This window comes from Neoarius graeffei, chromosome 27, assembly GCF_027579695.1.
Source record: "Neoarius graeffei isolate fNeoGra1 chromosome 27, fNeoGra1.pri, whole genome shotgun sequence".
Lineage (NCBI taxonomy): Eukaryota > Metazoa > Chordata > Actinopteri > Siluriformes > Ariidae > Neoarius > Neoarius graeffei.
In genome coordinates this window covers 5,001,696-5,073,784 of record NC_083595.1, presented here as the reverse complement: position 1 = coordinate 5,073,784, position 72,089 = coordinate 5,001,696, and the positions used below count along the sequence as shown (strand labels likewise).

The following is a 72,089-nucleotide window of genomic DNA, read 5'->3' as shown; positions in this document are numbered from 1 at the left end:
GCGGCCCACCAGATCTGTCGTGGACACACCCTGTGTGCGTCTGCATTCCCTGTGTAGTGGAAACACACACACACACAGTACAGCAGTCTTTAGATAGATTATACAACCACTATCAACCCATTCACACACTTCTGTTTGTGTGTACAGTTGAACTCAAAATTATTAGCCCCCCTTAAATTTTGGAAGATTTTCCCAAATATCCTCCAAATGTTTAAAGCATTGATAAAAATTGATATACACAAACAATCACCAGTACTATTCAGATGTTTGTGGTGCATTTTGGAATATGAAATTAGTTTTAGGCTGTCTTTATATGAAATATGGTAAAAATGAGTTGGTCAAAAATATTAGCCCCCATGTGGATTCTTGCTTTTAAAACACAGTTAATTAACCAATCAGCTTTTAAACAACACCTGTGCAATCAATTGGCTTCCTAGCAACACCTGTAGTCAATTGGCTCCATTCAACAGTTTAAAAGGACTCCAAGGAACAGGGCATTTGAATGAATGAGGAGGATTACTATTTGTCACAATGCCGAAGACTAAAGAAATAAGTCTTGAACTCCGACAAAAGATTGTGGAGGCTCTTGACAAGGGCCAAGGCTACACTGCCATTTCGAAGAGGTTTACAGTCTCCAGAACTGCAGTTCGGTGCATCATTGCCAAGTACAAGGAGACAAATTCGGTCAAGAACAAACCTGGTCGTGGACGCAAGTGTAAGATCTCAAGAACTCTGGAAAGAAAAATTGTCAGAGATGTCCGTAAAGAGCCCCGTACATCTGCAAAGGAAATTGTTGCTGACCTGGCCTCTTCTGGAGTTTGTGTGTCAAGGCACACTGTTGTGAGGGCTCTTCATCGGAATGGGCTTCGGGGCTATCGTCCCAGAAGAACCCCCTTACTAAAACATCGTCACATCAAAGCCCGACTAAAGTTTGCCCGTGAGTACTTGAAGAAGAAAGATGAGTTTTGGAAGTCTGTGCTTTGGTCAGATGAGACGAAATTGGAGCTGTTTGGGCATATGGACATTGCCTATGTATGGCGAAGAAAGGGAGAGGCCTTCAACCCTGTGAACACAGTTCCCACAGTTAAACATGGTGGTGGCAGCATCATGCTGTGGGGCTGTTTTGCAGCCTCAGGTACAGGCAGTCTGGTTCGGGTGCATGGCACCATGAAAAAGAAAGATTACCTAAAAATACTGAAGGAAAACATGCAGAAGTCTGCTCTCACTTTGCGCTTAGGTCGTCGTTGGGTCTTCCAGCAAGATAACGACCCAAAGCATACATCTAAAATAGTCCAGCAATACTTCAAGGATACCAAGACCAACGTCATACAGTGGCCTGCACAGAGCCCAGATCTCAATCCAATAGAAAACCTGTGGCAAGTGCTGAAAAAGAACGTCCATGCACGAAAACCATCCAATTTGGGCCAGTTGGAACAGTTTGCAATGGAGGAATGGGCCAAAATTCCTCAGGAGACCTGTGCCAACCTAGTGAAAAACTATTCCAAGAGGTTGTTGTCAGTTGTGGGTCAAAAAGGGTACACAATTGACTACTAATGGTCAGGGGGCTAATAATTTTGAACATCTCACTTTTGCTGTTTTTGGTTGAAACTCAGTGTGATAATAAGATATCGTAATGAAACTTGTTGGACAATGTCTTCATAGTGCATTTATTTCAAGAATAAAAACATTTGTTGTCAATGGTCATTTTCATGGAGAAATCAAGAATTATGTTCAATTCCACAAGGGGGGCTAATAATTTTGAGTTCAACTGTATGTGACACCTCACCTGTACCGATCTGCACGTTTCACTTCCTCATACGTGTCCTTTCCATCCACTGTTAACGTGATGTCATCTGACAACACACACACACCGCATAATTAACCTAAAATCTAACTTGTTTTTCCAGCAAGACATTTTATATTTATTTGAAATGTGTGTGTGCGTGTGGTGCCGCTTATTAACACACTGCACTTTATTTGGCCACAAGTGATCAAACAAGAAACAAAAATAACCGTAAATACACGACCACGTAATCGAGTACACGTCCAAAACCAGGTGCGTTATTTAACACGCGAGAACAATAAGTGCGTTCAGGAACTATCTTCTGTCTCGACGGTATCTATTTCACACGACTCCATCATAAAAGCAGAGACGATCGAATGCACTAGCAGCCCGAGCCCGCGTCATGGTTCACACTGCAGGTCAGCGAACGTCTCGCGATCAGGTCGGGAAGGCGAACAGATGGACAGACAGCTTCCTGTTTTTCTGCCGCGAGTGCTGACGCTGCAGAGCGCGTCGGACTGAAGTGATCAGACGAGCACCGAGTTTGGAGAAAATCAGCGGGTCTGTAATCTTCTCAGTGGAGGACGGAGAAAAACACCAACATGGCCAATCAGGACAGGAACAAAATAAGCTGTAGAAGAGGAAATGAAATGACCACCACCACCCCATGCACACGGAATCCATCTGAACACGGCGTACATCAGCGACTCCTCCCATCCTTCCACTGAATGTCGTCACTACTGTGGGTGACATGGACGTGCTGTCGTTTTTTCCATCCGTGTCAAACGCTCACCTCCGTGCACGCAGAAATCGCAGTTGTACTTGTCGAGCGTCTCCAGCGTGGTGACGTACGGCGCTCCCTCGACGATCTCGTCCACCCACTTTATGGCTCGCACCATTTTATAGCGCTCCTCCTGAGTGAACACGGGTGGGCCCTTGTGCTTCACTATCTCTCCTGACACACACACACACACACACAGAGAGAGAGAGAGAGAGAGAGAAAGTGTAAAAAAAAATGTAGAGAAAAGCATATTATTGGTTGTGAAGGTGAAAAAAAAAAAAAACCAAGCAACGCTCTTACCGTCTGTGTGAACTCCCACCACGAGGTAATCGCCCATTGCCTTCGCCTGCCGCAACTGGTTAGAGTGACCGTAATGGACCATGTCATAGCTGAGGGACAGAGAGAGAGAGAGAGATTTATTAGTCTTCAGTAAATGTAACTCACGCAGCAGCATGTAAACATTAACTAAAACACCTCAAAACTGGGGAAAAAGAGCGCACGCACACAACTCTGTGTATTGTTTCAGCTGTATAAAAGCTTAGTTTTTACTTCACTTAGAGTTAACGATAACTAATTGAGCAACTGAGACTATAACTGTGCGACTGAGACTGCGGAGCCGTGCAACTGAGACTATAATCATGTGACTGAGACTCCGTAGCTGTGCGACCAAGACTGCGGAGCCATGCGACTGAGACTATAATGCCGCTTTCCCACTACCAACGCGGCTGAGCCGTGCCGAGTCGGGCTGAGCGGGGCTGTTGGAGTTGCATTTCGACTACAACCGCGCTGAACCGTGCTGGCTGGAAGTGGGTGGACACATTGGGTGGAGTTAGCGAAAGTGGGTGGACGTCAGGTGATGTCGTTAAGCAGCGCAAACAGTGACATCAGTGAGCTTTTAAGCGGTAGTCTCACGACCCGAATAGTAAACAATAAACATGGAGGACATGGAGTCGTTAGTGTTGCTGGTCTTGGCGCTGTGGCTTGTTGTCACCGACAACGCCAACAGATACTGGCAAGAGCGTATAGATGAGGCGAGGCGCATAAGGCTTCAGAAATTCTCGTAATTCGTAATTCTTCTTCTTCCGGGTTTACGGTGTTTACAGATCCCAGCGTGCTCGCGGGGCGTGTGTGGGCATGTGAGGACACGCCTCCTCACCAATCAGTGCACAGGGGAGTGTCTGCTCACGCCCCCAGCCTCACTCGGCTCGCTTCAGCCCCACTCCAAAACGGTGCGAGTTTTAGGGGCTAAGCAGGGCTGAAACGAGCTGAGTCGTGCTGTTCTTTGGTAGTCGAAACGCGAGCCGTGTCGGGCTGAAGTGAGCTGAAAAAGGGTAGTGGAAAAGGGCCATAACTGCGACTGAGAACGCGTAGCCGTGCGACTGAGTAACCATGTAACTCACTAACTGTGCAGGTTCCCCCAGCGCGAGTGATTGACGAACATAATCCATCAGTGACAGAGAAAATTACTAGCGGTTGTCACAATGGTGAATGTATTTGTCATAATTATATTTTCTAGAAATCCCTCCATTTGCTGAAATCCAACCCCAGTGAAGAGACGGCGGGAAGCCAGAGTGTAAACCATGAGCACGTGCTTGTGACCAATAAAAAAAAAACAAAAAACGACTACACAATGACCAAATGAGCGCTAAGCTTTTGACCAAATCACAGTAACACAGGGGGTCGGTTAAAGCCCCTCAGAGCCCCGAGCACACCGGGCGGCGTCAGTAACACAGGGGGTCGGTTAAAGCCCCTCAGAGCCCCGAGCACACCGGGCGGCGTCAGTAACACAGGGGGTCGGTTAAAGCCCTTCAGAGCCCCGAGCACACCGGGCGGCGTCAGTAACACAGGGGGTCGGTTAAAGCCCCTCAGAGCCCCGAACACACCGGGCGGCGTCAGTAACACAGGGGGTCGGTTAAAGCCCCTCAGAGCCCCGAACACACCGGGCGGCGTCAGTAACACAGGGGGTCGGTTAAAGCCCCTCAGAGCCCCGAGCACACCGGGCGGCGTCAGTAACACAGGGGGTCGGTTAAAGCCCCTCAGAGCCCCGAGCACACCGGGCGGTGTCAGTAACACAGGGGGTCGGTTAAAGCCCCTCAGAGCCCCGAGCACACCGGGCGGCGTCAGTAACACAGGGGGTCGGTTAAAGCCCCTCAGAGCCCCGAACACACCGGGCGGCGTCAGTAACACAGGGGGTCGGTTAAAGCCCCTCAGAGCCCCGAACACACCGGGCGGCGTCAGTAACACAGGGGGTCGGTTAAAGCCCCTCAGAGCCCCGAGCACACCGGGCGGCGTCAGTAACACAGGGGGTCGGTTAAAGCCCCTCAGAGCCCCGAGCACACCGGGCGGCGTCAGTAACACAGGGGGTCGGTTAAAGCCCCTCAGAGCCCCGAGCACACCGGGCGGCGTCAGTAACACAGGGGGTCGGTTAAAGCCCCTCAGAGCCCCGAACACACCGGGCGGCGTCAGTAACACAGGGGGTCGGTTAAAGCCCCTCAGAGCCCCGAACACACCGGGCGGCGTCAGTAACACAGGGGGTCGGTTAAAGCCCCTCAGAGCCCCGAGCACACCGGGCGGCGTCAGTAACACAGGGGGTCGGTTAAAGCCCCTCAGAGCCCCGAACACACCGGGCGGCGTCAGTAACACAGGGGGTCGGTTAAAGCCCCTCAGAGCCCCGAACACACCGGGCGGCGTCAGTAACACAGGGGGTCGGTTAAAGCCCCTCAGAGCCCCGAACACACCGGGCGGCGTCAGTAACACAGGGGGTCGGTTAAAGCCCCTCAGAGCCCCGAACACACCGGGCGGCGTCAGTAACACAGGGGGTCGGTTAAAGCCCCTCAGAGCCCCGAGCACACCGGGCGGCGTCAGTAACACAGGGGGTCGGTTAAAGCCCCTCAGAGCCCCGAACACACCGGGCGGCGTCAGTAACACAGGGGGTCGGTTAAAGCCCCTCAGAGCCCCGAGCACACCGGGCGGCGTCAGTAACACAGGGGGTCGGTTAAAGCCCCTCAGAGCCCCGAGCACACCGGGCGGCGTCAGTAACACAGGGGGTCGGTTAAAGCCCCTCAGAGCCCCGAGCACACCGGGCGGCGTCAGTAACACAGGGGGTCGGTTAAAGCCCCTCAGAGCCCCGAACACACCGGGCGGCGTCAGTAACACAGGGGGTCGGTTAAAGCCCCTCAGAGCCCCGAGCACACCGGGCGGCGTCAGTAACACAGGGGGTCGGTTAAAGCCCCTCAGAGCCCCGAGCACACCGGGCGGCGTCAGTAACACAGGGGGTCGGTTAAAGCCCCTCAGAGCCCCGAGCACACCGGGCGGCGTCAGTAACACAGGGGGTCGGTTAAAGCCCCTCAGAGCCCCGAACACACCGGGCGGCGTCAGTAACACAGGGGGTCGGTTAAAGCCCCTCAGAGCCCCGAACACACCGGGCGGCGTCAGTAACACAGGGGGTCGGTTAAAGCCCCTCAGAGCCCCGAGCACACCGGGCGGCGTCAGTAACACAGGGGGTCGGTTAAAGCCCCTCAGAGCCCCGAGCACACCGGGCGGCGTCAGTAACACAGGGGGTCGGTTAAAGCCCCTCAGAGCCCCGAGCACACCGGGCGGCGTCAGTAACACAGGGGGTCGGTTAAAGCCCCTCAGAGCCCCGAACACACCGGGCGGCGTCAGTAACACAGGGGGTCGGTTAAAGCCCCTCAGAGCCCCGAACACACCGGGCGGCGTCAGTAACACAGGGGGTCGGTTAAAGCCCCTCAGAGCCCCGAGCACACCGGGCGGCGTCAGTAACACAGGGGGTCGGTTAAAGCCCCTCAGAGCCCCGAGCACACCGGGCGGCGTCACTAACACAGGGGGTCGGTTAAAGCCCCTCAGAGCCCCGAACACACCGGGCGGCGTCAGTAACACAGGGGGTCGGTTAAAGCCCCTCAGAGCCCCGAACACACCGGGCGGCGTCAGTAACACAGGGGGTCGGTTAAAGCCCCTCAGAGCCCCGAACACACCGGGCGGCGTCAGTAACACAGGGGGTCGGTTAAAGCCCCTCAGAGCCCCGAACACACCGGGCGGCGTCAGTAACACAGGGGGTCGGTTAAAGCCCCTCAGAGCCCCGAACACACCGGGCGGCGTCAGTAACACAGGGGGTCGGTTAAAGCCCCTCAGAGCCCCGAGCACACCGGGCGGCGTCAGTAACACAGGGGGTCGGTTAAAGCCCCTCAGAGCCCCGAGCACACCGGGCGGCGTCAGTAACACAGGGGGTCGGTTAAAGCCCCTCAGAGCCCCGAGCACACCGGGCGGCGTCAGTAACACAGGGGGTCGGTTAAAGCCCCTCAGAGCCCCGAACACACCGGGCGGCGTCAGTAACACAGGGGGTCGGTTAAAGCCCCTCAGAGCCCCGAACACACCGGGCGGCGTCAGTAACACAGGGGGTCGGTTAAAGCCCCTCAGAGCCCCGAACACACCGGGCGGCGTCAGTAACACAGGGGGTCGGTTAAAGCCCCTCAGAGCCCCGAGCACACCGGGTGGCGTCAGTAACACAGGGGGTCGGTTAAAGCCCCTCAGAGCCCCGAACACACCGGGCGGCGTCAGTAACACAGGGGGTCGGTTAAAGCCCCTCAGAGCCCCGAGCACACCGGGCGGCGTCAGTAACACAGGGGGTCGGTTAAAGCCCCTCAGAGCCCCGAACACACCGGGCGGCGTCAGTAACACAGGGGGTCGGTTAAAGCCCCTCAGAGCCCCGAACACACCGGGCGGCGTCAGTAACACAGGGGGTCGGTTAAAGCCCCTCAGAGCCCCGAGCACACCGGGCGGCGTCAGTAACACAGGGGGTCGGTTAAAGCCCCTCAGAGCCCCGAGCACACCGGGCGGCGTCAGTAACACAGGGGGTCGGTTAAAGCCCCTCAGAGCCCCGAACACACCGGGCGGCGTCAGTAACACAGGGGGTCGGTTAAAGCCCCTCAGAGCCCCGAGCACACCGGGCGGCGTCAGTAACACAGGGGGTCGGTTAAAGCCCCTCAGAGCCCCGAGCACACCGGGCGGCGTCAGTAACACAGGGGGTCGGTTAAAGCCCCTCAGAGCCCCGAACACACCGGGCGGCGTCAGTAACACAGGGGGTCGGTTAAAGCCCCTCAGAGCCCCGAACACACCGGGCGGCGTCAGTAACACAGGGGGTCGGTTAAAGCCCCTCAGAGCCCCGAGCACACCGGGCGGCGTCAGTAACACAGGGGGTCGGTTAAAGCCCCTCAGAGCCCCGAACACACCGGGCGGCGTCAGTAACACAGGGGGTCGGTTAAAGCCCCTCAGAGCCCCGAGCACACCGGGCGGCGTCAGTAACACAGGGGGTCGGTTAAAGCCCCTCAGAGCCCCGAGCACACCGGGCGGCGTCAGTAACACAGGGGGTCGGTTAAAGCCCCTCAGAGCCCCGAACACACCGGGCGGCGTCAGTAACACAGGGGGTCGGTTAAAGCCCCTCAGAGCCCCGAACACACCGGGCGGCGTCAGTAACACAGGGGGTCGGTTAAAGCCCCTCAGAGCCCCGAACACACCGGGCGGCGTCAGTAACACAGGGGGTCGGTTAAAGCCCCTCAGAGCCCCGAGCACACCGGGCGGCGTCAGTAACACAGGGGGTCGGTTAAAGCCCCTCAGAGCCCCGAACACACCGGGCGGCGTCAGTAACACAGGGGGTCGGTTAAAGCCCCTCAGAGCCCCGAACACACCGGGTGGCGTCAGTAACACAGGGGGTCGGTTAAAGCCCCTCAGAGCCCCGAACACACCGGGTGGCGTCTAACACAGGGGGTCGGTTAAAGCTCATAGGCAAAGGTTTTAATTTTATGCACATTTGAAACTTTATATGTTAAAAACCCCTCTGTAATTTTCTTTTGGTCCAAAGAAGTATTGTTAATAAGTAATAATTAAAATAAGTTAGCGCGGACCGCGGTGAATTTCTGTTCGGCTATTTTCGTGACCACTCGGCGCGTGACGTCATTCAAGACAAACAAACCACTTGAGTTGAGTCCACTTCCGGTTACTTACATTGCCGTTCGGCTTGAGTGCAGACGTGCGTTCAGGAATTTCCAAAGAAAAACCTCCATGCCTTATTGCTGTGCAGTGAACTGTAACAGGACCGGTTCAGGAAGAAGCTTTTACCTTTTTCCGAGAGAGGAGACGAGGCGGAGCGAGAGGGTCGGCTTTTTGCGAAACAGGAGACGAGGCGGCGCGAGAGGGTCGGCTTTTTGCGAAACAGGAGACGAGGCGGAGAGAGTGGATTGTGCGCGTGAAACAAAATCAAGCAGTCAGAGAAGAAACAGAGCAGCAACGCTCAAGCAAAAAGGAGAAGATTGGAGGGAAACATTTTTCCTTTTGCTTGCGATTGACAAGTCAAGAATCCTGAGGGATCCTGTACAATCACTGTGGAAATGAGACAAAGGGAGATTTCCTCACTTAGAGTCGGCTATAAATAGTATAATGTCGCGGATGGCAGGGTAATGTGGCCTACCGGCGCACTGTCCAGTAATCGTTCCTTATATCCACTAGGGAGGCGGTTTCATTATTCTTCAAAAGAGCTCTTTAGTATTACGATGAAAGCAGGAATTGATCATAACTACCAGGATAAATCGTTTGGGCGCGAGTCTTGTTGAGGTCCGGGGTCGCCGCGATCAGAGTCAGCCGAGTCGCTGCCCGATTCCGAGGCCGCACGGTCAAACCAGTGAGCCACGTTCACCGACTGCTTCGCAACGGCCAGAGGTTCATACATGGTTTCACCTCTCGATATTCAATTTGAAGAGTTCCGACTTCAAAATCGCTTTCAGAGTCCGTACACGTGCGCTCGGTTCGCAGGTGAACACAGAGCTGCTCCCGGTCTGTTTGCCTTAAATGACGTCACGGCGACGCCCCCTGGCGGTGAAAGCGCGCATAAGTGGGATGTAAACAACCCTTCGGGAATTGGGCAAAACAGTATATTTTAACCGTTTAATTCAGTTTTAGGGTGCAAATCAGACACCGGGAAGACTGAATTCACTTTTTGGGTCGTTCTTCTAGACAATAAAATTGATATTCTACGTTTCACCTCGGACCCTTGGCTATGACCTTTAACCCCAGGGAAGTGAAAGCGCTGAACGCCGGGAGCTCTGTACCGGGCGGTGGATCGTGTCGAGTCCCCGGGGATAAAATGAGGATGAAAAGCGTGTCGTCACTGCGTTCAGTAGTCTGTAAATCGAGAGGAAGTTCCGCCCCCTCCCCCGCCGGAGGGATAAATACCCAGCTGCGCTCTGGAACGGAGTCCCGGATGTTTAGTTAGTATAAACCTGTATTAAGTCCACTTTTATAAGGCGGTAACATACAGAGTAAGTGAAGAAAGAATAAAGAACAGTTATTTGCCATTATTTTCCGGGGAAGCGGTGCAGAGTGTTCCAGGGAACCCGAGTGTGGAACCCGAGCTCTCTCACCTGCTTCTTGAGGTCGAGCAACAATGGGCCGAATCCCAAACCACGCCCCTTTAATAACACAAAGTGCACTTGATAGGCTGCAGCAGGAGCCGCTGTCGCGCTGCCTCCGTAGTGTTGTAGTGTAGGGTCCACACGCGTGTTTGGGAAACACCCAGAGCGTTAGCGAGCGGCTAACCGGAACACGATTAAAACGCGGCTTCTTTCTGTGCAGCGCTGTTTCCGCACACGCAGCTCTTTAATGGATTCATGTGCACTTGTAGAGTCTGTTGTTGTTGTTGTGTAATATTTCAGAAGTAAATGTACGCACCAGCCGTCACACCACACTCGGACCACCCGCTTCCTTTTCTCGGCTCCTCTGTGAGCTGTTTCCGCTCCTTCAGCCTCCTCAGCGGCGTGGTGTCCGTTTTTAATCATCGCCAGAATTCCTGTGAGCGGCGACAAGTGCGTAAAACCGTGTGAAGGCGACCACTGGCCCGCGCGGTGCTCCTGTTCCTGCCGCTGCTACCGCTCACCCGCCGGGAAGATCGCAAAAAAAACCAAAACCCTCCGGCCCCGAGGCCACGCCTCCTTACGTCGTATTAAGGACGTCATTACGTCAGAATCCAAGCGTGACCCGGATCACTTCAGTGAGTCATTTGGTTCAGCTCAGCGATACGAATCGATTCATTCGACTCCAAAACTGTTCTTTGTCGAACTCTGGCAGAATTGTTTCATAAAATTTCTTCTCATGAACGAAATCAGTTTCTGTGCAGTGCAGTGCAGCAGGTGTTCACCCAGAGAAAGAAAGAAAAGAAAAATAAGAAAGATCCGGTTTTACAAAATAAGGAAGAAATAAATTGAATAAAAATCATTAAAAGGTAAATAAAAGAAAGAAAAAAATTAAAAAATAAGAAAGATCCAGTTTTACAAAATAAGGAAAAAATAAATTTAAATAAAAATAAAATAAAGAAGAAAGGTAAATAGAAAGAAAATTTAAATGAAAAAGAGAAATAAGCTTAATAAAACACAATTTACAAAATAAGAAATCTCAAAAAAGAACGAAAATAAATTAAAAAAAAGTAAATAAAAGAGAGGTTTTAAAAAGGAAAGAAAGAACCTAAAATATTTTTTAAATAAAAAAGAGGCAAGATAACGAATGAACAACTGAATCGACTCAGTTCAAAGAGTCAAATTGCTCGTGAACGACACATCACTAGTTCTGACCTTTTAAACATGTACCTGTGGTTCTCACTGTAACCCTGCAGACACTCATCTCATCTCATTATCTCTAGCCGCTTTATCCTGTTCTACAGGGTCGCAGGCGAGCTGGAGCCTATCCCAGCTGACTACGGGCGAAAGGCGGGGTACACCCTGGACAAGTCGCCAGGTCATCACAGGGCTGACACATAGACACAGACAACCATTCACACTCACATTCACACCTACGCTCAATTTAGAGTCACCAGTTAACCTAACCTGCATGTCTTTTGGACTGTGGGGGAAACCGGAGCACCCGGAGGAAACCCACACGGACACGGGGAGAACATGCAAACTCCACACAGAAAGGCCCTCGGCGGCAACGGGGCTCGAACCCGGACCTTCTTGCTGTGAGGCGATAGCGTTAACCACTACACCACCGTGCCGCCGGTTCTTGACATAATATGGATTACTACAGTTGTTGAACAGGGCTATTTACTGTATTTTTATTATTTACTCTTTACTGGTTGATAGTGTCAAATGCATTAAAAAGGCAAGAAATTCCATTTTTGACAAGACACACCTGTTAATTGAGAAGCATTCCAGGTGACTACCTCATGAAACTAATTCAGATAATGCCAATAGTGTGCAAAGCTGTTATCAAGGTAAATAGTGACGACTTTGAAGAATCTAAAAGATGAAACGTTGTTTTTTTAACACTTTTTTTGTTTACCATGTAATTCCATATGTTCCATATGTTATTTCATAGTTTTGATGACTTCAATATTGTTCTACCATGTAGGAAAAAAATTAAAAAATAAAAACATTGAATTTGGGGCGGCACAGTGGTGTAGTGGTTAGCGCTGTCGCCTCACAGCAAGAAGGTCCGGGTTCGAGCCTCGTGGCCGGCGAGGGCCTTTCTGTGCGGAGTTTGCATGTTCTCCCCGTGTCCGCGTGGGTTTCCTCCGGGTGCTCCGGTTTCCCCCACAGTCCAAAGACATGCAGGTTAGGTTAACTGGTGACTCTAAATTGAGCGTAGGTGTGAATGTGAGTGTGAATGGTTGTCTGTGTCTATGTGTCAGCCCTGTGATGACCTGGTGACTTGTCCAGGGTGTACCCCGCCTTTCGCCCATAGTCAGCTGGGATAGGCTCCAGCTTGCCTGCGACCCTGTAGAACAGGATAAAGCGGCTACAGATAATGAGATGAGATGAAAATTTTTTTTCCAATTTTTGAGTGAAAATGTTAAATATTTGTGTATAATTTTTATTTTAATCATCTTGGTTTTTTCCAAACCAGTGACATGACACACATCTCTGATGTAAACAGGATTAAAGCAGCCATAAGCAATCTCACACTGAATGACAGCAAAGCCGCTTATTGAACATGAAGTTTTATTTTGCAGAGCAGGTCGCCGTTTATGATATTACATTTTCTCACACACTCACTAAACCTGAGAGTTTGAAAAATTTCACCTGAGTTTCATAACCAGTTTATAAATATTAAGCATTAAAAATAACGTAAATCTATAGAAAAATATTTCTTTTTCATATCCTTGACATTTAAAGTGTAGCACAAATCTAAGGAAAATAAATAATCACAGTACAAACAATTGAACATTAAATATATATCTATATCTATATATGGCTTTGATTTCCTGTGTTGTATCAGTTCTGGTTAGGGACGATGGCTTTTCCATGATTTGAAGATTCTCAGGGTGAAGAACAACATCCTAAAGGTTCACTCCAGGAACGGGAAGCACTCTGTCTTTCTCTGGGACTTCAATGTCGTTTGCCGCTGCAAAGGAAAGAAACGAGTTTATGTTCGCGAGACTGGAGCTGGGTCTGGTAACATCTTTAACATAATGCGGGCGGCCATTTTGGAATCACTTTTATCTTTAAAGGAGTTTGCTCCCAAAATTTGAAGCAGGAAGTGATGTGGATGATAATAAAGCTTCTTTAAATTTAGGTGCGATGGTTGATTTTTAATTTTTTAATAGTAATCAGGAAAATATGTAAAAATGGTGAAAATAATAGCGATGCTTTGGCTTCAGGACAAGTGGCAAGAAACCCATTTGGAAAACTGTTACAGTCCGTCATGTTGCTGTGTTTACATATGCATCCTATCAGTCATTTTATAGACACTCCCCAATGCCCTTCACTCTGCCCACATCCCAGTCTGTTCAGGAAAACAAAAAATGAAAATATCGGTAAGTGCCCAGCGCAGCCAGATAATGATGAAAAATCCATGAAAATATGAAAAAGAAACACCGTTAAACCAGAATTAATACTGGCAAAACTTTTCCAAGATGGAGTCATTTATTACTGGTGATGAGGATGAAGCTGGACGCGGAATTAACAGCGTCGCTCCTGAACAGGTCTGTAAACACACTGTTTAATGCACTAGCTTGGTGCTACTAAATGAAACCATGAACTGAAGAGCTTCAATTAATGTTCATAACGTTCAAATATCAGAACGGGAAAAAATTGTGATCCCAAAGTGTGACTTTCTTTCTCTCACTGTGGTATGGGTGTTGATTTGAGCCAGATGGGCTGGTTTGAGTATTTCAGAAGCTGCTGATCTCCTGGGGTTTTCACACACAACAGTCTCTAGAGTTTACACAGAATGGTGCGGAAAACAAAAAACATCAACTGAGTGAGTGAGCGACAGTTCTGTGGGTGGAAACAAACGCCTTGTTGATAAGAGAGGGTCAAAGGGAAATGGACAGATTCGTGGGTTGAGCTTTTTTGCCAGGAAGGATATAGTAACTCATATAATCACTCTTTACAACCGTGGTGAGCAGAAAAGCATCTCAGCATGCAACAGAAAAATAGAACACATTGGGTTCCACTCCTGCAGCCAAGAACCGGGATCTTAGAATCAAGAACGTGTTCCTATTAAAGTGGCCAGGGAGTGTGTACATCGTTGTGTCTGAATTATAAAGATCTATATTTGTAGTGTTGAAATGAGTATGAACATTTATTAAAGAGTAAATATGATTATGATGATGATTTATCGTTAATCCAAAAATAATGTTATATTTACAATCTGATAATAGTGTAGCATAATACACATGAGAATATATAACGCATTGTATTTTTATTTTTTTTTTTGCACCTTTGGTGCTGTTTTAAGATGTTACCTTGCTGATGCCTGAGAGCTCATGACCCACTGGAGGTACTGCTTGGCAGCCATGCTGTCCAGCACCTTGTTGACATCACTGGTGAAGCTGCCATCCACGTGTCTCCTGCGTAACGCGTCCACACTCCTCGTCTGAACAGCACTGAGCATGAACACAACACCAGCATGGTCACGCTCAGGATGCTACGTAGCTTTACACATAGCACGTAGCAAACCAAGCCATATGCTATGTTCGTGATACAGTATAAAATGTCCGGAAAGCACCAGTGAGCTAGCATTTATTAGCACACAAATCAGGTTTCATGCTAATCCATTTTAAAGGGGAACAGAGGGCAATATATAGAGTAAATATAACAATAAAACACACACTGACGAACCTTATTCAAGACTTGCAAAAGTTTTTTGTTCTAAGGTTGGAAAGTTATAGTGTTTTGAAAGTAGCTCAAGCAAACTATTTCCGCAGTTTGAACAGCCCGCCATGATATTAATTTTATCCAATCAGAATGCACGTTCATTTTCTCTGCGTAACACTCATGACGTATGTATGTGCCCAGTTGTGTTGGCTCATTGAGGTTGGGAATAGCACGTGTGAATCGGAAAGCAGGATGAATTGTAAGTGATCGGCTACACAATGCCACAGTGTGTTGCTTTCGGGTGTAATAACAGGACCGATGGAAAGCATAACCATCCTCCAGACGTGTCTTTTCACTCGTTTCCGCTGAAAAACACCAAGCGAGTTCGAGATTTCTTCTCTTCTTTCGTCATCACCGGAGTCGAGAGTACCTCTCCTAGGTTCAAACTGGTACCCTTCTAAGCCATAGCCTGCTTGCAGTGTGTCTTGCGGGGTCTCTTCGTACGATTCGACAGAGCTGTCGCTTTCACTTGATGCGCCCGACGCCATGATTACACGCTTCTCTCCTAGTGCAGTGGGTAGGGCTGACGTCACGGTCTTTTAAAAATGGCGACCCTTGTGCGGTTTAGCGTACCGACTATTATATTTACAATTACCAAGATATTTCGTTGTTTTCTAGTACATAAATTTGATAGAATACTTAAGAATACGTTACTTTGTCACATCAGCAACCGTATATATTGCCCTTTCTTCCCCTTTAAAGAGAGTGCAGGAGAGTGTGTGTGTGTGTGTGTGTGTGCGCGTGCGCGCACATGAAACAAAGAATGAAAGCCAAATCATTAAAAAAATCATGTTGGTATGTTTTAGCATTAACGAGAAGTTCAGCTTTTGTAGCATTTGTGAACAAGCTGACTCTCCGCCATGCCAGGAGCAATTTTTGTAGCTTTCATTACTTGTATAATCGACATCATTCTCACATTCTCCCGCTAATTCTGAAACGTTTAGAACACGCGTCCTCTCAAATCTGAAATTTGTGCCTGCATATATGTGTGTGTGTGTGTGTGTGTGAGAGAGAGAGAGAGAGAGAGAGAGAGAGAGAGTGCAAGAGAGATAAGCAAGCTAAGACAATGAAAAATTCAATCTGTAACATTTCTGCATTGTTTTAGCATTAATAAAAAAAGTGTACCTATGCTACTGCTAATACGCTAATGTGTACTTCTGAACTGTAACGCCAAATGTCTACATCAATGCTAGAAATCCCTGAAGCGTTCATGCTAATGATACATGTAACTCTGCTAATCTAGATTAGCTAATAACTCAGCAGTAGCGTATTTGTGAATAACAGAAAAAGCGACACCCAGAAGGCAGATTACTAGCGTTCATGGCTAAGAATTGCACTAACAAGCATTTCTAGTGCGTGTGCGTGTGTGTGAGCGAGAGAGAGAGAGATAAGCAAGATAAGACAACGAAAAATTCAATCTGTAGCATTTCTGTATTGTTTTAGCATTCATAAAAAGTGTACCTATGCTACTGCGCTAATAGCTAATGTGTACTTCTGAACTGTAACAACAAATGTCTACACAAATCCTAGTGAGAAATCTCTGAAGCGTTCATGCTAATGATACACGTAACTCTGCTAATCTAGATTAGCTAATGACTCAGCAGTAGCGTATTTGTGAATAACAGAAAAAGCAACACTTATACCCCTTTTCCACCAAATCAGTTCCAGGGCTGGTTCGGGGCCAGTGCTGGTGCTGGTTCACAACTCGTTCAACTTGCGAACCAGCTGAGAACCAGTTTGCTTTTCCATCGCTCGCGGTGCTAAGGGAAGCCACGTCATTACGTCACTGTATACGTCAGTTACGTCGTTGTATACGTCACTACTTTTGCATAAACCTTAGCGCGAATATCGAAGCAAAAACAACACGGAAGAAGCAGCAGCAGCAACAACAACAATAATAATAATGGATGACTTCGCGTTTGTACAGCTGCTGCTTCTCGTCGCTTAAAAATGGCGATCTTTCGCGGTCTTGTTATTGTTGTCAGTCTTAACAACTTATACCCCCCCACTGACGTAAGCGGTTCTTTCCTCTGGCCCAGCAGAGAGTTGGTGCTAGCCTGGAACCGGTTTTTCTGGCCCCAGAGCCAGTTCTTTGTCAGTGGAAACAGAAAACCCGGTTCCAAACTAAGCACTGGCCCCGAACCAGCCCTGGAACTGCTTTGGTGGAAAAGGGGCACCAGAAGGCAGATTACTAGCGTTCATGGCTAAGAATTGCACTAACAAGCATTTCTAGTGTGCGTGTGTGTGTGAGCGAGAGAGAGAGATAAGCAAGCTAAGACAACGAAAAATTCAATCTGTAGCATTTCCATATTGTTTTAGCATTCATAAAAAAAGTGTACCTATGCTACTGCGCTAATAGCTAAGTGTACTTCCGAACTGTAACGCCAAATGTCTACATCAATACTAGTGAGAAATCCCTGAAGCGTTCATGCTAATGATACATGTAACTCTGCTAATTTAGATTAGCTAATAACTCAGCAGTAGCGTATTTGTGAATAACAGAAGAAGCTAACACACCCAGAAGGCAGATTACTAGCGTTCATGGCTAAGAATTGCACTAACAAGCATTTCTAGTGCGTGTGTGTGAGCGAGAGAGAGAGATAAGCAAGCTAAGACAACGAAAAATTCAATCTGTAGCATTTCTGCATTGTTTTAGCATTCATAAAAAGTGTACCTACGCTACTGCGCTAATAGCTAATGTGTACTTCTGAACTGTAACACCGAATGTCTACACAAATGCTAGTGAGAAATCCCTGAAGCGTTCATGCTAACGATGCACGTAACTCTGCTAATCTAGATTAGCTCATGACTCAGCAGTAGCATATTTGTGAATAACAGAAGAAGCGACACCCAGAAGGCAGATTACTAGCATTCATGGCTAACATTAACAAGCATTTCTAGCATGTGTGTGTCTGTGTGTTTGAAGCAGACGATCCTATTAGCGATCAAGTCTACTTAAGAGATCAGTAGCCTTTTTTGTTGCTGTTGTTAAACGTTATTTGTTAGCATTATCCCAAAATACAACTATGCTACTGTCTCTATGCTAACGTATATAGTCTGTATTTTTTTTTCTGGAAAGAATGTGTGTGTGTGTGTGAACAGAGCAACAGATTCCCAAAGCCCAGTCACCCAAAGAGCAGATTAGCAGCACTTCCACCTTGTTTTTTTTTTCAGTGTTATTAATGAGAAATGTAGCATGTTTCACCACAAAGCTCCCAAAGCCAAAGAGATGAGTAGCAGAGTTAATTCAGCATGATTTATTAGCATGGCCACTTCTTAGCAAGGGGTTAGGACAGGGTCATCAAAAAGAGACAAGGCCAAAGAAGAAAAAAAAAGCAAAATCAAAATGAAATGAGATATAAATGAAGCATAAGGGTTTATTTTGTTATAAATCTCTCCCTCTTGCTAACTATTAATATCTTTATCTGTTTCTCCGTAAGGCACAGTAGGTGAGGTTGCCATGGCGATGATGGTGATGGTGATGATGCCTACTCAGGTTGGGGCTGCCCGTTTTTCAGCCAGGTGATGAAGTCTTTAGCCGCCTGGTCCTGCAGGTATGAGCTGACGTCGCTGGTGTAGGTGCCATCAGCGTGGCGCCGCGCTGGGCCGCTGCCACCCACACACACAAAAAAAATCACCCTTTAGTGTCCATATCAATGCACATCTGGAGAGGATAAAAGCCTGGACGAAAGTGCTCGAGGTAAAAAGCAACTAAAGTGCAATGGAGCATGAGGACAGGAAGTGATTTAGGACGCAGCCGCTCAGTGATGTCTCCATTCACAATGCAGCTAATGAAGCGGGTTTGAGAAAAAACACCAACCATACGGTAGAACCACAAGTTCTAGATTGAACTTCTTTTTTTAAGAGTGTATGATAATTATCTGTTGAATTCTCAACTCTGATCGGTCAGAATTCAAGTGTCGATTCACGTTCGATACTTGGCAGCTCGGACAGGAGTTCCAGCTGTTATTCACCTGCAGAAGTTATTTATATATTTATATATCGTTATATATTTATATATTTATTTCCAGCTGCTCTTTTTATAACATTATATTTTCAAAGAATAACGAAAGTCTGGTGAGGGAACGAGTGTTTATAGCTGCTATAACGTAAGTGAGAACGGGAACTAACACGGAACATGTAACGGACATTACATGTAACTAGAAACGGATAAAAAAATTTATTGTTCTTTAATACACAGTAATGCTGTCATTGTCGGTCAACTGTTGTGAGGTAAGGGGGAGGTGATAATAAAGGAATCGATTTTGGAGTAACAGTAACTCCGCTTCATCACAGCACACTGTTGTTGATTATTTTCCCACAACAGCACGACCCTCGAGTATTTAATTCCTGGAGCACCGTGTAATATCATTAAATCCCTGTAAATCGCATGGTTTTGCAACACTAGCTATATTATGTCTTTTTAAAAAAAGCAAGAAAATAAAATTCAAATAAAATAACAAAATTCATGATGCATTTGTGACGTGCTCGATAAAATCAAGACTGTTTTTCATTTTTTAATTTCGTTATACATGACGGTTATAAATGTCATTTCTGGCTCAGCTCAAGGTTCCCAAACATGAAATTTGAAGCTGATATGCTTTAAAACGACGAATCATTTTATACATAATGGTTTCGAATCGAGAAAATTCACTTCTTTAGATCATAAATGTGTGGGGATTAATTTTACTGAGACACACAGATGCAGGTTTTAAGCACCCAGAGGCACATTGAGTCTGTTCTGATAAACGTCATTAACATACAGAAAAGAGCATATCGTATAGGTTTAAAAGGTGATTACATTCCAGTTATCACCACTGCATCCATGTGAAATAAACCTAAATGTTAAAGATATAATAACACACACGGATCCTCTGTTCTCACTCACCCGCTCCTCTTGGAGTTCATGAGCCACTGAACGAAGTCCTGCGCCCGCCGTGTCTCCAGGTATTTACTGTAGTCGTTCGAGAACGTTCCCTCTGAATGTCTCCTCGCCCGCATCATATCTTTCCTCTCATCCAGGAGACTCGAGTCTGTCTCTGAGCTGGAACCAAACGCAGTGCGAGACATCCTGAACTGTCGCATCGCGGTTTCAACGAATGCTTATTTCTTTACATTTTGCAAATTCGAATCAACCAAATTTGAGATCTCGTTATCAAATGAAAAAAAAAGTAGCTGCAGAGCACACACAACCGGACAGAGAAAATGTTCAGAGTACATTCGCTAACGCACAAATTTGTCTACGAATACTTCGGTATGTGTAAATGTCGAAACTTTTGGCGCAGTTAAACATTCACTAACCCACGAATCTGTCTACGAATACTTCGGTATGTTTAAACGTCGAAACTTTTTCTGCAGTGCGCCAAAAGTTTTGACATTTAAACATACCGAAGTATTCGTAGACAAATTTGTGGGTTAGCGAATGTTTAATAATCTTTTGCAATAGAATGCTCAGGTAAAACTTCCTACCTAGCTAATTTAACTAGCTAAATTACAGCTTCCTTTGACGTTCGAGATTGGTCACAAGTCCTATCAAAAGTCGGAATGAACGTTTAAAACCTATCCAAGAAACGTACTTGCATAATCGTACAAATATTCCATTTCAGACACCAAATTTCTCACGCAGGTGCCTTCGTTATAAACCCGCTCCACCGCCCAAAGGATGAAACAGTAACCGAAAAAATAACTCATTTTAACTTGTGTTAAAAGTATTTGACAGTATTCTGTAGAAATCCATCATATGATAAAAGTGTAACGTTGTTTAATACGATGTAGAAACGTTGAATTTCTCTAACACTTTATAGAGCAACTACTGCCAAAAAACCCCCCCTAACTCCTTAAAGTAAATATAAAGCAGTTTTTTTATTACCTTGTCCACGATGGAGTAGGCGGGGCCAGGTATTGTAATCAGTGCGGTTTGTTTGTGTGTCTGTCTGTTAACAATCTAGCGTCTAGACGGTTGCACCAATTGACTTCAAATTTTCAGGGTAGGTGGGCAATAGTCCTTTGATTACCTGATTAAATTTTGGGGGTAATCAGGTCAAGGTGAAGGTCAAGGTCACTGGAAAGGTCAACCTTTCGGTCAAAATAACATTTTCCATTATAACTCAAAAATGGCTGTCGATAGACAAATGTTTACTGTTATGAGCATATAGGAACTCCAATATGGCCTTTCATTTGGCACCATGGCCTTTGACCTTGAAAGGCCAAACTCAAGGTCACGGATTTTCAGAGGGCTGTAACTTGAAAACGGTTGATGGTAGACAAATATTTACCATTATCAACTTATAGGAAGCGCCATATGGGCTTTCATTCGGCACCATGATCTTTGAGCTTGAATGACTTTGAAAGGTCAAACTCAAGGTCACGGATTTTCATAGGACTATAACCTGACAGCTGATGATTGAGAAATATTACCATTATCAACATATACAGTAGGTATAAAATAAGTGCTGCTGGGCGAGGTTTGTTTTGCCTGGCCACACTTATGTTATTGTAATAAACAGCTTAATTAGTGAATTAATGTGTTAAAACCTGGAAAAGAAACTCTGCGAACATTATCGATTATGATATTTTATCTATAAATATACAGTACTGTGCAAAAGTCTTAGCCCCCTATTGTTTTCATACAAACTTTGTTATAGATTTCTATTTTACGACTTCTACATTCATGATCGAGTCAAAACATTAAACAAACATTTTAGAGTTCCAAACGTTCATTGTTGTTGTCGTCTTTCCAGCACAAAATGAAATGTTACAGAAGAAAAAAAAATGTTCGTAAATATCTGAGCAGTATATTCCATAAGAGAGCACTTTCTTTTCAGATTAAAAAAGAAAACATAATGAAGGCTACTTTTTTTTTTGGTGTAAAATGAAGAAGCGAGTGTGACAGTCAAAGTGTCCAGAAGAACTGTAGCTGGTTCTGTAAGACGCTCAGTAAAACCTACAGATCATTTCATTATAAAACTGCACTCACTGGACCTGAGACTACTGTTTTTATTTTGAAAACAAAGGAAAATTCGTCTCACACCAAATATTGACTTTGTTTCGTTTATTATGGCTTACTGATTACTGTTTATGGTATTTTTTAATGTTGAAACATTTCATTATTTTTAAAGCTTGTTTTTCACGCTAAGTGTTTAAAAAGAATTTAAACAAATTTTCATTAAAACCTTCTTTTAATATTGAATCCGTCCAGGAAACTGGTTTAAATGTGTCGATACTGGGGAGGGTTTTATCGTGTTTTGTCCTTCTGCTGGTTTCATTCTGTTTGAAGTCAGTCAGTGCGTTTACATGCACATCCAAATCGAGCTACTGTCGGTAATCGAGCTAAGGGTCCCAGCAGGGGTGCCAGAGAAATCCAATCCTACATGCACACAAGGAAATCGAGCTATTGTGTGAGGTACATTGTGCACCCGAGCCACAGGTGGCGCTACACGCCCCATCGTGTTGGTACACTTCCGGTTGTCATCATGAAGAAGAGCTATTCAAGAGTATAAACAAAGTTATCAGTTCCGTGTTCACAAGAAGAACGACGACGAGGACAGCAACATCGAGAGATGTTGTTCCTCCTGACCTCTTCTGCTGCTCGCTACTACTACTGTTGTCATGCCGACCGAGGCTGTTGTGTTTCCCGCTTGTGGTCTCGTCACTCGTCACTTCCGGAAGGGGCAGTGCTGAAATAAGTAGCTCGACTACGTAGCTCGATAGGGTTTACATGCACTAAGTAGCTCGGCTACAATCGCATAATCTAGGTCGCGTAGCTCGATTACGAGAAATCCAGTTCGGTTCGATTTCAGCCGAGCTAAGGTGTTTCCATGGCATTTAGAACTTCGATTTCAGTCGAGCTACGGCAGAAATTCGATTTTCTCTATGTGCATGTAAACGGACTCAGTGTTTAATATTACATGACTTCACTGAGTTTAAACATGAACTCGGTTCAAATAAAAACACGATTGTCATTAAATCTTTTATCAGATCTGATTCACTTATGAAGATCTAAAATATATACTGTATGTATATGTTTATTTAATTATATGAAAGAAAATCAGTTTGCTTTGCTACTTTAACTCATATGTGTTCCGCAAACACATTAAAAATGAATGATTAAGCCTGGAAATGCTTTCAAAGTTCACGTTTTAATATTCAGTTCTTCATTTCGAATCCTGAGCAAGTATTTAATCCGACTATAAATTGCTTCTAAACTCATATTTCTCACCCTTATCTTAAAATCCGAGTCAATGTCCACATCTTTTACAGAATCGAATCTGATTCATTTCACTTTGATTCAGACTCCGTTACGTCAGATTTGGACGCACTGCTCAAAGTGTTTTTGTTAATCAGTGTAATAGACTATAAACTATACAGTGTGGTGAAATTCTCTAACTAGGATTGAAGAACATTTTGGAATAAAAAGATTCAGAGATTTAAACATTTGAGCTACTTGTTTAACGAGGGTCGTTTAATTCATATTTTGGGGTTTTTTTTCTACTTGATGACACTGATCTCCTGCTCTTCACGTCTGCTGAGAATAAATCCAAGTAAATTAGCTTTCTTGAAATAAAGTCTTTATTTTTCTGATTCAGATTAATTTGATTCTGACTCTGACTCTTTTGACTCTTCTGTCTGTGAGGTATCTGTGTCTCACCTGGTCGTGTCGTCTTGTAGCGGGAGCTCCAGGCTGCTCTGGACGAGGACAATGAGCAGGACAAGACCAGCGCTGAAGTGTGTACCTTTCATCTTGGACACCTAACACACACACACACACACACACACACACACACACACTGGAGACCTTATTGATTTCCAAGCCCACTGCCAAGTTCCAAGTTCTCCTCTTCTTCATGTGTGTGTGTGTGTGTGTGTGTGTGTGTGTGAAGTCCTCATTACTCACCGGTGTGCAGACAAGCCTGTGTGTGCGTATGTGTAAGCTCCGTGGTCTCCTTTCTTGCTTTCTGTTCTGACTTTTCTTCTCTCTGCCTCCTTTTATAGTGGTATCAGACAACCCCCTTCATTCACCCACACACACACACACACACACACACCCCATACGTGCAGTGATGCACGCTCTGAGCTCATTCATTAGTCCCAATCCATTACCCTGCTCTTAGCCGTCGAACCGAGGCCCGTGTCTATGTTTGCTTAAAACAGGAAGAGAGGACGTGTCTCTCTGAGGTGTCGGAAAGCATCCTGGCAAATAAAGAGAGTGAAAAAAACAACCAAGTGCTCTTGTACACAATCACCTGCTGGCTGTGAGCACCAATTAGGCCTCATTGGCCTTTTTGCCCTGAAGACACCGAGCCTGGAATCCTGTAAATCACCGAAAGTCGATTCGATTCATTTGTATCATAACATTTTATCACAATATCGTATCGGAAAGACGTCTCTCTCTCCGCCGTGTTTCTATAAACATTTGCAGACTGCTGATTGTAAATGTGTCTAATATAAGGAGCGACACACGAAAACTGTCCTTACACAGCTTCTTCCTGAATGAATAGTGATCAAATTTGTTTGAAAAATAAGTCTTATCGCAATATATCACAGAATCGATTATCGTCACAGGCCTAAGTCTGTTTTCTCATTTTATTCCTTTCATATTTATGTTTTCATATAACTGTAATTACTACAGATAGCAAACGTAAAATTAAAACAAATACAAAATGCATTCATGTTATTCTGAGTTATTCATTGAACATACTGTACGTGTGAAATTTTACACCACAGCCCTGTTTACACAAACCTTTCATGCTTACTGTCTTAATCCTGTACAACAGAATATTCACATACAAGCGCACAGCTTTATTAATATCAATATACACATAAGCCATGGCCTAATGGTTAGAGAAGCAGCACTGGGACCAAAAGGTCACTGGTTTGATTCCCTGGACCAGCAGGAATGGCTGAAGTGCCCTTGAGCAAGGCACCAAACCCCCGACTGCTCCTCAGGGTGTGTTGCATGTCGCTCTGGATAAGAGCGTCTGCTAAATGCCTGTAATGTAATGTAACACAGACACATGAACATAAACCTGTGATTTTGCAGCTGCACTACTTGCTTAGAAAGCGAATAAACACCTTCTGACCAATCAGAATCCACTATTGTGCTATAAACACCCATATTGAGCTATAAACACCCATACTGTGCTATAAACACCCATATTGAGCTATAAACACCCATACTGTGCTATAAACACCCATACTGTGCTATAAACACCCATATTGTGCTATAAACATTGAGCTATAAACACCCATACTGAGCTATAGAACACCCATAGTGTGCTATAAGCACCCATATTTTGCTATAAACACCCATATTGAGCTATAAACACCCATACTGTGCTATAAACACCCATATTGAGCTATAAACACCCATATTGAGCTATAGTACACCCATACGGTGCTATAAACACCCATATTGAGCTATAAACATTGAGCTATAAACACCCATGAGCTATAAACACCCATATTGAGCTATAGAACACCCATACTGTGCTATAAACACCCATATTGTGCTATAAACACCCATATTGAGCTATAAACACCCATACTGTGCTATAAGCACCCATATTGTGCTATAACACCCATACTGTGGTATAAACACCCATACTGTGGTATAAACACCCATATTGAGCTATAAACACCCATATTGTGCTATAAACACCCATATTGAGCTATAAACACCCATACTGTGGTATAAACACCCATATTGTGGTATAAACACCCACATTGAGCTATAAACACCCACATTGAGCTATAAACACCCATATTGAGCTATAAACACCCATATTGTGCTATAACACCCATACTGTGGTATAAACACCCATATTTTGCTATAAACACCCATATTGAGCTATAAACACCCATACTGTGCTATAAACACCCATATTGAGCTATAAACACCCATATTGAGCTATAGTACACCCATACTGTGCTATAAACACCCATATTGAGCTATAAAACATTGAGCTATAAACACCCATGAGCTATAAACACCCATATTGAGCTATAGAACACCCATACTGTGCTATAAACACCCATATTGTGCTATAAACACCCATATTGAGCTATAAACACCCATACTGTGCTATAAGCACCCATATTGTGCTATAACACCCATACTGTGGTATAAACACCCATATTGAGCTATAAACACCCATATTGAGCTATAAACACCCATATTGTGCTATAAACACCCATACTGTGGTATAAACACCCATATTGAGCTATAAACACCCATATTGAGCTATAAACACCCATATTGTGCTATAAACACCCATACTGTGGTATAAACACCCATACTGTGGTATAAACACCCATATTGAGCTATAAACACCCATATTGTGCTATAAACACCCATATTGTGCTATAACACCCATACTGTGGTATAAACACCCATACTGTGGTATAAACATCCATATTGAGCTATAAACACCCATATTGTGCTATAAACACCCATACTGTGGTATAAACACCCATATTGTGCTATAAACACCCATATTGAGCTATAAACACCCATATTGTGCTATAAACACCCATATTTTGCTATAAAACCCATATTGAGCTATAAACACCCATACTGTGGTATAAACACCCATACTGTGGTATAAACACCCATATTGAGCTATAAACACCCATATTGTGGTATAAACACCCACATTGAGCTATAAACACCCACATTGAGCTATAAACACCCATATTGAGCTATAAACACCCATATTGTGCTATAACACCCATACTGTGGTATAAACACCCATATTTTGCTATAAACACCCATATTGAGCTATAAACACCCATATTGTGCTATAAACACCCATACTGTGGTATAAACACCCATATTGTGGTATAAACACCCACATTGAGCTATAAACACCCATATTGAGCTCATTACCTTGTCCACTTTGAATGTAATGTTATTGTCAGGGACCGATCAGTGAGGCAAGAGGACACAGGAGTTTTTGATTCAAAAGGCAGGGCTTTATTTACCCAAAAATGTTTTAAAAAAAAAAAAGCTTACAAAGACCAAAATGAATAATAACTAGGCCTATAAAAGAGGTGAACAAAATATACCTTGACTTGAGATACAGACATCTGACATGACGATATCTGAACAAAACTAACCTCACACAATGAGACAAAAGGGAACAGATATAGTGGCCAAACCAAATAACACAGAAGAGGTAAACAGAAATAAACACCGACTGCAAACAGATACAAAGCAAAACTAATTAAAGCCAAAATCCCTCTCGGCCACATGGCGAGACGTTGGACGGCCTAATGAGCAGCCTCCAAGATTTAGGTCTCCTCAACCCTCAGCCACGCCTTTTTCCCCAACCAGGAAGGGACCGCCCCAACACACAAGGCAACTCAAAGAAAACTCAAACAAACAAACAAACATAGCTTTTGCAACCCTACAGCATTAAAATGTCTGCACTCCATATTAAACACTGTCAGGTTAAAGCAAATAAACTGTAAATCAAACTGGTGTCAGTTATTGAGTCTGATCATATTGATGACCGTACTGTGCAGCAAACTGATAAAGTGTAACGGTAGAATGTGGGATGATATTAGCCTGTGTGTCCGTGACCATCACAGTTACGAATACAGAGATCATACAGAAGACAACTTGTTGCTGTAGTTTGTTCTTTACATTATTGTACTTGTAACACAAAATAGTTATCACACTGATAGTTTTAAGATGCAAAATTTTATTGCGCGTCTAGTAAATAATTCACCTGTAATCACATCTTCATGAATTTACAATAAATAAAAAAATAAAATAAAATTTTATATATATATATATATATATATATATTTTTTTTTTTTTAAATGTACAAATGAATAATGGCGTATATTCTCATTACACAGCATTTATTATCTCCTGATTGGAAATTAAATACAAGATTGAGGCATTTATGCAAACTGTTCATAAAGAGTAAACGTGTACAGAGTAAATAATCAGATTAAATCTCTGAGGCAGGAATACGGACTAGGACGGTGTATCAGGTTAAAAAAAACACAAAGCAGAAAGATGGGGGTCATATATAAGTCACAAATTTACAAGGAAAAAACTTGGATGTTCTCCGAGACAACAATCACGTGCTTCCTGGCTGCAGTGCATTCTGGGAAACAGAGTTAAAAATCTTTATTCATTTATATTGAGTAAACAAGGTGAAAAAAAAAACCAAAACCCCCCCCAAAAAAAACCATGGTACTTCCTGTAATTCTCGGTTCAGCCGCGGTGTCTATCACCCCCTCCTCCCTCAGCTTTTTTTTTTCTCCACCCAATGTCCCTAATACACCGTCACAGAATAAACTTTGGTGCCCTGAAATCATATACATTATTAAAAAAAAAGAAATCATACATGAAGATCAAAGATGCTGAAATACCAGAACAGTAGTTCCACCTTTTTTTAATCTACAGCACTGTGCAAAAGTCTTAGCCCCCCTATTTTTTTCCATACAAACTTTGTTATAGATTTCTATTTTACGACTTCTACATTCATGAGAGTCAAAACATTACAAAAACATTTTAGAGTTCCAAATGTTTCTTTCGTTTTCCGGCACAAAATTAAATGTTACAAAAGAAAAGTTTGCAATGTGTCTGAGCAGCATATTCCATCCAGAAGAGAGCGCTTTTCAGATTAAAAAAGAAAACATAATAAAGGCTAGGGTTTTTTTGAAGAACGGGTGTGACAAAGTGTCCAGAAGAACTGCGGCTGGTTCTGTAAGATGCTCAGTAAAACCTACCGTACAGCTCACTTCTGCATAAAACTGCACTCACTGGACCTCAGACTGATTTTTTTTTTAAAGCAAATTTCGTCTCACACCTACAGAAGCCGAGAGAGGCCCTTCATATAATCTTTTTTTATTCACCTTGTTATCCCGAGATAACGACGTAATTAATTCAGGATCTCGAGAAAACAACACAACTAATTCGAGATCTCGAGAAAACAAAACCGTTATTCCGAGATAACGACATAATTAATTCAGGATCTCAAGAAAACAACACAACTAATTCGAAATCTCGAGAAAAGAAAACCGTTATTCCGAGATAATGACATAATTAATTCAGGATCTCGAGAAAACAACACAACTAATTCGAGATCTCGAGAAAAGAAAACCGTTATTCCGAGATAATGACATAATTAATTCAGGATCTCGAGAAAACAACACAACTAATTCGAGATCTCGAGAAAAGAAAACCGTTATTTCGAGATCTCGAGAAAACAAAACAATTATTTCATGATCTTAGCTGGATCACTGTATCTCCGTCGGTAGAGACGAAGCCGGGCCAGTCTTCTGCGGAGGCGCCGCGGACTAATTTTGAAATTATCCCTTATTAAAGGACTTAATGCAATCTCTCCCTGTGTCAACCCCTGATCAAAATATTGCCTTATTAGGTGATCGATTATTCCAGACATTCTAATGACCAAAGTTGCGTCTATACAGAATGAGAAATAGCCCCAAAGTCGGCATATCACAAGTCTTGGCGCACCTGAATGAACCATTTCTCAGCTGTTTTCTCAAGATCATGAAATAATTGTTTTGTTTTCTCGAGATCACGAAATAACGGTTTTGTTTTCTCGAGATCTCGAATTAGTTGTGTTGTTTTCTTGAGATCCTGAATTAATTATGTCGTTATCTCGGAATAACAAGGTGAATAAAAAAAAAGGATTATATGAAGGGCCTCTCTCGGCTTCTGTACATACCAAATATTGACTTTGTTTCATTTATTCTAGCTTACTGATTACTGTTCGTTGTATTTTTTTAAATACTGAAACACTTACTTTAATTATTTTTTAAGCTGTTTTTGGTCGACAGCATTTCTTTACACGTGCCTCAGACTTCTGCACAGAGCTGTGTGTGTTTATATAAAGCATCGAAATTCTTTTAAAAAAGTTTGAACAACAAACCATTAGGGAAAACTTAACATAGTGTAACATCTAATTAGCTAATAATTATTAGACAGTTTTCAGTGTAAATTTGATTGTTATTTAAAAAAAAAAATTTATTATTGACATGAAATTGATTTCAGATTATAGAATTTTAAGATGCTTTGTGTGATATTCGGCCTCGGACTCGTGCCAAAAGTCAAGAACGACACTGAAATCAATACCGCTGTGAAGGAATATGAGCTTCCCATCATTTGCTAAGTGACACACGAAGCTCTCAGGGATCAGCGTGGGCATGTGGTGAAGGCGACACGTTGCTTAATTACTCCTGAGTGATCGAGTCGGCTTTGGATTGAACGTTTTCCTACAACACTCAGTACAGTGTGAAATTTGAGGGATGTCTTGTTTGGAGCAGGAGTCCAAGGAGGAAGTGAGTTATGTGAGCAATCGGACATGGACAGCCGTATATCACGCGAAGCACTTATTCAGGAAGTGACTCATGTGGGTGTAGACGTGCTCATAGGCCGATCCTGCCAGACTGTGATCCTCGTCCGTGTACCACTGAGGGACGGAGACGGATGGAAGGATTAGAAACAGTACAAAAGCTGGACTTTTAGGAACTTAGAACTATTAAAAGACTCAAAAATTATCCACGTAACATCAACAACACATTTACTCATGTATTCATCTGATGAAGTGTGTGTTTTGGAGCGGGTTCAAAAAGTCTGAGAGCACACTGAAAATCCAAGAAGAGAAAATTTTCCATTTTTGAAAATAAAAACAAGGAAAGGAAACGTCTTGAATATTCAACACTTGGTTAATCTTCAAACAGACGCGAATTTATAATAATGTTCATGTTAGACACTTTGTACAAAAGATCAGATTTGGCTCGAGCCTTCTCTTCCACTGAAACACGTGTTATGATGAAATTCCAATGGATTCGATCCAACGTTACAATTTCGCACGAACGTCTCAAGCAAAACGGGGATTTATGAAATACTAACAACTTCTGAAAGTCACGTAAATATTGGACTTTTCACTCAAGCTGCTGATGGTGGAACTTGTCATATTTGTTTTTTTTTATTAAATTAGAAAAGAATGCACAATAAAAGCAAGTCTCAGACTTTGAAATCCCGCTGTAAATATTTACTCCACAAAATAAATTGCAGCTCTTCGAGTGTTTACCATCGACTCGAAATCCACTTGTTGGTCGACGAGAGCTTTGGAGATCTGCGCTGCCTGCTGGAAGTGGACGTTATCTGGAAATAAAGATGTACGGTGTCATGAAACGGCGTGACAGGAAATGGTGCAAAGTGCCTATGATGTGGTGATGTACAGTATCCCGTTAACACAAAAGTACAATCACAGGACTACAGTCGAGACATTTTTGGTACAACATTCTCAATCAGAACGTCAGTCCTGTTTATTACGTTTAGTCTGAATAAAAAAAAAAAACCCACAATTATTCACAATATTGGTATAAAAATGCGGGGAAAAAACTGCGTAAGAATTTCACTAATTTAGAAACTCAGGAAACGTGCCAATTAAAAACAAACCCGTGATACGATCACATTGTTAACAATTCCACAAAATCGAGTCGTATATGAGCTGATAGCTGACGAGGCGAGGCTGGGTGGAATAACTTTTATTCTTTCAACATTCACTGGACTTTGAGAAGCAGAGCATTTTTATTTTTAGCAAATTCAATAAACAACAAAGTGTTCTGAGAGCGCAATATCCCCCGCTGGCAACTCAGCCATAACTCTGGTAAAATGCGACTGAATTAAATGAAATTGCAATATGCGTATTACCGACATAGAACAAAGAATCCTGTCAAGTTTCATGAAATTCCTCCAAAAATTCTGAGAGGAGTTGATTTCAGAAGGTGAGTACTCTTCTTCCTGGGACGGATGGACGAACGGATGTCGCCACGACATAATCCCACTTCGGGCCCTTCAGCCAGTGGGGGATAAAAATTGTGAGGGAAGTTGATTTCAGAAAGCAAGCACACCTTGATGAAATTGCCAAAGTACAAGTTTGTTAATAATCAAGGGAAAATTTGCCCAAATTAAACGAAATTTCAATCTGCGTATTACTGTCATACAACAAAGCCTTCTGCCAAGTTTGGTGAAATTCCTCCACAAACTGTGAGAGGAGTTGACTTCAGAAGAACGTACACCCTCATCAAATTGTCAAAGTACAAGTTATTTAATCAAGGGTCAAAACTCTGGTAAAATTTTCACAAACGAAATTAAATCGCGTTCTGCGTATTACCGTCATATAACGAGATCTTTTGCCAAGCTTCAAGAAATTCGTCCAAAAATTGCGAGAGGAGTTGATGTCAGAAGGCAAACACACCTTCATGAAATTGTCAAAGTACAAGCTTATTAATCAAGGGCTGTAACTCTGGTAAAATGTGATCAAAATTGAACAAAATAACAATATGCGTACTACCGACATACTGTATAACAAGGCCTTTTACCAAGTTTGGTGAAATTCCTCCAAAAACTGTGAGAGGAGTTGACTTCAGAAGGAGAGTACTCTTCCCGGGACGGACAGGCAGACATTGCCATGACATAATCCCCCTTCGGGCCTTTCAGCCAGCGGGGGATAAAAACTTTAAACAAAACATCCGACAAAATCATTTCCGCTCAGGCGGACTTCTTAAAAACCTATCGATGGCGGCACAAATTGACTTTATTGCTGTTTTTTTTTTTTTGTAGAAAGTGCCGTCTTGCTGTTGAGGTATACAGTATACAGCTTTAGATCTTTATTTAATTCCTCCTTGGACATTTCAGTTCTCATCTCATCTCATTATCTGTAGCCGCTTTATCCTGTTCTACAGGGTCGCAGGCGAGCTGGAGCCTATCCCAGCTGACTACGGGCGAAAGGCGGGGTACACCCTGGACAAGTCGCCAGGTCATCACAGGGCTGACACATAGACACAGACAACCATTCACACTCACATTCACACCTACGCTCAATTTAGAGTCACCAGTTAACCTAACCTGCATGTCTTTGGACTGTGGGGGAAACCGGAGCACCCGGAGGAAACCCACGTGGACACGGGGAGAACATGCAAACTCCGCACAGAAAGGCCCTCGCTCGCCGGCCCCGGGGCTCGAACCCAGGACCTTCTTGCTGTGAGGCGACAGCGCTAACCACGACACCACCGTGCCGCCCCATTTCAGTTCTGTAATTTTCAAAACTTCTTTGCGCTTTTGACCCAGTGTACAAAAATTCAACACATTTTAATGCTTAAAGATGAAGAATGTAAACAAACCGGCAAAATGACAGGAGCAACGTGAAAAATGAGATAATAATACTTCTTGAAAAAAAAAAGATACGTTCTTACTATCAAATCGTTTCATTCTATATTTTGTTGGGGTTTTTTGTATTTTTTTGTTTTCGAGTAGAGTTTTTATTTCATCCTTGGTTGGTTCAACAACACGCTCCGCCATTTTGTTTTGCTCTACTCATGGGATATGAGCTGATATCCTAGTAGTAGAGTAGCCAATCAGAGCGCGCGATTGCTCGTATCCAGTAAATGTAGATAGAGTAATGTTCGATATACAGTGCTGTGATTTGCAACATGACAATTTTCCGTTAAAACGTGTTTCATTGTGTTTTCTGCTTCTTTACGTTCTTACAGCTGTGTGTTCAAACACTAAAGCGATAGACTCCATTTCCGGGTGTTTAAAGGCAAAATGAGGCCATCGGTGTAAAACGTGTTGAATAAGGAAAGCGGCTGATGGATGTAGCTGTGTAGCGAAGTGCAAGTGTGTGTGTGTGTGTGTGTGTGTGTGTGTTACCGTCAGCTGTGCCGTGCACCAGAAGGTACTGAACGGAGTGGAAATTCTTTGCTCTTCCCGTCACTGTGGAATTCTGCACAGATTACAACAACTCATCACACACTTTGTAAACATGCACGCAGCGTTTCATTTCTCTGAGCTGACTCACGCTGACTCCGAAACGAGTCATTTTGGGGAAAATCAGAGCGAAGCTGGGTCGCACGCTCCGCTAACTCACCTGATAGAAGGCTGCGTTTTCTTCCGGAGTTAACATGTAGCGCTCGGTGTAGATGGAATCTGTTCATTTACAGAAAAAACAAGAATCGGGTACAAAACATTACACGCAGCTCCAGGGACCAGAGGAGGAACGTCACGATACATCGCTATGACAATATACCGCAATATAGACATAGAACTATTGCTCAATGATAGTGTGTTATATTGGAATAAATAACATCACGGCATCAGATAAACATGATTTTATAAATAAATAACTTTAAATGCTTTGTGTAAATGCGAAGAAAATCTATTTCCGATAAATTCATGAAGATGGAGACTCGTTAATTTTCCAAAAAAAAAAATTCCAAGAGACTGAAACTCCATGACACTGACTTGTCTGATTAACAACCACAGACTACATTTATTCCTCACATCATACTGTACACGCAGTCACCTTCAGAATTATTGGCACCCTTTTGGTAAAGGGAAAAAAAAAAGACTTTGTGCTCATTTTTTCTCTCATCGAATAAATTTCCTTACCGTAATACTCCCACTTTGACACCGGGGCGACGGCCATGCCGCACCGAAACACTCCAGTTCCTGCCCCCAGAACCATGGAGGTGACGTAACCGCCGTAGGACTGAAATACAGCAAAATATACAGAAGCATCCATCACGTTGTTACAATCCGGATAAAATAAATCATGAATATGGTGAAGTTTTCTATAAGGAGATGTTTATGGAAGGAGTCTCCAGTGTCAGCGCTTTGTGAAGCTGGAACTTTCCACAGTGAAGCCTCGTGTATTCTTGTAGCTATGAATTAGCTAATAATTAATTGTGAGCACTTACCCAACCCCAGATCGCAACTCGATCTTTATCGACGTAGCCCTCACCAATTAAATGTCTAAAACAAAAGACCAAAAATGTGGCGTTAGCATGAGGACAGTTAAGCACCAGCGATCCCAGTTTGAAGATGTTGGTGTTTCTTTATCCAGTTTTTAATCACATGGTTAAAATTTGCAACCGTCGCACAATAAAGCTCTATTGTATCAGCAGATAATAGCAATACATTTCATTTAAAGTAGGTACGAGAGTTGATTATGGATATAAATAAAGGTGGAAAAATATGAAGATATGTTTTAATCCAAAATTATTACATGGCTCTGAAAACCTATTTGGAAAACCACGATACGGTTCGAAACACTTGTGTTCGAATCGGCCGGCAGTCGGTAATTTTTTTTTATAGATATAGGAACTTATTAGAAAGAAAAAGGCACAGCGACTGCACTCTGGACTGTTATTATAAATCATCATGAGCTGAATTTTGTGTGTTGTTAACGTTATGTTAGCCTTGCTCATGCTAAATCTAGCCAAACCAGTGTAGATTCTTGGGGCGGAGCTTTGTTTTCATGGGTGGGAATGGGGGCGGGCTCAGAGAGTAAAAAAGCACTCACTCATTTAACTCCACCTACTTAACCACGACAGACCTAATCCTGAGAAATCTCATCTCCTGCACCTTTAAATGAAACTTAATTCATGTCTATAACGTGATTAAAAACCTCCACCTCACTTTTTTTTTTTTCCATTCTCAGCCATGAGAGAGCTCTTCACCACCGGACAGATTTATGAGCTTTCTAAATGTAACACCAAATCCATTTCAGAAACACACACTGCTCTTGAAAATAAACATGGAAAGACTTGATCGGGGATGGAGAGGACACTTCGGTCATCACACTCTAGATAAATAACTCAACCAAAACATCGTCTGAGGAGTGTCCAGGACTTGGACGTGTTTGGTCCTGGAATTCCTGGTGTAGTAAAATCTTCTCCGTGAGTCTTTAGGGAAATCGACATGGCTGTGTTCGAGAATGGAAATAACACGCAGGTTCTCAGATCCATTCAATCACGTGTTACCTGGCGACGGTGATCTGGTCCTCCACTTCGTAGGTGCCGAGTCGTTTATAGATCGAGTGCATGATCTGGTCCCCTTGGTATCCGCTTCCTCGGCCATCGAAACTGGCCACGATGATGTTCTCCGTGCTGGCCAGATACGTAGACCAGTTGATCCGGAAACGAAAGTCTGACTTCTGACTGCACGGCCCGGCGTAGCTAGCAAACACAAAACCGCGTGTGAGATCATGGTGCTGCGTTTTCTAAATTGCCACGATACACTGCTAACACTTGTCCCAGACCTGATTATTAGCAATATACATAATACTAATAATACTAATGTAAGCTCACACACTACCCACGTCAAAAGCGTGGCGGAAATATAGCACAATGTGATGCGATCACAGCAACATAGTAAACAAACTGCCTCATATCGCACACTTGTACTGTTTTCTTGAGCTTGCTAATTTCTCTTATAGTTATTTTGTGAATCAGAATGTAAAAGTAGGAAAAAAAAATGCAAGAGGAGCCAAAAAAGAGTCGACTCTTATTGGCGAAACGAATCAAATCAAATCAACATGACTCACTGAATCGGTTCATTGAATCCCCATCATTTTTTTTAATAGCTGATTTGAAATGGCTAAACATTTCTCACGCTGGAGATGCATGGTCTCTGCTCTGCCCCGCCCTCTAGTGGATATCATGTTTAATCCTCCGAGATAAACGGAAAGATGCAGTCGGTAAATTTGTAAAATGGTGTAAAAATGACTTACACGTCAATCAGCAGAGGGTATTTTTTGGACTTGTCGAAGTTAGGAGGCAGAGTCAACTGGTACCACAGGTCTACGAAAGAGCACGGGTTAGGTTCAGGGTCAATATCTGAATAAAAATCCGAATAAAAATAAATTCCTCAGCTGTGACTTCACCGAAGCCGCTGATCCGCAGTGTGCCGTGAGTCACAGAGGGCATGGCGATGTCCTGGAGAATCGACTGGAGGTTTGTATTCTCCTCCAGAACCCTGATCACTGAAAAGGAATTGAAAAGATTTTCACACACACTAGCCAAAAAACTGTTTGGTTTTTTTTTTTAACGATCCTTGTGAAGTAGTGTGCATCAGCTACATAACATAACAAGCACGCACTTGCAAACAAATGAACCTTAGTAACAGGAACGATATGCGATTTTTAGAGGAAGGTCTGTAGAATATACTTCAAACGCTTAGCTAGTTAACCTCATCTTGCGGACTAGCTTGCATACTTTTTCGCTAGTATATCAGTTTACTAGTCATGAGTTGCAACAATGCTCATGAACAAATGGATGTCTTTGCTAAATAAAGCTTCATTTAAACATATCAAGTTAATAATTATTTCATTATTGCTCCTAGCATGGGGTTTAACTAGCTTTAGCTAGCTAGCATGATCTCATCTCATTATCTCTAGCCGCTTTATCCTGTTCTACAGGGTCGCAGGCGAGCTGGAGCCTATCCCAGCTGACTACGGGCGAAAGGCGGGGTACACCCTGGACAAGTCGCCAGGTCATCACAGGGCTGACACATAGACACAGACGACCATTCACACTCACATTCACACCTACGCTCAATTTAGACTCACCAGTTAACCTAACCTGCATGTCTTTGGACTGTGGGGGAAACCGGAGCACCCGGAGGAAACCCACGCGGACACGGGGAGAACATGCAAACTCCACACAGAAAAGCCCTCGCCGGCCACGGGGCTCGAACCCGGACCTTCTTGCTGTGAGGCGACAGCGCTAACCACTACACCACCGTGCCGCCCTAGCTAGCATGATAAAGCAGGAAATTAGCGACATGAAACCCTGCATCCTGAATTGTTTTGTAACAATAAATTCCGATACATAGCATCTGATTTAAAGTTTAAAGTAACTCCTGTAGGGGCGGCACAGTGGTGTAGTGGTTAGCGCTGTCGCCTCACAGCAAGAAGGTCCGGGTTCGAGCCCCGGGGCCGGCGAGGGCCTTTCTGTGTGGAGTTTGCATGTTCTCCCCGTGTCCACGTGGGTTTCCTCCGGGTGCTCCGGTTTCCCCCACAGTCCAAAGACATGCAGGTTAGGTTAACTGGTGACTCTAAATTGAGCGTAGGTGTGAATGTGAGTGTGAATGGTTGTCTGTGTCTATGTGTCAGCCCTGTGATGACCCGGCGACTTGTCCAGGGTGTACCCCGCCTTTCACCCGTAGTCAGCTGGGATAGGCTCCAGCTTGCCTGCGACCCTGTAGAACAGGATAAAGCGGCTACAGATAATGAGATGAGATGATGAGATGAGCAACTCCTGTATTTTTTTTTTTCTGCTAAGTAGCTAAGCTAGGAGAATGCTAGCAAACTTTAACAACAGTACCGGTGAAGTAGGACAAATCCATCTTACGGCATTCAAACCCTCGGACTTTTTAAAAGCTTTGATTTCGTAAAGTCCATAAGATATATTTATATTAGTTCAACATGGCAGCCCACGTAGCGCAAATAAATAAAATACAAGAAATCGTAGCATGTTTGAGTCTTTTTAAAGCATGACGTTTGAGTACAATATGCTTCAAGGTCACTAAATAGAAGAGGATAAACAGATAGTTTATTACTTCAGTACGTGATTTTTAATCAAACTGAGCTTTCATCTGAGGTTTTTCAGCGCTAGTTACGGTTCATTCGCGGAATCTGATCCCGCACGCACAGAATGTGTTTGTCAGGATATTTAAATTACAATAAAAATATATTCTGAATAGAATGTACTTGATTATATTTGAACTCGATAGCTGACTTTGATAAAAGCTGAAGGAGTTTACCTGAATTAGCGTCTCGACTGTCTCTTAAAGTGTACAAAGGCAGTCCGGGACCTTCATCAAGCAAACAAACAGGAACAGTGTGTGTGTGTGTGAGTGAGATGTTCTGACTTACAGCATCTTCATCACTTCAGAAAGAAACTGAGGAATACTGTATACAAGTGTATCAGCTTCTACCTGAACAGCTGAAACGGTAGTAGGTACCGTCGGTGCTAAAGTAGGCGGAGTTATATTTACACCTGTCCTCATTCAGCGTACAGGTGAGACAGGAGGGTTGGGAATGAGTCTCTCCGTCTACTGAGATTCTGCAGAAACGACAAAACACATCCGATTCATTTATTTCTGTTTAAACGAAACGTCAATCAGACCTTTTTTTAAATTTAGGCGAGTAGAACATTAAAATGGCAGTGTGACTTTTAAAGAGCGCTAATTCAAATTTAGTTTTGGACTTTCAAGAATGGAAATACGTCAGTCAGCCATAACATTAATATCACTGACAGGTAAAGCAGAGAACATTGATTATTCTATCTACATTCACTGGATATGAGCAATCGCGCGCTCTGATTGGCTACTCTACTCCTAGGATATCAGCTCATATACCGTGAGTAGAGAAAAACAAAACGGCGGAGCGTTTTACTGAACCAACCGAGGACAAAATAAAAACTACTCGAAAACAAAACCACAAAAATACAAAACAAAATAATGCAACGAAAGTATTTGACGGTAAGAACGTATCTTTTTTATTTTTCAAGAATTATTATTATCGCATTTTTCACAAATTGCTCCTGTCATTTCGCCAGTTTGTTTATATTCTAAGCGGAAATGATTTTGTCGGACGTTTTGTATAAAAAGGTTTTTATTTATCAGATTTGCAAAAAATAAAAATGCTCTGTTTCTCAAAATCCAGTGAACGTGGATAGAATAAACTGCTGTAGTTATTCCACTCAATCTCGTCATACATGGATTATAGACAACTCGGTGCTATGCGCCTCGTCGTCCATCAGCTCATGTACGACTTGGTTTCATGGAATAACTGTTAAGTGACTCATTCCAGTGGCACCTGGCGAGGGGTGGGATACGTGAGGCAGCAAGAAAGCGAACAGTCAGTTCTTGAAGAAGTTGATGTGTTGGAAGCAGGAAAAATGGGCGAGTGTAAGGATCTGAGTGACTTTGACAAACCGTGATGGTGAGATGACTGGGTCTGAGCGTCTCCAAAATGGCCCGTCTTGTGAGGTGCAATGGTTAGTACCGAACAAAAGTGGTCCAAGGATCCAAAGGACAACCGGTGAACCGGCGACAGGGTCATGGGTGTTGAAGGCTCATTGATTCGCATGGGGCACGAAGGCTAGAACATATGGTCCAATCCAGAGGAACAGAAGAACTACTGTAGCACCAACTGCTGAAAAAGTTAATGCTGGCTAAAACACAAAGGTTGTCCTTTGGATCCTTGGACTGCTTTTGTTCGGTACTAACCACTGCAGGGGTGGGCAATTATTTTTTCCATGGGGCCACATGAGAAACAGAAAATTTTGTGGAGGGCCGGACCAAAAGGCTGAACTAAATTCTGCATAATATTAATTGTATTTCTTTATATAAAGCAGTAAATAACATTGTTTTTAGAAGCTGCTAAGACTGGTAAGAGTCTGGAAAAAACGAGGTTGCCTTATAAAAAATGTCATTTATTCAATCAAATTTCCCAAAACAATGGTTAACAAAATGTGAACGTTTGTACCATTTTTTCAGTCACATTCACCCCAAAACACAATAAAGACATCACAATATTGTCTTTCTACTCCAAATATCAAGCAAGATGCATCATATTATAATAATGATGCCCACATTTGTAGTCTAATCACCTCATTTGGTGTTTTTCAGTTTTTTATTTGTTCAGTGAGAGAAATCTAGTCTCTGTTGGTCTTTAACGAGTGCATCAGAGTCAGGTTGAATGTCTGAGGTGGAGATGCGAAGCACAGCTGACAGATGATCATCAGTCGATTCGGTGTTGGTATCAGATCTACAGATCGGCTCGGGCTCCGGCGCCTGCTGGTGACGTCACACGATGTGATTGGGTGGACCGTTTGAAGGATGACGTACAAGTTTGTGGTTGGTCTGGACAAATTACGGAAGCAGTTATCGCGGGATTAGGTTTCGTGGGATTTCATGTCGCGTGCATTGCGTTTTTGTTGAACACAACTTCAAAATAAAAGCAATGCACATTCAGTCCATGCACGAGGTAAAATTAGAAAATACTTTTATTTTGTAATTTCTAATCAACCTTACGCAGGCCGGTCAGAATGAACCAAAGGGCCGGATGCGGCCCGGAAAATGCCCAGGTCTGAACCACTGCGTACCGGGAACACACCACAAGATGTGCCATTTTGGAGATGTTTAAGCTCAGTCATCTCACCATCACAATTTGTCAAACTCACTCAGATCCTTACGCTCACTCATTTTTCCTGCTTCCAACACATCAACTTCAAGACCTGACCCTCCTCTTGCTGTCTAATCTTATGGCTGATCGGTGTATGTCTCCTGTATAATCACGCTTCTGATGTATGTGGAAAAGATTTCGACAGAAAAAACAGACAAACATTTGTCTTAGTTCTAAGAAAACACTCAGTGGCTGAAAATAACTGAAACCCCAATGTTTCTTGATGACGGTTCGATTCTGCAGATAGATACGAGACTCACTTGTAAACATTTCTCTGGCCTGGATGGCTGTTGTGTTGGTTACTCATGTAGAATCTGTCAACAAATGAAGAAAAGAGAAAGAAATGTTCAGAAAATACCAACGATAACTTTGTCCTGTTTCCTACCAAATGCCAGGAATCTCTGTGCCAACATGGGCGGAGCTTAAAGCTGCCAATTTACTAAAACACATTCAAGGTTGCGTTAAAAACCACAAAATCGGATGGCACACTGTTCACACGATTAAATATGTATGATCACAAGCTGAAAGACAGCGTGGAGAACAAAACCCTTCTGCTCACCTGCGGTGTGTGTATATTTTAATCGTGAGAGTGGCGCATTTTGCGATCCAATCCCATTTCTGAGCGACCGGAATGCTTTTTTTTTTCTAAAATGTGAGTGAATTACTTTTACAGGATCTCAGGAACATCCTCATGTTTACGTTAATGTTCCTTTCCCTCAGGAGCTGGTTGTGCTCGGATCCGCTTCTGCGTCACATTTAGATAAAAATCCAAAACTTCTGAACGAATCCTAAGTGTAAACATGAACTTACATGGCATTGGTAGTCACTTTGAGGATGTCGGTGACCTCCCACTGTCCACTTGTGATGGGTGTGAGCGTGGTCTGAAATAAATGGATGCCAGTCGCTATAGCAACGGTCACTTTCCTCTTTGTCCATGAGCAACATTTCATACATCATCATTCTCAAAGATTATTGAAAAGAATAAAAACTAATATCCAGACACGTGTCCAGATGTTTCCAGCCGTGGTCCTGAGCGATAACTCACCCCGCTGATGTGATGGATGTGTTTAAAGCCTTTCGAGTCACTCTTGATGTAGTAGCCTCTGGAGCCATTGGGCGTAAACACAGGGTCACTCGGCGAGAACTACGACAAAACGACAAGAAAGAAATGTGAACGCATCAGAGACACGGTCTCTTTATCTTTATAATGAAAGAGAAAAAATAAAAAGAGAGAAAGGCACACAGATGGAAAGAGAGCGAGAGAGAATGGAGAGACTGAAAGAGAAAAAATAAAAAGAGAGAAAGGCACACAGATGGAAAGAGAGCGAGAGAGACAGAGAGAGAATGGAGAGACTGAAAGAGAATGGAGTGAGGGAGAGAGAAAGAGACAGAAAAAAATGAGCGGCTGAGAAAGAGAGGAAGAATAAAGCAGACCTCTTGTTCTCCCTCTCTTTCTCAGTCTCTCATTTCCTGTCTTTGCAGGTCTCTCTCCCTCACTCCGTCCATCTCAGAGACAGAGAGAGAGAGAGAGAGAGAGAGAAACAAAGAGAGAGAGAAACAAGGAAGCGGAGAGAGAAACAGACAGATACAGTAAATGTAGAGCAAGAAAGAAAGGAGGGATGGTGAGACAAGAGGAGAGAAACATGGAGAGAGAGAAACAAAGAGAGAGAGAAACAAAGGAGAGAGAGAGAAACAGACAGATAAAGAAAGAGAAAGATACAGTAAATGTGGAGCAAGAAAGAAAGAAAGAAAGAAAGAAAGAAAGAAAGAAAGAAAGAGGGATGGTGAGACAAGAGGAGAGAAACATGGAGAGAGAGAAAAACAGAGAGAGAGAAACAACAAAGGAGAAAGAGAAACAGGCATAAAGAGAGAAAGATACAGTAAATATGGAGCAAGAAAGAAAGAAAAAGAAAGAAAGAAAGAAAGAAAGAAAGAAAGAAAGATGGTGAGACAAGAGGAGAGAAACATGGAGAGAGAGAGAAACAGAGAGAGAAACAACAAAGGAGAAAGAGAAACAGACAGAGAGAAAGATACAGTAAATGTGGAGCAAGAAAGAAAGAAAGAAAGAAAGAAAGAAAGAAAGAAGGAGGGATGGTGAGACAAGAGGAGAGAAACATGGAGAGAGAGAGAAACAAAGAGAGAGAGAAACAACAAAGGAGAAAGAGAAACAGACATAAAGAGAGAGAAAGATACAGTAAATGTGGAGCAAGAAAGAAAGAAAGAGGGATGGTGAGACAAGAGGAGAGAAACATGGAGAGAGAGAGTGAGAGAGAGAGAGAGAGAGAGAGAGAGAGAGAGAGAGAGACCAAGGCAGATGGAGATAGAGGGATGAAAGAGATAAAAGAGACGCATAGAAAGAAAGACAATTTAAGACAAAGTGTTAGGGAGACAGAGTGAGACAGAAGGAGAGAGCGAGAGAACATTAGAAAAGGAGACAGAAATGACAGACAGACAGAATGTATTACGTACTCGTCCGACCCAACCTGTCTTACTCTCCACTTGTATTTCCTGCACAAAACAAACAGGTGATGAAACAGGAGGAGAAAACTGATGAACCTCAGAATGCTGATGGTAAATAAGCTGTGATTGGTTCGATGACTGAGATCATCACGGGTTTTAAGGATACATGTTATGAGTCGCAGGTCAGAGGTCAGCCATGCTTATAGCCACGCCCCTGGAGCAGTTCACAGAAAGAGAAGTGAGAGGACGTTACCGTTTTTCTGCTCCACGTCTCGCCGCTGAGTTCGTACATCTGCAGGAGGACGTAACTCTGCGTGCGGTTTTGCCACTGAACCGCGATTCTCTCGTCCGTGGCCCACGTGACGGTGCTCAGGTAGTGATCTCTAAATTAAAAGAAAAAATAACTTCAGCGGTTCTACTTGAAGACGGTTTGTTCCACTGTCTGTCTGAGAAACGCAGCGAACACGAGGCTCGGCCCGAACCACGCTTTCGAAAAGGTCACATATGTTGGTTGCGTTACCGTGTGGCGAGAGCGCTTGGCACGACGATCTCCATAATTCTGGAGGTGTTTGAGGCATCGACCACAAAGAGGCGGACCGTGGGGTTCGGTGTTCCAGCCTGGAACCGAAAACAAACAGAAACAGCCATGAGTGGAAACCAACGATCGGTTTTTTAAAGGTTTAAATCAGACACAATAACACTGCGGTTTATCATAAATATCCTGATTTATCTCACTGCGCTGCTGAATACTGGATTCTGATTGGTCAGAAGGTTCGGATTCATTTAAAGCAGCTCTGGCCGTACTGCAGCTGCATGTCACAGGTTTGTATCATGTTCGAATAAGTTATCGTTTCCATAGTAACAGCTCATTCACAGGGACTTGTACAGCAGTCGCTCCACATTAAAAAAAATCATCGATACGTTTCCTATAATGAGATGATTACTGATGTTTATTATTATTATTATTATTATGGAAGGAGTCAAGCTGAGTTTTAAGAAAAATGATGAATGCTAACTCCGCCCATAACCCCACCCACCCCAATCTAATTTTAACTTTTGTAATTTTTGCGCAAATCATTCAAAACACTTGCGGGTGGAAAAATTATTCCAATTTCTACAATTAGTTAAAACAACGAACTTTTTATTTTGTAAATACTTAAAGCACTTTTTATAACCTTTCACTCAGGTATCAGTTTGCGACTTTTGCTTTTAATTGTAAGATTTTGACGTGCGTACAAATTTTTGAAGCTAAACTTTAATCATGAGCTGAATTTCAGTTCTTTGAGTCCAACATGAACTGAGTTGAGCTCTCGCTCTTACCTTGGGATATGGGATGGTGACCATTTCCGGATACTGACCCTGCCCGTACCATGAGTACTTGATGACGTGAACATCTGTGTCATTGAACCTGACGAAGGCCAGGAACTTTCCGGATGGAGACCACCACATGGCATGGTTGGTGGAAAACATCTCCTCTGTCAGTTCAAAAATAAAAAATAAAAATTGTACATGCCTTGAATAAATGAAATTCACAAAGCATCATTTTTACAAAAACACTGCCAATCTACTGTATATTTAAAAAATAAGCTCCCTGTTTATCTGGACTTGTGTAGTTAGGACTGTATTGCTAGAAATGTCACTGAGGTGCACGATATCTGTGATTTCTGTACATTTACGACTAAATTTATAAAATTTCGAATTAAGTAGGAAAGCTTAAAATAATTCAAAGTTTCTTGAAAAGCTAATTTAATAATCAGGTTATTACTCGGACAGTAATCAGCGCTCCGTGTTATTTAGAGACCAGTCTTTTTAACGGCCAGTACTAGAAGTCGACGGGGAAGTTTCTGCAACGACGGGCTTCAAAAATCCAATTAGAGAAAATTATGATGAAACAAAAACAAGCAACGTTAGTTGCACTGGCAGATCAAAATAAACGCCAGTGGACGAGTCGGGACCCCAAACACCACAATAAATCTGCATCCAACGTGCGTGTTTCTCTGGTACAGTGTTTGCTTTCTCTTATTTCTGAAACGGGATGTGATTTGCTGCTCAGAACCGATAGCACGCTCCCATTGGCCAGCGCACGGCACGGCAACCAACCACAGTCCTTATTTCATATGACAGCCAGGTTCAGAATAAAAGTCGGCCTCCGCAACCAACTTCATATCTGTACATCGGACCGCCTTGCTGGTCTAAGCCAATGTTGTAGTTGAGTCACTAAACCTCGAGTCTGAGTCCCATCTCGAGTCCCCAGTGTTCAAGTCCGAGTCCAAGACTCCAACCGCACCATTTGATGGTGGCTGTTTCAGCGCCATTAACATTAGTTTGTTCCTGAACGTGATGTATAAACAGGTGAATGTGCTTCTCTTTGTCAGGGAGTGTGAAGTATTCTGTCAGAGTTGGTTAGGAGACGGATGTAAGTGCAGAAGGTGTGTTTATTAATCCAAGTGAAGACAGTAAACAATCCAGAACGGCAGGAAAAATCATAAAACAGTGAAACAGGTCGAGCGAGGCACGAACAGGCTATCGTAGACTCGGCAGAATCAAAGACGAGAAACAGGAAATCAGGGATCAGGAAACCAAACAAGGAAATAAGGCTCGGTAATGTGTCAGCAACGCAACTCAATACTTCGCAAAGTAATGTGTTTTCACAGTTTTGATACAGGTGCACTGATCGAGAGTCTATCTGATGCACGCGCCAAGGCGCACAAGTGAGACACCCTTGCACGAAATTAGTACAAAATGAACGTAGATATAAATATCTTATACCAAATTACTATGGCATGTTACAAAAAATAAAGAAGAAATCCGAGTCCTCGTCTCTAATTTACGAGTCTGAATGCAGTTAATGCACGAGTCCGAGTCATCAGTGCTCAAGTCCGAGTCGAGTCACGAGTCCTTAAAATTAGTGCACGAGTCGGACTCGACTCCGAGTCCTGGACCTGAGTACTACAAGCCTGGTCTAAGTTACTCCAAGACGGCCACTGAGGATTTCACATTTGAGGAAGCCGCAGAACTTTTCATCTCTAATGCTTAGACACGTTCAGTATGTCCATGTAAAGGTTAGCGTGTGTCATTGGGACAGTCATTACCGATTTACCACACCATGCTAATCAGGACTGAGCATTACAAAATTAGGCACAAAGGCTACATTATCTCATCTTATCTCATTATCTGTAGCCGCTTTATCCTTCTACAGGGTCGCAGGCAAGCTGGAGCCTATCCCAGCTGACTACGGGCGAAAGGCGGGGTACACCCTGGACAAGTCGCCAGGTCATCACAGGGCTGACACATAGACACAGACAACCATTCACACTCACATTCACACCTACGCTCAATTTAGAGTCACCAGTTAACCTAACCTGCATGTCTTTGGACTGTGGGGGAAACCGGAGCACCCGGAGGAAACCCACGCGGACACGGGGAGAACATGCAAACTCCGCACAGAAAGGCCCTCGCCGGCCCCGGGGCTCGAACCCGGACCTTCTTGCTGTGAGGCGACAGCGCTAACCGCTACACCACCGTGCCACCCTCAGGCTACATTATGTGCTATAAAATAAAGAATTTTCTTGAAATGATTGGAGTTGACTGGTTCCTTTTTCAGAAATTCACTACCTAAAGCACCTTATTGTAAGAGCTTCTCCCAACTGCTTTTTCACGCCAAGGTTGCACCAGAGGGCCCCAAATTTGCTTCAATATTTCAAATTTTCCCAGCAGAGCATGGCCCCGGACCTCCTAGCAGTTCTTCGGTCGGCCATCAGACACCCTTCTGTTAATTTCTAGATAATACCCTTGCTCTCGAACACTGAATACTGTTACCATGGATACTTCAACCTACTACCACGTGACTCCAAGTGACATGAACGCTACTTGCGCTTGTTATTCGTTTTGATTTTTTGGTCCTGCCTCCGCTCTTGTCCCATGACTGGTTTGTTACCCTAATGTGTGTGCCTGTTCTGTGTTTCGCCCTGAATAACTTTGCGAATTTATCCTTCATGAGCCCTGTCCTCCAGGTTCTCATCGGTGGTTCCAGGTTTTATCCTTTCCCTGCTTGTGTTAGCATCGTTGACCCAAGTTTGTTGTTGATTAAAATACACAAAAAAGGACGACGACCACGGTTACTGGATTCGCTCTAATAAAGTAGCCGCACTCGCATCCCGCCTCCTGAAAAAAGTGAAAATATTAAAATAATCTGGTAACAATGTTATCACAATATTTTATAAAAAAAAAAAGTCTCCCTGGACTTTGACATTTTAACTGCATTACTAGCATGGATCGTTCCACTACTTGTTACAGAACTAGCTAAATTAATTTCCAATCATAATGTTATACTACGGTACGTTACGTACGCTCCAGTATATTAAGGTATGTGATGTAATGGAGGTTATATCGACCCTTCTTACCCTCATACACCCAGTCAGGAATGCCATTCATGATCACAGGACTTCCGTTACTGGTGACTGGATTGGATGGTGAAGAGGGACTGGACTTCATATACACATTATTCTTCCATACATACGCCTGGCATAGTGAGAAAGATCAGATTATCACACAATATGTCTATAATGTGCATTTTTTTAAAAAAATATCATGTTTAGTACATTGCACTAAATTGTGCTCAAGAGAACAGTGTGGGTTTTGTTTGCAATTCCAGTAAATCTCCGTCACAGTTTTTATCTTTAACCTCCTAGGGCTTAGCGGTCACATGCGTGGACAGCACTTTTTAGAAATTCGGAACAAGAATCCACATATGTGGACATACTTTTTCTCTAAAAGTACATCTTATCAAAAGATGATGCTTAGTTTTTATTCTAATCAGGTTCTAATAAGCCCAAATAGCAAAGAGAAATAAAAAAATGCATGTAAAAAAACAGCTTGGGCCTTAGGAGGTTAAACCCCATCAGGCGATAAAGGTAATAAATGTAGATGACGGAGAAGATTAAAAGGTCGTCATAAAACTGGGCATCATTGTCAGGAACTGAGATAACTCTCTCAGATAACTCTCTTACATAACTGAGATAGAGCGCTCATTAAAACATCGGCTGCGCCCTTCCAAGTCAGCACCGTTATAGAGGTCTATAAAGAGCTGAGTCACATGGATCACGTGATGGAAAGTCTTCTGGGCTAAAGCGGTCTTAAACGTTTGGATCAGGTATCAGTGAGCAGACAAAATATTGGTTTAAAAGGTACAACGTGATCTGGAATCCGAAACGGTTACAATGTTGTTAATGTGGAACACCGTTACAGCTATTTGTACTGTAAATCTATGTTTTATTCCTATGTTCATGATTTCCAGCAGCACTACAATTCCAGATCCTTTGACACTGATAATAAAACTATGAATGCCTACTTTTATAGTTTCTCAATTTTGAAGCGTACATGTTAAAGCTAGACGGCCTTTCGATTTCATAAACTCTGTGAAATTTAGTTCCGTCTGAAATGTGGTGATTGTGATATCTGTTTATTTTTGTAATACCTGACAAAATATCAGGCCATTCTGTGGCTGGGAAGTTATTTAATTTGAGGGGATTAAAGCAAATGTGCATGAAATCGCTCGCTTGGCGCAGTCAAGCAGACAGAGGAAGTCCGTGTGCGCATGCGCAGGTTTACCTTCTTCTTCTTTTGGGTTTTACAGCAGCTGGCATCCACAGTGTTGCATTACTGCCATCTACAGGTTTCCCTTTGAGCGTGCACTGACGGTTCCATCATTCTGTCACTAAACGAACAGCTGATCACACCGAGGTGCTCGCTGAGCGCCCATATTTATTAGTTTGGTCCTGTGTTTCCTTTCCTTCGTATATATGTCAAGATGGCAGCGCGCGTGGTTGCAGCGGCTCATGGCTCTCCTTTTCAGTGCTCTTTTTTTTGTTTTTGTATTTCTTTCTTGCTTGTTTGTGCACTGCGAACATCCAGTACACCCGCCAGACACTTTTAGCCATCGGTGACCAACACCAGATACCTGTTTCGAGCAACTTTCACTTCACGCATAACATCCCAGATGACATAGCGAGACCGCCGGGCTGTCCGTGGATTGTTGTCAGGTCTAGGAGGCGGCACAGATGGAGGAGGGAGAGGAAGCAGAAGCGGGGCCACAGGTCCGGTGCTATGCTAAGGCTAAGAAAACAACCACACAAGCCACCTCTACCGAGCCTGTGCCAGATCCCTGGTGCATAAAACAGATGACTTGGAATTACAACTTGCTGGAAATCGCTATGTTCGTGACTGCTGTGTTTTAATCATCACCGAAACCTGGCTTCATCCGGAAATACCCGATGCTAGCTTGCAGCTAGCAGGTCGCACTCTGCTCCGCTGGAACAGGACTGAGGACTCCGGTAAGAGCAGAGGAGGGGGGCTCTGTATTTACATGTATGATAATTGGTGTAACAATGGAACAATTATAGACAAACATTGTTCCCCAGACCTCGAGTACGTGTCTGTAAGATGCTGGCCTTTTTTTCTACCGAGAGAGCTAACTGTAGTGATTGTCACAGCTGTGTATATTCCACCCGATGCCAGTGTAAACACAGCGCTCTCTCTCCTGCTGAACACCGTAAACGAACAGCAGCGAGCCCACCCCGACGGTGTTCACATAATCGCAGGAGACTTTAATAAGGCCAACTTGAAGACTGTACTGACGAAGTTATACCAACATGTTAAGTGTTCCACTAGAGGGGAGAACACTCTGGATCATGTTTACTCCAACATCAAGCACGTGTACAGAGCCATACCCCTCCCCCACCTCGGCCAGTCAGACCATCTTTCCCTCCTGCTCTCCCCAGCCTACACCCCCCTCAGACGCAGAGCCAGGCCCACCACAAGGACTATCACAACCTGGCCTGACAACACACTCTCCAAACTACAGGACTGCTTTAAACAGACAGACTGGGACTTATTTGAACACCAGGAGCTGGAGACATTCACAGGAATGGTGCTGGACTATATCAAGTTCTGCATCGGGAATGTGACGGTGGATAAAAACATCCGGGTTTTCCCAAACCAGAAACCCTGGATGACCAGCCAGGTCCGCTCACTCCTCAGGGCTCGTGACGCTGCTTTCAGGTCAGGTGATAGAGCTCTGTACAGAGCCACTCGAACTGATCTGAAAAGAGGAATAAATAAAGCCAAGGCGGACCATAGGCTGCGTATAGAGTCCCACCTGTCCAGCAACAACACACGGGAGGTGTGGCGGGGCATACAAGACATCACAAACTTCAGAGACTGTGATGCATCAACTGGAGACTGGAGTGCGCCGCTGGCAGAGGAGCTAAATTGCTTCTTTGCTCGCTTTGAAACATCTCAGCAGCACTCATCTGCTCCAGCTCTGCCCCCACCACCACACAGTTCCTACACCACTCCATTCACTGTACAGGAGCACGATGTCAGACGGGTGCTCTTGGCAGTGAACCCCAAGAAAGCTGCCGGCCCAGATGGTGTACCTGGTAAGGTGCTCAGAGCGGGCACCCACCAGCTCGCCCCTACCTTCACCAGGATCTTTAACCTCTCCCTGGCTCAGGCAGTCATCCCGCCCTGCCTAAAATCAGCTACAATAATCCCGGTGCCGAAGAAGTCTCCCGTCACTAGCCTGAATGATTACCGTCCTGTGGCCCTCACTCCGGTAATCATGAAGTGCTTCGAGAGACTAGTTCTTCAGCACATCAAGGACCACCTCCCCCCAGACTTCGATCCCTACCAGTTCGCATATTGCGCGAACAGATCCACAGAGGACACCATCACCGTAGCTCTCCACTCTGCGCTGAACCACCTGGAGCAGCAGCAGAGCTACGTCCGCATACTCTTTGTGGATTACAGTTCTGCTTTCAACACAATAATCCCGGACATCCTTATCAGTAAACTGGACACTCTCGGCCTCCCTCTTCTCACATGTGCCTGGATAAAGGACTTTCTTACCAAACGGCCCCAGACTGTGAGACTTGGCCCCCACTTCTCCACCCACACGTTGAGCACTGGCTCTCCACAGGGCTGTGTGCTGAGCCCCCTCCTGTACTGCCTCTACACCCACTACTGTAGTTCGACCCACAACAACAACCTTATCGTCAAATTTGCTGACGACACCACAGTGGTCGGACTCATCTCAAAGGGAGACGAGGCAGCCTACAGAGAGGAGGTCCTGAAGTTGGCAGCCTGGTGTTCAGAGAATAACCTCGCTCTGAACACCAAGAAAACCTAAGAGCTTATCGTTGACTTCAGGAAGCACAGAACCGACCTAGCCCCCCTTTACATAAACAACGAGTATGTGGAGAGGGTCCACACCTTCCAGTTTCTCGGCGTCCTCATCTCTGCCGACATCTCCTGGTCAGTAAACATTACAGCAGTCATTAAGAAGGCTCAGCAGCGGCTACACTTCCTGAGAGTCCTCAGGAAGTACAACCTAAACTCCAACCTGCTGCTGACCTTCTACCGCTCATCCATTGAGAGCCTGCTGACGTACTGTATTACAGTATGGTACGGCAGCTGCACTGCTGCAGACAGGGAGAGGCTCCAGAGAGTAGTAAAGGCAGCACAGAAGATCATCGGCTGCCCTCTCCCCTCCCTGATGGACATTTACACCTCCCGCTGCCTTAGCAGAGCTAAGAACATTATCAAGGACCGCTCCCACCCTGGCTTTGATCTGTTCGACCTGTTGCCCTCAGGGAGGCGCTACAGGTACATCAGGACAAAAACAAATAGATTCAAAAACAGCTTCTTTCCAAAAGCCATAACCGCCCTGAACTCGGATATGCTCTGAGTTTATAGTCTAACCCCCCTGTGCAATACTTTATTTTATAATGTGACTCTCTTCGTGCAATAATTTATAATGTGCAATACTTTATAATATGACTCTCTTGTGCAATACCTCACTCCATAATGTGAAACACAACACATACGCCTCAGGACTGTGCACCTTACACCCTCACTTTTTTAAATTTTTTTTCCTCTCTACACGCTGTTTGCACTGTTATTGGAGTTGCTTTTAATCTCATTGTACATGGGTATAGTGACAATAAAGGCATTCTGTTCTATATAACATAACGTCTTTTCTTCTTCTTGCTTTCCGTTACTGTAGTCGCTCTTTCCCGTTTCATTCGCATCCTCCATTTTTCTCTCCTGTTTTAAATTTCATGCCTTGCATGAACAGGGAAAGCCCACCACGTGATGTTTCATGATGTAGTATCTTGTATTGTGTCATGGTGAAGCAGGAAAAAATAGCGGAGAATTTAGGGCCATGTGGAGATAAATTCACTAATTGTTCTTTTTTTTTTTAAACTAATAAAATTGGAAGTCTGTGATTCAAATTCAGTAGCTTTCGTTCCACTAAACAAAAATAATCAGGTGTTGGGGAAATTCTTTTTATGACCTACACTTGAAAAATCTGAAAGGCAGTGTAGCTTTAACGGTATTGTTAAATATCACAATATATGGTACCTTATGCAATTTACAGATTGTTATTATTTGCTTAAACTCACCAGTTTGTGGCCAGTCGGAGCCCAGGCGAGGTACTGAACCTCATGCGGGATATCTGTATTGAGCAACTTTCTGAACAAAAACAAAGTGATATTTATACTGTACGTGAGGTCAGATATGAAGCTCGTGAGACAAACAAACACCTTGTTGATAAAATTGGATATACGGCGCTGTGTGATGGATTGACAGAGTTCAATCGTTCGTTCATCCTTAGCAACTGCCTGGTCAGGTTCAAATGAGATCATTAGCTTATTTCTCCATTTGAGACCAATTATGAACTGGAGTGATGTAGCTGTACTGTAAAATAGGCCACGCCTACTTCAGGTTTAAATCAGAATCCAGATATTTGGAGCAGTATATCATAGACACTGAAAGTCTGATTTCAAGTCCTTTTTTTTTTCCAGACATACATTTTGTAGAGCGTATACGTCATGGGTTGACAGGATATTCAGACACAGTTTAATTTCGTACATGAGGTGATCACACGAAAAGAGTTTTGTACTGTAAAGGCATTTTTGTTGCTACGATGATGAATATAATTCTTATCACAAATCTCATTCTGATCTGATAAAAGTCACAGACCCATTCTCCCGGTCGTAGATTGCGTAAGTCGCAGTAAATGAGTGTCTCCAAATCTGCAAGAGAACAGAAGGTCTTGCGTAAGTCTAAGTGCTTACAACAGCAAAAGTGCACGTGGATCATTAATGCGTTCAACACACTGCACCTTTGAGTAGTTCGTCAGTAAACACACGAACTTGCGGTCGGCTGACACCATGTAATCAAAGGCATTAAAGTAGTCCTGTGATAGAGAGCACACACACACACACACACACACACACACACACACACACACACTTATTACAATGAGGTGCAGTTTTAGCTGTTATTAAAGTTCATGTCCAATACAGAGTACAGAAATATAAAAATGCTCTCACATTCACACAAAATGCTCTAGTTTTCATGCAAACTGGTCACTAATAAAGCTCTCGTGCACACGAAACCTTCACATTCACACAAAACACACAAACCGTTCACACATTCGCACAAAAAATTCGGATCCGATCTATCTTACAAGCGTCTGTCCCAGAAACTTCTCTCCCGTCTCTGAAGACACGTTAAACAATAAGACCGATTCGTCTGGCGTGCTGTGGAGATACTCATGATCTGTTCAAGAAATCAATCAAACAAACAAACAAACAAATTAGTCAGTTTGGGATCCAACTTTTTTCTGAAACATGTCGAAATCCTTATACACCTGACTTTAAAGGCAGACTTATACCCAGACCATTTAACAAAATATCAGAATCAGGCTTTTATTAAAAAAAAAGTATATAAATTAAACCCCAAACTGTCATAACTCCACAAAGGTGATGGAGGAGACACCACTGTGGGGAGATTTACACGATAAATTTTATTAGCGCTAGACTTCCATTACACGTGTGTAAAACTAGCATTGTGGCACCAGTGGAAAAACTAACCATCTGGGATAAGTTAGTTGATATAAAAATAAACAAACAGTCATAAATAACGTATTTAACCAACGATTTGAATTACAACACAGTTGTTGTTTGTTTCTTGTTGGCGTGGCCTGTCCGGTGGGTTTTTTTTTGCAATGAGAAACAGTAATAGACACAAATTCAATTAAATAACACACTAATCCGTGTGAAATCTGGTTGTTTGATTTCCGCATTACGTACTCGGATTTGTTTTCAGACTCGATTAGCAAATCAAGCTAACCGTACGAGCAACGTACACTCACCGGAAGCACCAACGATCTCTGCTATTTCCTTCCAAGCTTTATTTTTCTTCCTGATGTCTCTGTGCGCATTTAATAAGAGCTCGTGTATGACAGGAAAAGATGAAACCGTGCTTTTAAAGGAGAACTGAAGGGAAATTTTTTTATTATTTTATTTATTTTATTATGAACATTACATGCGGGGTACCACAGGGGTCAATATTAGGTCCGAAATTATTCATAATATATATCAATGACATATGTACAATTTCGCAAGTACTGAAATTTGTTTTGTTTGCAGATGACACCAATATTTTTTGTTCCGGTGAGAATTTGCAGCAGACTTTAGAGATAATCACAACTGAAATAAATAAACTAAAACTATGGTTTGACAAAAATAAATTATCATTAAATCTAAGCAAAACAAAGATTATGTTGTTTGGGAGACACAAAATAGATTGTAATGTAGAATTGATAATAGACAATACTAAGATAGAAATGGTACAGGAAATTAAATTTCTTGGTGTGATTTTGGATCCTAAAGTCTGCTGGAAACCTCATGTAGGATACGTACGAGCAAAACTGGCAAAGTGCTCGGCAATTCTGTGGAAAACAAAATATATTCTTGATTGCAAATCTTTGCGTACTCTATATTACTCATTATTTTTGCCATATCTGACTTATTGTGTCGAAGTCTGGGGAAACACCTACAAAACCACTCTGCAGCAGATATGTACAATACAGAAAAGAGCAATAAGGACAATAAACAAAACAGGATACAGAGAACATACAAACTCACGATTCATAAATCACACATGTTGAAATTTATGGATCTGGTCAAATTCAGAACAGCACAAATAATGTACAAAGCAAGAAATAATCTATTGCCGAAAAATATACAAGGAGTGTTTAGTGAGCGAGAGGGGGGATATAATCTAAGGGGAGACCTAAATTTTAAAAAACCAAAGGTTCGAACAAATATGAAAAGCATGTGCGTATCGAGCTGTGGGGTGACTTTATGGAACAGACTGGAGACAGAAATAAAACAAAGTGCAAATATAAATCTGTTTAAAAAAAGGTACAAAAAATATTTTTAAACAAGTATATAGAAGAGGAAGTATGTTAACGGAGGATGATGAGGGATAAATAGAATAGGGTTGATTGTTATATTAGAACTAACTTAGTATATGGTATATATTTATTTATGGGGATAGATATCTTCATATTTACAGGGATAGGTATGTAGTAGGTATTTATTTTTGTAATTATATTTTTATATAGATATTTATGAAGTGTATATATGGTATAAAGTATATATATATTTTTGTAATTATATATTTATATAGATATTTATGAAGTGTATATATGGAATGAAGTATATATTTAATTTTGTAACTAAATATTTATATGGATATTTGGATATTTATGAAGTGTATGTGTATGTGTGTATGTGTATATATATGTGTGTATGTGTATATATATGTGTGTGTGTGTGTGTGTGTGTGTGTGTGTGTGTGTGTGTGTATATGTATGTATGTATATATATGCATATGTATATATGTGTGTGTATATATATATATATATAATATGTGTGTGTGTATGTATATATATGGATACGGTATGTAGTATATATTTATTTTTGTAATTATATATTTATATAGATATTCATGAAGTGTATATATGGTACATATTTTTATAAGTGTATTAATGTAGTTTGGATTTCGGGGTAGTTAAAAAGGGGTGGGAAATTAAAAAAAAGTATTGTACTTCTTCCCACTCCTTTTTCGAACAATGTGCGGTGTATTGTAATGTCTTAGCTCTTTATGTTATTTTATTTATTTTATTTTTGTCACTTTTTTCATTTTCTTTCTTTTGTATGTACAAATAGTTACATACATTTTTATACATGTTCGAAAATAAATAAATTAATTCATTCATTCACTCATTCATTATTAAAATTCTATTCATCTCATTTTATTAGATATCAGAATGCATGTTTGATCGCTATTTTGTCGCTGCTATAGCAAGTTCTGAGTTTTTGAAATATGCTCTGTAATATATCAGTCCACATGTCAAAGCAATGGCCGTAAACGAGATTCATTGAGACCTGTGCGAGACATCGTAGGACGGAAGTAAAGCGTACAGTGGAGATCAAAGTGACCGACATCTGCCAACGTTGTCAAAAGACGCGCGCGCCCTGTTTCGAATGCTGATGTAATCAAGCCGGAAGTTTTGTTTGTTTTGATAGCAATCAGGAAAGTTTGAAAAAAGGAGGCAGTAATCGTCCTTTAAACTCGTTTTTGTGCAATATTTCGTTTGGAAAACAGTTTTCAAAATGGCGGCACTGACACCTGGCTGACACTTGACGTTTCGAAGTCTCGCACAAGTCTCGTAAGGATAAGCGACGCCTGCCGTGGACCAAACGAACTAAATTCAACACGGCTAAAAACCAAATAGGCCGATAAATATAATATTTAACTGCAATTAGTTGCCAATACGAGTCATGATATAAGGTTACTAAAACTGAAAACGTAATTGAATAACACGTTAATTAAGAAATAAAGCAAGTTTAAAAATGACTTCAGTTCCCCTTTAAGTTCTTCCATTTAAGCATCAAACAGGAAATGGGAGCTAATTGCAGGTAAGAACTGTGGGGCGGGGAACTGAAGAAACATAACGTCAGTTTCGAAAATCTCAGTCAAACTGTCACTTACTTGCATGTTGAGCTATACAGCTTAAACACTGAGGTTTGGGAACCAGATAAGCTGCGTGTGTTTATATATACACTATATTGCCAAAAGTATTTGCTCACCTGCCTTGACTCACATATGAGCTTAAGTGACATCCCATTCCTAATCCATAGGGTTCAATATGACGTCGGTCCACCCTTTGCAGCTAGAACAGCTTCAACTCTTCTGGGAAGGCTGTCCACAAGGTTTAGGAGTGTGTTTATGGGAATTTTTGACCATTCTTCCAGAAGCGCATTTGTGAGGTCACACACTGATGTTGGACGAGAAGGCCCGGCTCTCAGTCTCCGCTCTAATTCATCCCAAAGGTGTTCTATCGGGTTGCAGGCCAGTCAAGTTCATCCACACCAGACTCTGTCATCCATGTCTTTATGGACCTTGCTTTGTGCACTGGTGCACAGTCATGTTGGAAGAGGAAGGGGCCAGCTCCAAACTGTAAAAACAGTCTAGGTGCTTGATTTTATACACCTGTGGCCATGGAAGTGATTGGAACACCTGATTCCGATAATTTGGATGGGTGAGCAAATACTTTTGGCAATATAGTGTATGTGTGTGTTGTGGAGAACTTGGCCTGCTCACCGGAGATCCAGCGCATGTTATATGCTTTGGCTCTGATGGTGCTGTTGAAGACATCACGAAGGGTAAAAGTCCTCTTGGTTTCTACTGGTTTCTTCTCTGTGGAACCACACACACAAAACTTTGCCTGACAAGTGTGTAAGAAGTGACAACGTATACTGTGCATTTGTGTATTTAATAGCGCCACCATTTGAGCACGTGTCTAAATTTATGGCTAGATTTCCAAACTGTAATCACCGTATATAAAACTGCGGCTTTGAATAATCAACGTTGGTTTGGGGCCAAATGAATCTCGGGTCAAAGTTTAGCCACACAGTGAATAAATCATCCTTTAAAAAGCGGGCTGCATCCCAAATGGCTCACTAATAGAGACTTTGTAAAGTGAACAAGCCATTAGAGTGCACGGAGTGCGGTTATATAGGGAATTAGATGATCGTTTGTAAATCATTGGCAGACGCGACAATCGAAACATGAGTGAGTGCTGAAGGAAGCAGGAGTTTGCAAGAAAATTGTGCTCAAGTGAGTGACATGCTAGAGGGAAAAGGGGTTTCTGTGCAGCTGGGGAGTATACACTCTAAAAGTAACTGCATTACTGCAAGTCCTGCAAAAAAAAGGTGAGATGTTTATCTAGCAAGGACTTTGCTTTATCGACAAAATAAAACCACAGTGACAGAGGAAATGAGACAAAACTGTCTGGAACATTACTCTCTAAAGTTTTGTAAACTACAAAAAAAAGACATTTTAATTTGTACTTGACTGGACTGGAAAGTATTCCACCTACCGGTAAGATAGAGAGCCGTTGGTACAGCGATCACAGTGACCACCACAAGCACGCCCAAAACGCAGAGGAGTATCTTCCCCACAGACTGAAATAAAAAAACCCTGACATTTATTATCAGCGCACACACAAGACTTCTGGACCGTTTTGAGTGTGTGTGTGTGTGTGTAAATTAAAAAAAATAGAGGAAGTAACAGAATCTAGTTCCCAATAACAGATTCATAATAAAAAAAACTTAGTATGTTCCATCACCATCACAGTAAATTATGACTGAGTGTTGTACACAGACTTGAAATACAAGACAAGGCACTCAGTGTCTGTCCAAACGTTCTGTTATTCATCACACATTAACCCGTTTTACTAATCTAACACCATCCCATGCGTAAAACAGGCACGTTAATATAGTGAGCGACAGTGAGCACTCACACTGCTGATTTCACTCGAATAGCACTCATTTGTGCTGTTAAAGTTAATTCAACAATTCTCATATGAACACTAATTAACCCTTTCATGCACGGTAGTTTAATACAAACTATTATCAGGAGTTCTGTTCTCAACTCTGCACCATTCTCACAGTGAGAACAGAGCACATGTCCAGTGGCGTGTTCCTCCACGTGGGCAGGAATATTGTTACTGTTCAAAATGAGTTCAGTTTAGAAACAAAGAGAACATCAAAAGTCAGATAACATGCAAATTTAATTTATCAAATTAATTTATCAGAATAAAACAGTTGTAGATGGATGGATGGATGGATGGATGGATGGATGGATGGATGGATGGATGGATGGATGGATGGATGGAGGTACTTTATTGATCCCCAAGGAGAAATTTCATGCATGGGCTTATTTAATAATAATGGAACGTCCATGAAAGACTAAATTAGTGCCCATCTGTTGGAACATTAATCAATCTGTTTAATCTAATGCCATTAATTTACAATATTTAATTCAACTGTTTACTGGGGAAATGAGACGCGATGCTGAAAACAGGCTGATGTTGGAAAGGGAATATGATTCAGTTTCAAGCCACTCACAAATAACAGCTTATTGTATTTGAGCAAAGTGAAATATTCCCCAAATTCCATTGGGGCTGCGTTTCAAACCGCACACTACCTTTACTAAACACTGCACGATTAAAATGCTGGGTTAGTTTTAACCGAGTCGCTGGGTTTAGCCCAATTTTCTAGTGAATGTGTTCAACTAGAGTTCGTTTGGCTTTTCATTTCCTCTTCCAAGTAATCCCAAAACGACCAATCACTGACCGCTATCGTTCCTAATTGGAGATCTCATCTCATCATCTGTAGCCGCTTTATCCTGTTCTACAGGGTCGCAGGCAAGCTGGAGCCTATCCCAGCTGACTACGGGCGAAAGGCGGGGTTCACCCTGGACAAGTCGCCAGGTCATCACAGGGCTGACACATAGACACAGACAACCATTCACACTCACATTCACACCTACGCTCAATTTAGAGTCACCAGTTAACCTAACCTGCATGTCTTTGGACTGTGGGGGAAACCGGAGCACCCGGAGGAAACCCACGCGGACACGGGGAGAACATGCAAACTCTGCACAGAAAGGCCCTCGCCGGCCACGGGGCTCGAACCCGGACCTTCTTGCTGTGAGGCGACAGCGCTAACCACTACACCACCGTGCCGCCCCTAATTGGAGATATTTACAATAATAAACGCAAGTTACTCAGTCCATAACCGTTTACTTTGTGTCTATTTTCTGACGCCTCACAACCACTGCTTTGTTTATTGAGTAACATAAATGACAGAATGTTCTAAAATACATTACAGGTGTTTAGCAGACGCTCTTATCCAGAGCAACATACAACAAACCTGGAGCAGTTAGGGGTTAGATGCCTTGAAGGGCACTTCAAGCGTTCCAGCTGGTCCAGGGAATTGAACCAGCAGCCTTTTGGTCCCAAAGCTGCTTCTCTAACCTTTTGGCCATGGTTTCCCCCATAAACACTAGTCTGTGGTGCCGTGACCTGAAACGACTAGCCAAGTCTAGTCAAGTCAAATTTATTTGTATAGCGCTTTTAACAACAGACATTGTCGCAAAGCAGCTTTACAGAAATTTAAAGGCTTTAAACATGAGCTAATTTCATCCCTAATTTATCGCCAATGATGAAGCCTGTGGTGACAATGGCAAAGAAAAACTCCCGCAGATGACATGAAGAACCAGACTCAAAAGGGAACCCATCCTCATCTGGGTGATAACAGATAGGGTGGTTATAAACAACTCGCTTCTATAACCATGTCCTATAACTGTGAAAACAGGAAATTCATTCTAGTTTGAACACGAAGAAGTTCTAAACTGTTCATCGATGGAAACTTGCGTGTGAAACTGTTCATGACAACTGCAGTCCTAAAGTTAGCGAGTCAACTGAAGCCCTCGGGCATAAAAGCATTACTGTAAGCGTCCACAGTGTCTTCTATAGCAAGTGCGACTTTCGACTGTCCGTATGGGGCCGAACTCTATAGGAGCGATGTGATGAGACTCCCGCCAGAAGTAGGGCGTCGGGATGGATCGGGCAGATGACTTTTCGCCGAAATAACTTGTAATCTTCTATCTTCCATCCTGACACAGCTCTGTTCTAATCTAAAGTGTCTTCAGGTAATCTTCCTTCTGCATGCAATACATCCTGGTGGACAAATATTTAAACGATAATGGCTATTCAATGAATATGCAAATGAGTTGTAATCTGGTTACCTTTAGCTTTTATATATATATATATATATATATATATATATATATATATATATATACACACACACACTACCGTTCAAAAGTTTGGGGTCACTTTGAAATGTGCTTATTTTTGAAAGAAAAGCACTGTTCTTTTCAATGAAGATCACTTTAAACTAATCAGAAATCCACTCTATACATTGCTAATGTGGTAAATGACTATTCTAGCTGCAAATGTGTGGTTTTTGGTGCAATATCTCCATAGGTGTATAGAGGCCCATTTCCAGCAACTCTCACTCCAGTGTTCTAATGGTACAATGTGTTTGCTCATTGCCTCAGAAGGCTAATGGATGATTAGAAAACCCTTGTACAATCATGTTAGCACAGCTGAAAACAGTTGAGCTCTTTAGAGAAGCTATAAAACTGACCTTCCTTTGAGCAGATTGAGTTTCTGGAGCATCACATTTGTGGGGTCGATTAAATGCTCAAAATGGCCAGAAAAATGTCTCGACTATATTTTCTATTCATTTTACAACTTATGGTGGTAAATAGGGCGGCACGGTGGTGTAGTGGTTAGTGCTGTCGCCTCACAGCAAGAAGGTCCTGGGTTCGAGCCCCGTGGCCGGCGAGGGCCCTTCTGTGTGGAGTTTGCATGTTCTCCCTGTGTCCGCGTGGGTTTCCTCCGGGTGCTCCGGTTTCCCCCACAGTCCAAAGACATGCAGGTTAGGTTAACTGGTGACTCTAAATTGAGCGTAGGCGTGAATGTGAGTGTGAATGGTTGTCTGTGTCTATGTGTCAGCCCTGTGATGACCTGGTGACTTGTCCAGGGTGTACCCCGCCTTTCGCCCGTAGTCAGCTGGGATAGGATCCAGCTCGCCTGTGACCCTGTAGAACAGGATAAAGCGGCTAGAGATAATGAGATGAGATGAGATGGTGGTAAATAAAAGTGTGACTTTTCATGGAAAACACAAAATTGTCTGGGTGACCCCAAACTTTTGAACGGTTTTATATATATATATATATATATATATATATATATATATATTTATTTTCACATCCTAATCCAATCTCACACTAGACCCAGTGCTGGGGTTCAGAATTTATTCCAATGATTTTTAGATTACTTTTTTTTAAATAAGCAATCTATAACAAATAGTACATGTAGTTGTTCAGCTGTCTCACACACACACACACACACACACACAAGTAGCCTGTAATGTAGTACACATCTTGGATGCACGCTTGGCAACTAAAAGCAGCGTGCGCTTTAACCCTGTAGCGTCTTCTACAGCAAGTGCGACTTTCGACTGGGGCCGAAACTCTACAGGAGCGATGTGATGAGACTCTCGCCAGAAGTAGGGCGTCAGGATGGATCGGGCAGACAACTTTCCGGAAGAAATAACTTCTCATTATCTGTAGCCGCTTTATCCTGTTCTACAGGGTCGCAGGCGAGCTGGAGCCTATCCCAGCTGACTACGGGTGAAAGGCGGGGTACACCCTGGACAAGTCGCCAGGTCATCACAGGGCTGACACATAGACACAGACAACCATTCACACTCACATTCACACCTACGCTCAATTTAGAGTCACCAGTTAACCTAACCTGCTGGGGTTCAGAATTGATTCCAATGATTTTTAGATTGCTTATTTAAAAAAAAAAGTAATATGTAACAAATAGTAAATGTAGTTGTTCAGCTGTCTCTCACACACACACACACACACACAGCCTGTAATGTAGAACACATCTTGGATGCGCCATTGGCAACTAAAAGCAGCGCGCGCTTTAACCCTGCTTATAAAAGTGCTGCATGCCCCGGTACTGACCATTTCCGGTCGTGCGGTAACGCTGCAGATCCCCTGTTGCCCGGTAACGCTTCTGACTCCCGAGTCCGGTCCCGCGCGCGCCCGGTTTGTGCGCGAGTTTGTTCCTGAGCGGATGTGGTAACCCAGACGCGGTGATGAAGCGGACTGATTGTGTTTGTCTGTGCGTGTTAAATATTAGCTCGGTTTGGGCCGTAAAGCGACGACAATAAAATCACGACAGATTAAAGTTCGTTCGCATTAAAAGAAAGAATGAAAGGCATGCGAGGGAGGGAGCGCGCGCGCGCGCACCGCGACCACATGGGGAAGTTTGTGAGCGTTCTGGAGAAAGAAGGGACGAGCAGCAGTGGTGGCATGCATGCTTCTTCCTCCACTTCCTGCTCTCTCTCTCTCACACGCACACACTGCGACCTTAATTATATGCACGTGGGACGTTTGGAGATGTTTTGCATCAACGTTCCTTTATTTTTCACGTGATAACACGATGCACGCGCGTTTTCCTTGTTCCTGACAGCAGTGCACACGAGTTTGTTGTGACCTGCACTGCTGCCGCCTCCATCATGTTTGCACAGACTTGCATCCCGTGCCATTCAGCACCAGCGCGTGACCATAGATTGTGATATGTGGTGAAAGGAGGTCGAGTTGGGTTTGGAGAGATGGAGGGATGCATTGGAACGAAGAGGAATGAAGGCGAGCAGGAGCAAAACAGAATACATGTGCATCAAAAGATGCAAGGAGTAGACGTAAAGAAAGTCGGGGTCAACTGTGCAGGAAAATGGGGGCTGCGATAGTGAGGTGAGAAAGAGAGTGCAGGCAGGGTGGAGCAGTTGGAGAAGGATTTCGGGAGTCATTTGTGATCGGAAAGTCCCAGCAAAAGTGAAAGGTAAGATGTATAAGACAGTAGTGAGACCAGCTGTGATGTATGGATTGGAGACCGTACCCTTAACAGGAGGCAAAGTTGGAGGTGGCGGAGTTGAGGATGTTAAGGTTTGGACAGGATAAGGAACGAGCACATCAGAGGGACAGCACATGTGGAGAGCTTGGGAATGAAGCTAAGAGAGATGAGACTGAGATGGTATGGGCACATCCTGAGAAGAGATGCAGAGCATGTGGGAAGGAGAATGTTGAGGATGGAGCTGCCAGGCAAACGAAAACGAGGAAGGCCAAAGAGGAGTTACATGGATGTGGTGAAAGAGGACATGAAAGTGGCAGGTGTGGTAGAGAAGGATGTGGAAGACGGAGCAATGGAGATGAAAGATCCGCTGTGGCGACCCCTAATCGGGAGCAGCCAGAAGAAGAGGACATTAAAGTGCATATCCTGGACCAATTTAGTGTTTTTTTTTAATATGAAAGTATGTCGGGCGGCACGGTGGTGTAGTGGTTAGCGCTGTCGCCTCACAGCAAGAAGGTCTGGGTTCGAGCCCCGTGGCCGGCGAGGGCCTTTCTGTGTGGAGTTTGCATGTTCTCCCCGTGTCCGCGTGGGTTTCCTCCGGGTGCTCCGGTTTCCCCCACAGTCCAAAGACATGCAGGTTAGGTTAACTGGTGACTCTAAATTGAGCGTAGGTGTGAATGTAAGTGTGAATGGTTGTCTGCGTCTCTGTGTCAGCCCTGTGATGACCTGGCGACTTGTCCAGGGTGTACCCCGCCTTTCGCCCGTAGTCAGCTGGGATGGGCTCCAGCTTGCCTGCGACCCTGTGGAACAGGATAAAGCGGCTAGAGATGATGAGATGAGATGAGATGAAAGTATGTCTGGGGGCGTCGTGGCTCAGGTGGATAAGGCGCCATACCATAAATCCGGGGACCCGGGTTTGATTCCGGCCCGAGGTCATTTCCCGATCCCTCCCTGTCTCTCTCTCCCGCTCATTTCCTGTCTCTACACTGTCCTATCCAATAAAGGTGCAAAAAGCCCCCCAAAAATCTTAAAAATATATATATATGAAAGTATGTCCCTTTACACACTCATCCAGAAGGGTAATTTTGCACAAGGCCATCTGTCTACAGCAGAAAAAAAATAAAATAACAAAACGTGTCTGGAAAAATCCCAAGGGAGTCTGGAGCCAGATTGATCCAGATTCGTGACATCACATGTGGATCCACCAGCAGGCTGAGAGACAAACACAGGAACACCTAATTTAGAGTATAGTCTCTCTTATTTCTTACCCTAGCAACAGTCAACTTGTGAATTGCCTATTTTCTTGGTCTTTTTCTGGGCTCTGCTTGGTCCTCGGCTTCGAGGGCCTCAGTGGATGCGGCGCTTCACCTTCTGTCAGGGGAGACGAACACGGCTGGCTCCTTTCCCACTGCAAATAGTTCTCAAAGTCGTCGGGCTTTATGAAGTGAACCCCACATATGATACTGTGGTCTGTTGCATGTTGCCAGTTTTTCTGGGTGCCTCGCACGAAGCGCTCCCATTTCTCTCTCATTGTCCGGTCTTTTGGGAAACGATGAGTACTAATCCCATCAAGATTGGTGTTGCTACACTCTCCTACGATACATCCGTTAACCATTTTAATAATTACATGATAACGTTAAAGAAATTTGCAGAAAACCACCAGGTCGATTTCTCATAAACAAACCAATGCTGGCATGGGATTCAGAGGGAGACGTCCTGTATGTGACGTCACGAAAATCAATGTTTGCCGGGAAATCCAAATGCCAAGTTTTTTCAGAGGCGGACCAATTCGCCTCAAATGGCTTGATTTCAACTAAATTTTTCTGGTATTGCGCAAGGTAAAAAAATTGCACAAAATGCAAAATGTGACAGATATTTGACCAAAGTTTAATATAAAATAAGAGAATTACATTGATCTTGCTCCTAAATATACCCAAGATGTGCCCTTTAATAATGACATAGCCTCAAACGAAAGGATATTAACACACTATTACATTTAACTCATGCTCTAGGCTACTATCTAGTGCAGTGGTTCTTAACCGTTTTTGAGTCACGGACTCCTTTAAAAATCTGATGAAAGCTATGGACCCCCTTCCCCAGAAATATTCACATAAACACAACTTTGCATGCAATATGTATATATATATATTTTTTGCGGTCCGGTTTCCATCAAATCGTGAGCTCTGATTGGCTCGCAAGCAGTTGGGAATCCTACAATCTGGACCCCGGTTACGGACCTTTGGCGACTCGCTCATTCACAACAACAAACATAGTAGCAATTTTTTGTCAACATTTATTTTCACCCCTCCTAGAACTGCCACCTTATTATGGTGGAGGGGTTTGTGTGCTTGAATGATCCTAGGAGCTATGTTGTCATGGGCATTACGCCCCTGTTAGGGTCTCCCAAGGCAGGCAGGTCCTAGGTGACAGGCCAGACCAAGAGCAGTTCACCAAAACCCTTATGGATAATAATACATCAAGGACCGTGACATCGCCCGGTATGGCGCAGCCGGGGCCCCACCCTGGAGCCAGGCCCAGGGTTGGGGCTCGTATGCAAGCACTTGGTGGCCGGGCCTTTGCCCACGGGGCCCGGCCGGGCTCAGCCCGAAGCGGTGACGTGGGCCCAACCTCCTGTGGGTTCACCACCCACAGAGGTAGCCGTAGGGGGCCGGTGCAGTGTGGATTGGGTGGCAGTCGAAGGCAGGGGCCTCTACAACCTGATCCCCAAACACAGCGGTGTTGGGACATGGAATGTCACTTCACTGGGGGGGAAAGAGCCTGAGCTTGTGCGGGAGGTTGAGAGGTACCGGCTAGAGATAGTCTGGCTCACCTCCGTGCACAGCTTGGGCTCCGGAATCCAGCTCCTCGAGAGGGGCTGGACTCTCCACTTCTCTGGACTCACCCATGGTGAGTGGCGGCGGGCTGGTGTGGGCTTGCTTATAGCTCCCCAGCTCAGCTGCCATGTGTTGGAGTTTACCCCAGTGAACAAGAGGGTCGCCTCTCTGCACCTTCGGGTCGGGGAGAGGGCTCTTGCTGTTGTTTGTGCCTATGGGCCGAATAGCAGTATAAAGTATCCGGCCTTCTTGGCATCCCTGGGAGAGGTACTGAGAGGTGCTCAGACTGGGGACTCCATTGTTCTACTGGGGGACTTCAATGCTCACGTGGGTGACGACAGTGACACCTGGAGGGGCGTGATTGGGAGGAACGGCCTCCCCGATCTGAACCCGAGTGGTGTTTTGTTATTGGACTTCTGTGCTAGTCACAGTTTGTCCATAACGAACACCATGTTTGAGCATAGGGGTGTCCATAAGTGCACGTGGCACCAGGACACCTTAGGTCGGAGGTCGATGATCGACTTTGTTGTCGTTTCATCTGATCTCCGGCCCTATGTCTTGGACACTCGGGTGAAGAGAGGGGCTGAGCTGTCAACTTATCACCACCTGGTGGTGAGTTGGATCTGCTGGCAGAGGAGGAAGCTGGACAGACCTTGCAGGCCCAAATGTATGGTGAGGGTCTGCTGGGAACATCTGGCCGGGCACTCTGTCGGGGAGGTCTTTAACTCCCACCTCCGGGAGAGCTTCTCCCAGCTTCCGAGGGAGGCGGGGGACATTGAGTCTGAGTGGACCATGTTCTCTCCCTCCATTGTAGACGCAGCTGTTCGGAGCTGTGACCGCAAGGTCTCTGGTGCCTGTCATGGCAGCAATCCCCTAACCCGGTGGTGGACACCGGAAGTAAGGGATGCCGTCAAGCTGAAGAAGGAGTCCTATCGGGCCATGTTGGCCTCCGGGACTCCTGAGGCAGCTGATTGGTATCGGCAGGCCAGGTGTGCCACAGCTCGGGCAGTTGCGGAGGCAAAAACTCGGAACTGGGAGGAGTTCGGTGAGGCCATGGAGGAGGACTATCGGTCGGCCTCGAAGAAATTCTGGCAAACCGTCCGGCGCCTCAGGAGGGGGAAGCAGTACTCTGCCAACACTGTTTACAGTGCGGGTGGGGAGCTGTTGACCTCAACTGGGGACGTTGTCGGGCGGTGGAAGGAATACTTCGAGGATCTCTTCAATCGACTGTCACATCTTCCATTGAGGAAACGGAGGCTGATGACTCAGAGGTGGACTTGTTCATTACCCAAGCCAAAGTCACTGAGGTGGTTTGCAAACTCCTCGGTGGCAAGGCACCGGGGGTGGATGAGATCGGCCCTGAGTATCTCAAGTCTCTGGATGTTGTGGGGCTGTTTTGGTCTACACGCCTCTGCAACATCACGTGGCGGTCGGGGACAGTGCCTCTGGAGTGGCAGACTGGGGTGGTGGTCCCTCTTTTTAAGAAAGGAGACCAGAGAGTGTGCTCCAATTATAGGGGAATCACACTTCTCAGCCTCCCCGGGAAGGTTTACTCCAGGATACTGGAGAGGAGAATTCGGCCAATAGTTGAACCTCGGATCCAGGAGGAACAATACGGTTTTCGTCCTGGTCACGGAACACTGGACCAGCTCTATACCCTTCATAGGGTGCTCGAGGGTTCATGGGAGTTTGCCCAACCAGTCTACATGTGCTTTGTGGATCTGGAGAAGGCATTCGACCGTGTCCCTCGTGGTATTCTGTGGGGGGTGCTTCGGGAGTATGGGGTTTGGGGCTCTTTGCTAAAGGCTGTCCGGTCCCTATATGAACGGAGCAGGAGTCTGGTTCGCATTGCCAGCAGTAAGTCAGACCAGTTCCCAGTGCATGTTGGACTCCGGCAGGGCTGCCCTTTGTCACCGGTTTTGTTCATAATTTTTTTGGACAGAATTTCTAGGTGCAACCACGGGCCGGAAGGAATCCTGTTTGGGAACCACAGGATTTCATCTCTGCTTTTTGCGGATGATGTTGTCCTGTTGGCTTCTTCAAACCAGGACCTTCAGCATGCACTGGGGCAGTTTGCAGTCAAGTGTGAAGCGGCTGGGATAAGAATCAGCACCTCCAAGACCGAGGCCATGGTTCTCGACCGGAAAAGGGTGGCTTGCCCTCTCCAGGTTGGTGGAGAAGTCCTGCCTCAAGTGGAGGAGTTTAAGTATCTCGGGATCTTGTTCACGAGTGAGGGAAGGATAGAGCGTAAGATCAGCAGGCGGATCAGTGCAGCCTCCGCAGTGATGCGGTCGCTTTACCGGTCCGTTGTGGTGAAGAAGGAGCTGAGCCAAAAGGCGAAGCTCTTGATTTACCTGTCGATCTACGTTCCGACTCTCACCTATGGTCATGAGCTTTGGGTAATGACCGAAAGAACAAGATCACGGATACGAGCGGCTGAAATGAGTTTCCTTCGCAGGATGGCTGGGCGCTCCCTTAGAGATAGGGTGAGAAGCACAGTCACTTGGGAGGAGCTCGGAGTAGAGCCGCTGCTCCTCCACATCGAGAGGAATCAGCTGAGGTGGCTCAGGCATCTCTTTCGGATGCCTCCTGGATGCTTCCCTGGGGAGGTGTTCCAGGCATGTCCCCCCGGGAGGAGGCCCCGGGGAAGACCCAGGACACACTGGAGGGACTGTCTCTCGGCTGGCCTGGGAACGCCTCGGTGTTCTTCCTGAGGAGCTGGCCGAGGTGTCTGGGGAAAGGGAAGTTTGGGCTTCCATGCTCAGACTGCTGCCTCCGTGACCCGGCCCCGGATAAGCGGACGAAGATGAGACAAGACATTTATTTTCACATTTCTCAGTATAAATAGCATTAATTTTACAGCATGGTGATAACGACAGTGTTCACAACGAAAGCAAGTTTTACTACCCTGATGAAGACGAAATAAAAGAAAACATTTCAGGAGAAAGCTGAAAACCTGTTGCTAATGCCAAGCAAATCCAGCAGTTTATTGAGGAGCAAAGGGCATAAAATACAACAAAAAAGACGACCTACAACCTCAATGTCTTTGGGAAGTTCTGTCGAAACCTAAATGAAGGTCGAAAGGTGGAAGACATACCTGGCGAAGAACTAAACGGGTGGCATGGTGGTGTAAATGGTTAGCACGGTCGCCTCACAGCAAGAAGGTTCTGGGTTCGAGCTCAGCGGCCGGCGAGGGCCTTTCTGTGTGGAGTTTGCATGTTCTTGCCATGTCTGCGTGGGTTTCCTCTGGGTGCTCTGGTTTCCTCCACAGTTCAGACATGTGGTTAGGTTAATATGGGACGGCCTTGGCCTAACTCCCAACTGCTCCCCGGGCACTGTTAGCATGGCTGCCCACTGCTGTGGGTATGTGTGTGTGCTCATTGTGCATGTGTGTGTTCACTGCTTCAGATGGGTTAAATGCAGAGAGGAATTTCACAAGTGTGTGATGAATAAAGTTGCTTTCTTTCTAAACATGTTGCTGTGCAACTTTTTCATGTCCGCAACAAAGAAAAATGGCGATGTGTACGAGCTGTCCTCGCTCACGTCTTTCCAGAGAAGTATCCAGCGCTATCTGAATCAGTCCGGCTCGAAACTAAATATCTTCACGGACCCTGAGTTCAACAAGTCAAGAGAAGGCCTTGTGGCCTGTAAACAGCAGTTGGTCGAGGTTTTTGCGAAGGGAAACCGTCCATAAGCAGGGCATGTTTTTGACAAGCTTGTAGCAGGCTAGTTCTAAATATGGTTGCCCTTTCGGGCGCTCTCATTTTCTGTTAGAATTTGGTAAAGAAAAAAAATATATATATTATTTACCAGCTTAAGGTCGGTCTGTACCGTGAAATACCATGACCTTGGCCCAGAGGCCTCGGTCAGTTTTTTCAAGACCTCGGTCATGGTATTTCACGATACGGACCTCCCAGCTGGTAAATAATATATATGTACTTTATTTATCGAGATTTTATTGTCTCATACATATGACATACACAAAGTATTAGTACTACTACTACTACGACATCTCTCGTTATCTACTTTATTTCCATGAGAAGGTTGTTGTTTGCCTTGAATAAGAATATGAAACTAGAGTGGTCTTTGACAAGGTGACACGCATGTCATCTTTGACATCCAACCTATTTCAACTTTTCATTCTGATAGAAACAAGTGCTGAAAACCCTGATTCACAAAGGTATGTGGTAGCAAAGGGAATCAGAGCACTCATAGCTCACTTTACCAGATGAGGATAGGCTTGGGTCAATGCACACCAGAATTCTCCAAGACTCTTCAAGTTGAATTAGTTTCGTAACATTCCCTTTGTCCTCTGGTCAATGAGGTCATCTTTGGCAAGGTCTTCATCACTGATGCAGTCTGTGTCGGCTAAGAAAGGATTACGTATCCATGTTTCAACCTTAAGGTTACCCGAGCCAAAGTAACTTTTGAAAGAGTTCTGCAGAGTATCCAAATGTCTGCAGAGAAGCTGACACAGCATTGTTGCTTTCACTTCCATCCTGCTGAAGCACTTCTTCTGACATTGGAAAGTTTGTGTAGTTGTTTGCCTCCAACCTCCTCTTCCACAGTGGCAGCTTGGCCAGAAAAGCTTTCATTCTTTCAGCAGCATCCATAATGGTGACTTCATGGCCTTGAATCGAAAGATTTACCTCATTCATTTGGCCAAAGATATCCGCCAAGTAGGCCAAGCCATGAATGAACTCCTCACTGTCAAATTGTTCTGAGAGTGGGCTTTCTTATATGACAGCAGTGACGAGAAAACACAAATTCATAAGCACGACAGAATGACTGACAAAAAGACATCGACAGCTAGGGAGACGAACTGTTGAACAAACCTTCATAGACAGACAAGCAGATACAGTCTGATTGGTTTTTCACGACACTTGTACATGCATTTCTCCATACTGCACCCTTATGCACACTGCACACACGTCACTTTTCAGCCAGCCACACTTGAAAAAAATTGTGGTCAATTAATCCTCACCAGTATATGAGAAGATAATCAAGCCGTGATAAACCGTGGAAAATGAGAATTATCACTTGCTCTTATGGAGTGGCACAAGATGGCGGGTGTGCAGAGAATGATGACACACGTTTAAATGGTAAACATGGGGCCAACAGCAAGTCAAGAGACGCCTAGCGGTCGGCATTGTAAGTAGTGGCTGGGTGCGTTTTCTTTCAAGCAGTGGCAGGATGCATTGTCTTTTATTTTTTTCAATGGGAAACCGTTGATTGGGACAAGGGCTGTATAGCGAATATAAATGTTAATTTTTATCTGATCCTCACGGATCCCCTGAAACCCGTCCATGGACCCCAGGTTAAGAACCCCTGATCTAGTGAATTCTTTG

General features: G+C 44.0%; 3 protein-coding genes across 4 annotated transcripts in view; all 3 read right to left on the bottom strand.

The window, feature by feature from the left end:
• Window positions 1-10,553, bottom strand: part of pcyt2 (phosphate cytidylyltransferase 2, ethanolamine) — a 24,045-nt gene extending 13,492 nt beyond the window's left edge. The window contains exons 1-5 of one of the 2 annotated variants that reach the window (XM_060911743.1): window positions 10,302-10,553; window positions 2,865-2,953; window positions 2,577-2,738; window positions 1,787-1,853; window positions 1-49 (exon numbers count right to left, since the gene is read on the bottom strand). The exon at window positions 1-49 is cut by the window's left edge and continues 36 nt beyond it. In XM_060911743.1, the coding sequence (XP_060767726.1) occupies window positions 1-49; window positions 1,787-1,853; window positions 2,577-2,738; window positions 2,865-2,953; window positions 10,302-10,408 (474 nt within the window). In that variant the 5' untranslated portion in view covers window positions 10,409-10,553. Of the gene's footprint in view, window positions 50-1,786; window positions 1,854-2,576; window positions 2,739-2,864; window positions 2,954-9,926; window positions 10,235-10,301 lie in introns of those variants that run through there. The other variant, XM_060911744.1, reaches the window with a different exon arrangement.
• Window positions 10,554-12,865: 2,312 nt separating this feature from the next.
• gcga (glucagon a) lies at window positions 12,866-23,461 on the bottom strand. The gene is made up of 5 exons (XM_060912031.1): window positions 23,370-23,461; window positions 19,611-19,766; window positions 18,215-18,331; window positions 14,311-14,451; window positions 12,866-12,965 (listed from the first exon to the last, which is right to left on the bottom strand). The coding sequence occupies exons 1-5, from the start codon at window positions 23,459-23,461 to the stop codon at window positions 12,950-12,952; spliced, it is 522 nt and encodes a 173-aa protein (XP_060768014.1). The 3' UTR covers window positions 12,866-12,949.
• Window positions 23,462-29,344: 5,883 nt separating this feature from the next.
• Window positions 29,345-63,182, bottom strand: dpp4 (dipeptidyl-peptidase 4). Its single transcript, XM_060911987.1, has 26 exons — window positions 63,019-63,182; window positions 58,505-58,589; window positions 57,727-57,822; window positions 53,738-53,829; window positions 53,390-53,464; window positions 53,248-53,300; window positions 52,668-52,737; window positions 47,607-47,724; window positions 44,524-44,678; window positions 43,724-43,821; window positions 43,457-43,586; window positions 43,213-43,251; window positions 41,789-41,887; window positions 41,554-41,624; window positions 41,004-41,057; window positions 38,490-38,617; window positions 38,316-38,366; window positions 36,436-36,534; window positions 36,283-36,352; window positions 35,534-35,728; window positions 34,469-34,523; window positions 34,161-34,260; window positions 33,640-33,698; window positions 33,423-33,495; window positions 30,796-30,869; window positions 29,345-30,171 (listed from the first exon to the last, which is right to left on the bottom strand). Exons 1-26 carry the CDS (start codon window positions 63,019-63,021, stop codon window positions 30,079-30,081), a joined length of 2,235 nt encoding a protein of 744 aa, XP_060767970.1. The 5' UTR covers window positions 63,022-63,182; the 3' UTR covers window positions 29,345-30,078.
• Between the last annotated feature and the right edge of the window lie 8,907 nt (window positions 63,183-72,089).

What these genes read in the sequence shown, in the direction of transcription:
- gcga (XM_060912031.1), bottom strand. Translation starts at nt 23,461, where the DNA reads ATGAAAGGTACACACTTCAGCGCTGGTCTTGTCCTGCTCATTGTCCTC. An exon ending in CTACAAGACGACACGACCAG is followed by an intron (nt 19,767 to 23,369) that starts GTGAGACACAGA and finishes GTTTGGTTCCAG; the next exon opens with CTCAGAGACAGACTCGAGTC. An exon ending in ATGAACTCCAAGAGGAGCGG is followed by an intron (nt 18,332 to 19,610) that starts GTGAGTGAGAAC and finishes TGTGGGTGGCAG; the next exon opens with CGGCCCAGCGCGGCGCCACG.
- dpp4 (XM_060911987.1), bottom strand. An exon ending in CTACCGTTTCAGCTGTTCAG is followed by an intron (nt 38,367 to 38,489) that starts GTAGAAGCTGAT and finishes TGCTTGATGAAG; the next exon opens with GTCCCGGACTGCCTTTGTAC. An exon ending in TACCCTCTGCTGATTGACGT is followed by an intron (nt 35,729 to 36,282) that starts GTAAGTCATTTT and finishes TGTGTTTGCTAG; the next exon opens with CTACGCCGGGCCGTGCAGTC.